The sequence below is a fragment of the Macrobrachium nipponense genome, chromosome 46 (genome assembly GCF_015104395.2).
Source record: "Macrobrachium nipponense isolate FS-2020 chromosome 46, ASM1510439v2, whole genome shotgun sequence".
NCBI lineage: Eukaryota > Metazoa > Arthropoda > Malacostraca > Decapoda > Palaemonidae > Macrobrachium > Macrobrachium nipponense.
This window is the reverse complement of record NC_061106.1, coordinates 45,552,789-45,624,877: the sequence shown is the minus strand read 5'-3', so window position 1 is coordinate 45,624,877 and position 72,089 is coordinate 45,552,789. Positions and strand designations below refer to the sequence as shown.

Below are 72,089 nucleotides of genomic sequence, written 5' to 3'. Positions count from 1 at the left end.
AAAAACGAAGCCTAACCGATGGTTAGAACACATCTGGTTCCTATGCTCTTTCTGGTGTCAAGTTAACTTTGTAGGGGGTGAAAGGGAATACTCATGAACAAGTCTATTTTGTGTGTGTGTGCCGCATGTCACTGTCTTGGGGAGAGAGAGAGAGAGAGAGAGAGAGAGAGAGAGAATATATATCTGTAGCAGTGGAATATTCAGGAACAAGAGCCTCTGAAAAACGGCGTAGTATGGGTACCGAATGCTTCAGTCTTTGGAGAGAGAGAGAGAGAGAAGAGAGAGAGAGAGAGAGAGAGAGAGAGAGAGTGTGTGTGTGTGGATTTCAGTAACTCAAGTGATCATAACAGCCAATTTACGTAACATCTGTATTACACTTTTGCCGCCCTTAAGCACAAAGTAGAATCAAAGAAATCATAAAGGTTACGCAGACTCTCTCTCTCTCTCTCTCTCTCTCTCTCTCTCTCTCTCTCTCTCTCTCTCTCTCCAAATATTTTCTCCTTCACACTTCAGTAACGAGTCTTGCATTTCCTGGCATGCTCCAAGAGAACGTTGTATATTTACACAAACTCTTGGCGGCAAGGTTTGAGCAAAGTACCGTTTGAGATGTTTATTTTCTCGCGGGCGCGGGTGCAAAGTAAGTAAAAAAAAGATGGATTCAAAATCAACATTCAGATGTCATTTTCGAAAGGGATTATTTAGACTTTTAAGAGGAACTCTCAGATGCTGCTCCTTCAAGGGACGTATCAGCCTTACGAGGGGAGATTCTCTTGTTTAGAAGGACTTTCAGATGCTGCTTCTTCAAGGGACGTATCACCCTTCCGAGGTGTGATTCTCTTGTTGTTTTTGACTGAGCTGGCCTTTTGCCAGCACGGGATCTTGCTCAGAGAGCACCCTACAAAGGAGATTATCTGACTTGGACGATGTTTGGGGGCGTGTATTTGAGCGATGACGTATTATCGTGGTTAAAAAATCGCTTTTTTGAGGAAGTTTTTTTTATTATTATTTTCCACATATTCCTATCATTTTTGGCGAAAAGCCTCCCCGGACAAGGACGGTTTTTAAATGAATAAATAAATGAATAAAGTAATAAACGAGAGTAACTGTAGAGGAACGTTCGGAACTCCAAAGGTGGAGCGCTTCAAAAAAATAAATAAATAAATAAATAAATAAATAAATAGCTTCAGAAATTAACAGAATGAAACAAATAAACTGCATGCAGGACTGACTCTCTCTCTCTCTCTCTCTCTCTCTCTCTCTCTCTCTCTCTCTCACACACACACACACACAGTTTTGCCCCACTATTAAGTTTTCACAGATCGATCGGCCCTATAGTAATAAGCGCAAGCACCAAATATTTTCCTCTCTAACTCTCTAAAGGAAAATTCCCTTTCATGTTTATGCGTCAACCCAAACCCGGGGTATTCATTCCGGGTATATTCATTCTTCCCTTTGATGAGATTTACAGATCCGTCTCTGGGAAGAGCGAGATTCTTCCGACAGGCATATATTATATAATCTATCTCCGCTCTCAGCTTCATTTCCCAGTTTATATCCAATACTCAGAATCCTTTTCTCTCTGGTCTGCAGCGACAAACGGTGTAAATCCTTACGTCGTAAAAACGTCAACGCTTTGAGACCTCTACAGAAACATCAAAGAGACTGGACGTATACATATATACATACATACACGCCTATTCCGTCAGGCCGTCACATAACGACTGGGGTTTTTATGCAACGAAATAGTATAATTAATATAAGATTCTTTCGAAGGTAATGCGTAAAAGCATTATACGTACAGAGTTCTCGACTAGATGGAATTATACGAAGCTGGTTCATCCCGGGCGAGATATTCGGAGAATTTATAAAGTTGAAACTGCAGGTTATAAAACTGTTTTGTGTCCCGTCCATCGTTTATTAAATTTGGTGAGGAGTTCCTCGTGTCAAAACATCAAGTATTCGTTACGTCGAAATACAAAAGCAAATGTTTAACATATTGTTATTATCTCTGTAGTTTCGTCATGATCGATGCATGTGGTGTTTTAAAAGCTTTTGTAATAAACGACCTGGTTATCGTGGGTTTTGGGAATAATTCGTGGGATTTTATGCAAATTATAGGAAGGGATTTCATCTGTCTCCTAAATTGTAAGAATTAAATTAGAAAAGTGGAGTTTTTTTCTGTTTAGATTAATTCCTTGTGTTCTGAAACCGCTTGAATACTTGGCTGAGAGAGGTTGTGAGAGAGAGAGAGAGAGAGAGAGAGAGAGAGAGAGAGAGAGAGAGGACATGGAAAGTAGTATATTTAAACATGACACACCCAGTCGTTGAGATCATTTTCGTGACAGGGTGAAAGATGTTACAAAACGGCAAAACGAGAATGTAATCTTTCTTTAGAAGAACTATGGAGAAAGAAGCTACCATAACAATGGCAGTGATGTCTTTTGAGAATGAAGGAAGAAGGGAATTCCAGAGATATAAATAAATAATGAAATGTCGGCAGTAAAGAGACACCCACCAATAAACTTCATAGCAGCAAGAGATCAAATAAATAGCTTCTCCTGAGAGCAATTAAACTATAATTAGTTATTAAGTTAAGTATATCTTAGTTTTACCAGACCATTGAGCTGATTAACAGCTCTCCTAGGGCTGGCCCGAAGGATTAGATATTTTTGCGTAGCTAGGAACCAATTGGTTACCTAGCATCCGAACCACATTATATTGAGAAATGAATTTCTATCACCAGAAATAAATTCCTCTGCTTCCACGTTGGCCGAGCCGAGAATCGAACTTCGGACCACCGGATTGGTAGCCGAGCGCGAAATCCACTCGGCCAACGATGGGCCTATAATCAGTTATTGCTGGTGATACTTGAGGATGTGTCGAATTAACGTAATTTATTGATTGTTTATTTTCTTAAATCAGCCTTGTACCTTATTGGGTATTCATAGCCCCTCTAAATATTTGTTTGAATTAATTCTAAGTTAAGTACCACCACGGTTAGGTAGGAGGTTTAAGGCTTTCCTTACTTTATTTTCTCTGGACTTCCTTCCTTCTTATAGTTGTAGGTTAGTGGTTTCATTATTGGGCCCGTGTCATTATTATTTGAGCCTTTGGCATATTATGTCCTTTCTTACTTTGTTAGGGTAGCTTTAAGTATTAGGAGTCCTTGTGAGCCCGTTATTTGCTCCTTGTATTTTGTGTATTTAATGTTAAGTTTTCTCGCAAGGCTTATTTAGTATTAAGTGTATCTTATAATTAAATATTGTTTATTTTATTCTGGAGTTCGTTTCCACATTCCTCATACCCTGTGTACTTTCTTACTGCCTACGATCCCTGTGATTATTGAAGTATAAAGAACCTGTATTACGGCCAAAGGGGCCGTAACAGGATGCCAGGAATAACTTGCAAATTACCAAAAGGCGTCTGGAAAAGGAATGACGTGATTCAACGAGAAAGGAAATCCAATCCTGCTGTTCCACACATGTGGGAAATCTGACTTTGCAACAGAAAGTCAACGTGAGGGAGAAGTCAGTCAAATTATATAGGGGCGATTCGGGGGAAAACTTTCAATTGCATAGATGCAACTTCGTATTAATTGCTTGCAGGAGGGACGCAACTCCAATAAATGCGTTCAGACATGTTATTTAATACGATATTAATTAATATACTGCAATACCAGGCAGACAATAACGAGCGTTATAGGATGTGGACGGTTCGGGAAATTAATTATAGAGTTATTATTCATCTGTTGTCACGGACGTGAAATCAAAAGTTACAGATGACCAATTTCCGGGCTGAGAGACTAAGCAGCTTCGAATTTTGGAACAAAGTCGGCTTTCAATAAACACATTAAATACACCAATAAACAGAGAAATAAGTTATTAAATGAATGACTAAAAGCCCACATTTTCTTTTGGAGAAACTGTGGCTAATGCCTTAACAGAAGAAAATATGTGCCAAGCTCGACAGCAACTGAAGTCTTTGTGCCAACGAACATTGCGCTAATGACGTTTCCAATTACTGAACGAAACGAGACGAGTAATAAAACAAGTGAAAAATAAGGAATATAGTAAAACGGCTAAATAGTCATGAGAGAAATTCATGGCATTAAACGCCTTGGTAAGGCCAAACGAGAAGCCAGGTTGGTAGAGCTAACTTTGTATTACACCGACTGAATTGGTAAATGGACACCCCCCCCCCCCCCAACAAACCCCCCCCCTAATCCCTCTCCCCACCTCCACCCTCCCCTATTTTTATTCCGAAGCTTATCTACTTTGCGAGAGAAAATGCTACATATTCTCTCTCTCTCTCTCTCTCTCTCTCTCTCCTTTCTCTCTCTCTCTCTCTCTCTCTCTCTCTTTAAAGCTTTGTCAAGTTTTAAATTCACACCTGAACTTACATAGTTCCAACATATCTCTCTCTCTCTCTCTCTCTCTCTCTCTCTCTCTCTCTCTCTCTCTCTCTCTCTCTTTGTGTGTGTTTTAAACCTCACACCTGAATTTGCATAGTTATAACATTCTCTCTCTCTCTCTCTCCTCTCTCTCTCTCTCTCTCTCTCTCTCTCTCTTTGTGCGTTTTAAACTCAGTTGAATCTGCATAGTTCTACCACCTCTCTCTCTCTCTCTCTCTCTCTCTCTCTCTCTCTCTCTCTCTCTCTCTCTCTAACTTGCTTCCCTCTTATCTCAGTTTAGATCCATACCGATAAATCTCTCCTCCTCCCGCTCGATGCACTCGGGGCAGGGGTGGGGGGGGGGCAGTGGGGGGGGGGCCCCGGGGGGGATCCAGTATAATCTCTCAGAGAGATCAAAATAAATGTGATCATTCGCGAACGACTCATTCAAAGTTCATACTTTATGTCTCGAGCTCCGGCCCTGAATCATTAAAGAAGCGAAAGTTGAGAGAGAGAAGAGAGAGAGAGAGAGAGAGAGAGAGAGAGCGGAGAGAGAGAGAGAGAGAGAGAGAGAGAGAACAGAGGAGGGAAGGCTTCATTAACTATACGAAGAAGAAGAAGCACCTGAACTTAACTCTTATCTTTTGAGTCTAATTACAAGGAGACATAGACGAGCTATGACGGTTATGAATTATAATTTGGATATTAAGAGATAAGACTCAGTAAAAAAAAATCATTTATTGGTAAAATGTAGATATTAAAACCGAAACTTTAAAGAAAAACCAAACAAGCATCTCAAAATAGAATAACTGAGTGACCAAGAAGGGCACTAAAAGGACGAAGAAATATTTCGATATTGAAACATTTTTTTTTCAAAAAAAAAAAAAAAAAAAAAAAAAAAAAAAACAAAAAAAAAAAAACGTTCCCACCCGAACTCTTCAGTCAGCGCCAACGGACAATGGCGCGTCGACGCGACGTAACTCGCCAAGGAAATTCTTTCTCTTTCCGGCCGTTTCATTTTCATCCGCGTCCATAAAAGGTTTAATCTATTTCCTATCATTCTGCAACAGTGCAGTTTCTATTTTCCATAATAAAAATGGGGAGTTTTATTTGACCCCGCGCCGTGCAAAAGCTATACTACTGTACGGTAGTACTCGGGAGTCCTTTCTGTCTCCCCTCCCCCCTCACCTTTTTAATATGCATGGCTTTCCTGTGCATTCTAACCCCCAAGCCGTTTATATATCTACGGCCTCACAGACTAGGCATCCATATGCCCGACCCCCCTCCTCTCTCTCTCTCTCTCTCTCTCTCTCTCTCTCTCTCTCTCTCTCTCTCTCTCTCTCTCTCACACACACACACACACACACACACACAGAAAATGTCTATATCACTTTTCTTTAAACCTTTCATTACTGCTGTTCACAAACCATCTTAAGACAGTTTTCTGCTTTTCATATTGAATTTTCACGTACTATCAGTTAAATACCTATAACCTTATTAATATAATCTTATCAAAAATATGTTCGCATGCTAATGGCATGTTACCGAAGTTGCCCTTACAAAAATATTTTAAAAATTAAGCTCAAATTCAATGTATAACTTATCCTCAACAAAGATATATACCTACTACGTGGTGACTTCAAATTTATAACCTTGCAGGCATATACATACATTTGAAAAAAAATGCCAAGAATCTATATATGAAATCACAATAAATTAAAAAAAAAATCAGTAAGCTTTCACATAATGTATGATTACGGAGTTTGATCTCGGATTTATTCATTGATTGGTGTTGATGAAAATAAGTTATGGTTCTCTCAAAACACTTCGAATTTGGTTTAATAAATTACGCATCCATGTCTTTACTTTTGTTTTTATTACAAGAGATATGCCGTTAATCTACACAAAAGCAAAACTTATCACTACGCAAAATGTCGTTTCAAGATATTATAGTTTAGCCTAGCACGATCGTTTTCTAAGAGTAACATCAGAGTTTAAGAAAATGGCTCACTTGCAAAGGCTGACTAAAGTATTTTGAATATGGCGCACTGCGTTTACACTGACCAACTAATAGTTTTCGACTTTTTGTTACCTTAAAAAATTCCTTCAAATGGTTCAGACCTCCCTCAACATCACTTTTCGGTTGGAAAAACACACATCTAACCAGGTGGCCCATCAATAGCTCATCAAACACCCAAAAAAGCCTATAGGCCTTGTCTGGCTACAAAATGAATTGGGACTCGAAGGAATAAACTTCACGTTTATTCCTGTCTCCTGGAAACATTCTACTATCTTCTTGTTCCACTTATTCTGTGAATTACATATGCCATACTTCCACCATCCTATATATTGCTCCCAAATCCTATACTGAATTAACTGCTTCCTTTCTCATACCATGCAAATGCACACACACCTGCGCACTAATACGTACCATACACATACCTTCATCTGTATTTACTATTGTATATATATATATATATATATATATATATATATATATATATATATTAATATATATAGATATATTATATATTATTATATTATATATATATTATATATTTACGAGAGCACTCTGCTGACGTCACGAGATCCGTTACTTACCGGAACATTTCAGAATTCAAATTACGAAAAAAAATGAATAAATAAAAAAGTCATTTGTTATGAATTCTTCCGCCAATGTTTTGTCCTGAGAGCTGACTGGGCTCCGATCACTATCAAATTATTCCAAGTTAAAAGAGAGAGAGAGAGAGAGAGAGAGAGAGAGAGAGAGAGAGAGAGAGAGAGAGAGAGAGAGAGAGAGAGAGAAGAGAGAGAGAGAGAGAGAGAGAGAGAGAGAGAGAGAGGAGAGAGAGAGAGAGGCTGTTTGAATTTATTCGTGACTGAAAACGAAAATATCCCTAAAGGAAATGGCGTAATATCGATCGTTGAACAAATGGAAGCGACGTCATACCTTCACATAATTTCCATCTAAAATACTTATTGGTAAAATACATAAAATTGTCTTAAAATAAATGGCCTAAATGTATCTCCTATTCGAAAACCTTTCGCAATTAAAATTATTTACCAAAAAGATATATTATTTTCAATATATTTATGCTGGTTATCCCAGATAGGTATTCATACGCATATATTGTTTTGTCTATAGTTTCTGAAAAGGACTCCCTTTGCATTACATCAACTGCAAGTCCCCTCCTACCTTTGGGTAGATCCTCCCCTCCCCCCTCCCTCTCCTCCTCCTCCTCATCCCTCCCTTCCTCCCCTCTCTAATCCCTCCTCCCTCTCCTGCTCCATCTCAACGGCATCTTTCTCTCATCCTCACCTCATTCCCTCATCATTCGCGTGAGTAGTAGTACCAAGTAACAGGGAAGAGCATTTACTAGTTCGTCCAGTCACTGAAATGGGTGAGTTCATTGTGCCACCTTCATTTTCGGTCTCATCATGTTTCGTCGTTTTCATTTCATCTCATCTCACTTTCACGGTCAAAAAGCGTTGTGAAAAATAAAAAAAATATTTCGTATAGAATTAGTGCGTAAAAAAATATCCAATATTCAGTAAAACTCCTTAGAAGTGATGATTTTTTTCTGTATGAAATGCCGTATTTTTCCAATTGTTAACTTTTCTATTTATACGTGCAACTCTACAGCATGGTGGAAGCATGCATCGAAGCACATACTGATAGAATTGACTTACTCTAAACAATTAGTATTATTCATGCCACTATTAACCCCCTGTTGACACCAACATAGAATCAAATAACTGGCTGTTAAAATGCATACTGTGGCATACGTGCATATCCACTCCAGGCCAGGCCTTGAAAACATATAACTGCTAGTTTACACACTTATTGTTTTTCTCGGATATGATCTCACTGAATCATTTCAAGTAGACATGATACTTGTGGACTGTTTGCTTACAGTAATAGGCTACTGTTTTCTGTTAATTTACAGTGTCGGTATACTGGTTGGCGTTCATTCTGTTACATCTGACGGGGATGTCCCAGGGATGCACAAGCCAAAAGGCTAGTAAGCCTAAAGACACGACTGTTTTCTTCTCTGGAAGGTAAGAATCAGTACCTACAAACAATCTTTTTTTATTTACCAGTTTGTTTGTTTATAAATTTGTCTTTTAATTTGACTATTTAATAATCTATTATTTATCTATTTACTTTTATTTTATGAGAATAATGATTCACGGCGTTACGGTATGCTTTTCTGAGGTAAGAACTGAACTTTGAAATTACCGTAGAAGAGTGAACTTATCGAGCGTGACAATAATTCCATAAAAAAGAGCAGCTTTATAAGTCTTAGAGAGAGAGAGAGTCAACAGCATTATCTCAATGCTAACGATCCGTTTTCTTCTTTTTCAAGGTCAGTAAGTGATGGCGAAACATCCATCGCTTCGAGCAGCGTTACCAGAGATGGAAAGACTGAGTGAGTTTTCGTTTGTTTATTTATTTATTTATTTATTTATTTATTTATTTATTTATTTATTTATTTATTTATTTATTTATTTATTTATTTATTTATTTATTTATTTATTTATTTATTTATTTATCTATTTATCGCTGTACTAGTACCTTGTTCTTTCAAGGTACTAGCACTAGAATCACCGATATTTTCTGCAAACAAAAGTTTATGTTTTTTTCATATATAGTTTTGGATGTTCACGTATTAACACATGTAACCTGAATGTTAGGTATTTTGCGGGAATGTCTCAAGCACATGCCCACAAAAGCACACACACACGCGTATACATACCTCTACACACCTAAAATTAGCTTAATGAAACCAAAAACTAAAGGGAAAAAATCAATTTTCGCAAGTTTTCATATACTCACGATGTATACGGAAAATTACACAGAAAAACAAGAACGTTGAGATACAAATTTCTAAAAGCTTCAAAATATACTAGTAAAATATTTCAGGCTCTTTTCCAAATAAGAACACAACTATTTCAGACACCACCCAGATTGTAACCTAATTATTTCACACCCTACTAAGATTGTAACCTAATTATTTCAGACCCTACCCAGATAGTAACCTAATTATTTCAGACCCTACCAAGATTGTAACCTAATTATTTCAGAACCTACCCAGTTAGTAACCTAATTTTTAAACCCTAACCCAGATATACCCTAATTATTTCAGAACCTACCCAATAGTAACCTAATTATTTTCATACACTACCCAGATAGTAACCTAATTATTTCCAGACCCTACCCAAAAGATTGTAACCTAATTTTTCAGAACCGACCCAGTTTAGTAAACCTAAGTAATTTCCAGACCCTTACCCAGATTAGTAACCCTAATTATTTCCAAGAACCCTACCCAGATAAGTAACCCTAATTATTTTCTGACCCTTTTAAGACCCCAATAGTAACCTAATTATTTCAGAACCCAGATTAAGTAACCTTAATTATTTTTATTCAGACCCTACCCAGATAGTAACCTAATTTATTTTCAGAACCCTACCGCAAATCAGTAACCTAATTATTTCAGACCCTAAACCCTAGGCCCAGATTAGTAACCTAAATTATTTCAGTCCCTAACCCAGTTAGCCCAACGGAAAAGTATTTCAGAACCTAACCCAAGATAGTAGACCTAATTATTTCAAGCACCCTCCCCGGATTGTAACCCTTATTATTTTCCAGACCCTATCCAGATAAGTAGCCCTAATTATTTCCAGACCCCTTACCCACTAGTTAACCCTAATTATTTCAGAAGCCCAGATCCGTAACCTTAATTTATTTTTCAAGAACCCTAAAGTACCCCCCGGATAGTAACCTAATTATTTCAGACCCTACCCAGATAGTAACCTAATTATTTCAGACCCTACCCAGATAGTAACCTAATTATTTCAGACCCTACTCATATAGTAACCTAATTATTTCAGACCCTACCCAGATAGTAACCTAATTATTTCAGACTCTACCCAGATAGTAACCAAATGATTTCAGTCCCTACCCAGATAGTGATCTAATTATTTCAGGCCCTACCCAGATAGCAACCTGATTATATCAGACTACTCAGATAGTAACCTAATTATTTCAGACCCTACCCTGATTGTATCCTAGTTATTTCAGAACCTACCCAGATGGTAACCTAATTATTTCAGAATCTACCCACATTGGAACCAAATTATTTCATACTATCCAGATAGTAACGTAATGATTTCAGTCCCTACCCAGATAATGATCTAATTATTTCAGGCCTTACCCAGATAGTAACCTAATTATTTCAGAACCCAGATAGCAACCTAATTATTTCAGCCCTACCCAGATAGCAACCTAATTATATCAGACCCTACCCAGATAGCAACCTAAAATAACTAGGTCGGAACCTAGTTATTTCAGCCCCTTTCCAGTTCCTCGCTGGACGAGTCGGTTGCGTACTCGCCTACCGATCTGGTAGCCGGAGTTCACTCCCAGCCTCCGCCAGTGTGGAATCAGAGGAATGTATTTCTGGTGATTAGCAGTTCATTTCTCTATATAAAATGGTTAGGATCCCACAATAAGCTGTAGGTCCCGTTGCTAAGTAACCAATTGGTTCCTAGGCACGTAAATAAAAATCTAATCATTCGGGCCAGCCATAGGAGAAGCTGTTAATCAGCTCAGTGGTCTGGTTAAACTAAGATATACTTAACTTCAGCCCCCTTTCCAGACATAAACCTAATTATTTCAGCCCCTTTCCACACAGAACCAACTATTTTGGGCCCCTTTCCAGACAGAGCCAAACTATTTTGGGCCCTTTCCAGACAGGACCTAACTATTTTGGGCCCCTTTCCAGACAAGAACCTAACCTTTCCAGCCCCCATTCCAGACAAGAACCTGATTATTTCAGGCCTTATTCTAAATTACAATTGAAATATTTTAGGCCCTTTCAAGACAGGAACCTAATTATTTCAGTCGCCCTTTCCCAAAAGAACATAACTACCTCAGGCCCTTTTTCAGAGAAGAACTGAAGTGCATCTTGCCTTTTTTTCAGGAGTTTGTCCGTAAGTTCGGACGGAGGCGACCTCATCAAGGAGTTCTTTGGAGATGAATCACAGACCTCAGTGAGAGCCAACAGCAACTCGGCATCTGTTAAGCAGCATGTTGGGTCATAATCGCTTGTCGTCAAGATCTGAAATTTCCAAGTGAAACCTTAATGTAGACAATTTTGCTCTTACCTTTAAACCTGTCATGTTAATTACAGATGTTTCAATACTAAAGATCTTATCCCTGATGATTAAAAGTGAAACCTTGTTGCACGAACTTCAATAAAGTAAAATTGGCAGTAATGTTCTATATATTTAATAAATTTAACATCTGCAGTAGTGTTATATATATTTAATAAATTTAGCGGTTCTTAAAATTTTTATTTTAAACCTAGAATTATGCATATCTGGTCTCTCCCTGTGTACATAACAGTAACTTCGTTATTATTTGAATATATCAGTCAGGAATTTCTCAAAATAATATGCTCATCATTCATATAAGCCAAGTCGTGGACGGTAATCATATTCCAATTACAAACACCAGTTACATACTTTTAAAGATTAATCATATGATTATTGTAGAATTTCGCAGTGACAGATTCGTTTGCTTTCTTTCAACTTTAATCTACGGTAGCGCTCGGTACTTCAAAATCGAAACACCAAAATATCCATAATCTAGACTGGTCACTAAATCTGAGTGGATATTCCCGTATTTAAAATAAGGGAGGAACTGCAAGACTTACGTTAGTGTATATGATCACACCATACAAAACACAGTGCGTTTGTTTTCGCATACTTTACACTTATACTTATCAAATGTAGCCAGGGAAAACTTATTTTATCATTTTTGGACGAAAACCAATTACTGCCAGCGATTTGATCAATGGGACTCGATAATGTTCGACAACTGATTTTAACGAGTTGGTTGTATATTATGATGGAGCTCGTTTGACACATTTTGATACATGTAAGACTTCTAGCTGACACGTTTGTGTTCGTGTGACGAATGGGTTTTCTGCCACGTTTATATGTGTGATGATTGAGTTTCCTGGCGGCACGTTCGTGCTCATGTGACGAGTAGTGGGTTTGCTATACCACAACATGTTTTGACTCCTGTAACGAACCCCTTCGACATTACATGGCTTCAGTTTAGTCATTTGTAGGCTAATGGTTATTTACACCAAATTTCAGTAGTAAAACGCTAAAGAAGAGAGAAATAAAAAAAGAAATTTATATAAATGTCGCTCATGTGACCCTGTGACATTAGGTTCCTTAGACGTAATGAGAGGAAGAAAAGTGAAGGAAAAGCAAAAAAATAAAAAGCAAAAAAAAAAAAATTAACCAATGGAACTTGAAAGCAACTAACCGTTGCCTCTAAAACTTTAGAGAAATTACTATATATATATATATATATATATATATATATATATATATATATATATATATATATATATATATATGAATATATGTATATAAGTAATATATATATGTATGTATGTATACAGTAAGTCAGCAAAAACGTAATATATATATATATATATATCTATATATATATATATATATATATATATATATATATATATATATATATTCAGCCAAGGCCACAGGAAAAATAAAAGAAGGCGTACCGAGCGCTTTCGTGTTATTTCAACACATTTGAAATAACGAAGCTCTCGGTACGCCTTCTTTTATTTTTCCTGTGGCCTTGGCTGAATATATTGTCACGCGCTATTTAGTGACTTATAAGCATATAATATATATATATTATATATATATATTATATATATATATATATTATATATATATATTTATATATATTATATATATATATATAGATCTATATATATATATATATATATATACAGTAAATCAGCAAAAACGTAAGCACGAGACTGCTATACATAATCAAAACTGTCGTAACTTCTTGCGAAAGAGCACGCCAAGAAGAGTGATACGACACAAAAACTGTGCATTTGCAACCTCATCATAACAATAACCCTTACACACCTGCCTCGTCAGGCATTTTTACAAAAAATTTAAATTGTTTACCAAAACAACCTACGTGTGTTTATGCTGGTAAGTGTATATGTGTCTATGTGAGCACATGGAAACATGAAACAACTTACCCAAGTTATCTGGAATGTTTCCTCTCAAATCACGTTTTGGTTTTTTTTAAATTGAGATCTATGCAACAGTTTTATAACAAGTGTACAATAGGATCTCTCCATAATCATAAAATTGGTAGTAGTAACTGGTCGTATTACATGATATCAATGGTGATTCATTAGAACAAATTGGTTAGCACAACGGATATGTTCCTTCATGATATATGCAAATGATGAATCTCTGAAACGAAAGTTCTGATTGCTGTAGCTGTATGGACAAATTATAATTTAATAAAGTTAAAGAGAAGGGTTATAGGTTTATCTTATTGGTCTGTCCGCCCTCAGTCTTAAAAACTACCGAGGCTAGAGGGCTGCAAATTGGTATGTGGATCATTGAACCTCCTATTAATAAGCATACTGAATTGTAGCCCTCTAGTCCCAGTAGTTTTTATTTTATTTAAGGTTGAATTTAGCCATGCTCGTGTGTTTGACACCGATATACTAGGTGACAACAATACAGGCCAATAACAGGCCGTGGCTGATAGTTTCGTGGTTCGCAGCTGAGAGTTTCATAAAATATTACTGTCCAGAAAACTCGATTAGCCAGACGAAACTTCAGCACATCTTTATTAGTTTATATTTCTCCTGGTCGAAAGCAATTGTCATAATTCTGATTAAAGGACATGAATGTTAATTGCAATTTTTTTTAAATAGATTATTTAATCTCCTTTGGTATATTTAACGAATGAGATTCATCATTCAGAACGCCTATTTAATCTTTGGGAGCCTGAAATAGGAAACGATTTCAAGAATTTTGGTAATTCATATGGTCGAAAGTAAGAAACATAAATCCCAATATGGGCAATGAATAATAGTTGCAGATGTTGTTGCAACAATGATTTCACGATAGGTTAGATTATATCTATCGATCAGACATAATTTGATGGTTCCTAAAGGTCTCTCCACACTAGGAAAACAATGTTTCCTAGTGTGGTGGACAGGCCTTAAGAGATCTCACTCCACAGACACAGTTGCGGGCACACCTACACTATTTATAATCCTTTGTTTACTTTGCTAATTTTTCACTTAACCTTTATGCTACTTCAAAATATTTATTTTAATTCGCTTTCTGCAACGATTGACGCACATTTTACCCCAATTCAACCCTCTCTATATACTACTACACATCTATGACCTTCGATGTCGTCATAACTACGAAAGTAAACAAAGAAACTCTATAGAAGCAAGCCACCGACTCTGTCAACTCCACCATTCCGCTGTTTTTTTTACTCTAGTACTTTATAAATAAGCAAATATGACAGACAGAAGCACCGAAATCAAGAATTCGTTGAATCAGAAGCTCATAGAGACAGGGGAAAAGGAACGCCTCAAAGACATGCTGAGGCAAAGGCTGACTGAATGCGGTTGGAGAGACGAACTTAAGGTGAGAATTATAGGCTAGTTGGCTGTTTTATAATTATTTTAGTAACGTAAATTATCTTACAGTGTCATTAGTGATAACAATGCCAAGCTTTTGTACAGGTAGGTAGGTATAGGCTTGTCAATTTTTCTCTGGCTAGCCTGCTAGGCAATGACATTGATCGTACTATGTTTAGTATCTAGCAACATTTTTTCATCATTATTCTATATTTTTCAGCATTAACCTATATTTTTCATCATTATATAGCGTACCTAGCTATATTTCATCATATTCATCATTAGGTCTGGATATTTTTCATCATTGCATTTTTTTCATCACCTTTACCTACTTTATTTTTCAACGTCTGGAAAATTATTACCCTAGGGTAGAATTAATCATGACAGGCCAACCCTCATCCACGGTGGACGGGTCTTATTCACTCGATATTTAATTGGTGAAACAGAATACAATTGCAACTCTAAGCATACCATTTAAAAGACTGAAGTTTCGTCAAATATTGTGATATACGAAAGCCCCATACGAATTAAAATAAGCATGTGAGCTCTTCGTAAAATATGTTTTCAAGGCAGTTTTGAAATCCAATATGGCGGCTACGTTTTGCATGGACGGTTCTCATCAGTGACGGCCACCATCTTTCCCCAGCCTTCCCAGCACTCATTTGAACAATGTTAGCGTATGTATGTAACGTTTATTGATCTTACTCAAGATTGCAGTTGTAATCAGCACAATAAAACAACATTTTGTTGCCTATATTAGTGAAAGTATGAAACTTGTTATTCCCGTTATGCTTGGAACTGAATTCATTCTTACCTTGTAATCAGTGGTTTTATCCTTACTGCCATCACAACTGAAACTCCACAGTGCTTATTTGATTGTAATTATACACATTTTGGTCTTATTCACTCCACAGTGCACTCGAACCACATTGCTGTTCGTGTTTCCTAAGCAACTCACTCCGTAAACAAAGTTACGAGCAGCAGACGACAACATGATTATGAGATGCAAAGCTTTATTCCCTTAATTGATTTGTTTACTTTACTCAATATTTAGTTTAACTCTACTTCAAATGTTTATTTAATTCAGTCCATTATCCCTTTTTTGCAACCAAATTAACCCCCCAAATTACAAATGTTTCGGATGTATACTTACGAGCAGACGACGTGAGGAAAATGGCTCATCGTTGCCAATCTAGTGGAGCGTCACACATACGCCGATGCATTTACAAACTGTTTCGATGCATTCCATAGTAATGCAGTAATGATAAAATTGCTCTAATATGTATATATACTACAAATACATACGCTAATTTCACTTATTTCCCGGTTTTGTGTAAGTCTTATACCTAGTTTGGAGGGTAAACACATACCAATTGACAACACTGATAAACAATTGAAGAGCGCAAACGCCGCAAAGAATGCCGTAGTCCCCTTGAATAAGTACGAATAAGTGCTGGTAAGAGGTGGTTTTACGATTGTTGTGATGAAAGTGCCCCAGCGTCTATGGATACAAGTGGTGTGCAGATTTAGCACATGAAATGGGAAGTTTGTTGACACAAGCGACTCCGTAAACATCAAGATAGCGTCAATCTTCGAAACATTTTTAGTTGTAAGTAAAAATTTCTAAAGCGTTTTGGTGAGATTTCCACTGCAGTAGGCCACCCTTTTCAGTACCCTCTGTTTAAATCTTAAAATTTGGCCTTAATTTCTAACTTTGGAGAAAATACTTATTTCGAAAGGAGAGTAGAGGTCTTTAGCTCCGTTTTTCACCAACAAGAAGTCGCGGACTGATGCCCATCTCCGGTGTGCAGGACGCGTTATAATGTACTTTTCGGAGGGTGGCTAGGTGTTGATTGTAGGTGGCCTGCTTGGCCTGCTGTGATATTCTACCCTATACTCTGTTTTTTTTTCATCTGCCCATCGGCCTGTGGTGTTTTCACATGGTAACACTGCTTCCCGGGCTTTAAATAGTTACGCTATGTGTAAATTTAGGTTAATAAAAGGATATTTGGGTGTACATTTGCAACTGAAAAGCGTTTTAATAATTTACTGTATGCGAATTACTCCGTTAATATTCGAAATAGGATATTGTTATTATTGTTGAATGAAGCTAATGTGACTATCTAAATCCCCGGACGCAGTGTTACCATATCAAACACCACAGGCGGATGGACAGATGGAAAAAAACCGAGTATAGTAGGCTAATAGCAGAGATACCTAGCTTATGAGTTGGTTGGTATTTTGAAATTAGGTTTGATTTATAGTAGTACTCTAGGCAATTGCACATGTACACATCTGCACTGATGTGCTGTCACATTTGTTTCAGATAGTGTGACGTAACATCACTCTAAAGTTGTATATGTAATGTGCTCAAGAATAGTTTCTTTTGATAGCCTAGGCTATATGTAATATTCATTAAACAAAGAGGGGAACCCGAGTGTAAAAAAAAAAAGAAAAAAAAAACTTTACCTTTAGACTAAGGACAAGTAAGGTAGGGAAGTTGCCAGAGTTGAAGCCCTCCCAGCATTTTGGTCAGACTGGACCAAGCGTCCCAAGTTAGGTTAGGTGGATTTATGTTCCCGATTTGTTTTTACCTCTAATATAAATCCTGTCTGTTTCCACTGGGGTTACTCATCCTTTTGAATACTATTCAGTTTGATAGGAGTTTATTCTAGCCTACAAAAAAAATATGGATAATTTGCCCTAGTGCAGTTATGGGTTATTTTTTATTGCCACATATTTAAGTGAGGAGCAAATTTATTCCAGCTTTCTGCTGACATCACCTGAGTTTCAGGTGTAACAGTTTTATTTTTTGTACCCCCCTATTTAATTATTTATTGAAGAGGTCTCTAGGGTTCTACAATTGGCTGTTTGTAGTTCCCAAGACCTCAGGAGGGTGGAGGGCAGTTCTGGACTTAATTACCCTGAACTTGTATGTCCAGATAACCTGGTCAAAGATGGAAACGAGGGAATTTTTTCAGCATTTGCACAGTGCTAGTTTATATGTATGTACAACGGTAATTATGTAGGTTTCATGCATATACTCGTAAGCATGGAGGTACATAGTACTTAATTTACATTTCTTTACAGGAACACGCAAAAGATATTGTGCGACAAAGAGGGTTGAAACAAATTACTGTTGATGACCTAGTGAAAGAAATAACTCCACAAGGAAGAGGTAAGATTATACCTGTAAAATAAATGTGTTAATACCAACAGGTGAAAGCCTTCTGGCAAGTACTTTACTATAGATCATTAATGAAATATACATGGCCCGTACAGTCTAGTACCAGTGCTGACTCTTACCTCTTGAAGTTGGGTGACCTCTAGCTTGAGGAATAATCTTGAGGCTCAGGAGATTGTTTTGATTCAGATTTAGTTCCATGAACTGAGCTTGTAAGAGGAGTCTCTACAGTTTCAAATCTCTTCATGGTATCCTTATTCCTGTAGTGTCTTTATACTATATCTGTCAATAGTGCTGTAGAATTAAGAAGTTGAAGTGTTGTTTCATTTTCAGTAATGTAGGAGATTGTTGACTTGTGTTATTTTATATTTAGACAATATTGTAAATAGTAAAACATTGGGTGTAATATCAGCAGTAACAGTCATAATATTTACTTACTGTGTACAAAGATTACTTATTATTGACCAACAAAATTTGTTGAACTGAAAAGAGTAAAGACATTATACGTATATATATGGGCAGGTTTTAGGAAAGGTTGTGTATTTATATCTTATGATACTTTATTTTATTAAAAATATAATTTAGCTGTAATATCAGTAGTGTTGGCAGTGATATTTATTTACCAGTTACAAAAATTAATATATGACCAACATAACATATCAAGAACTGAGAAGGTGGGTGACTTGATTGTTTGGAAGTTTTTATCCACTCCAAAATAACATTTCAATGTACAAAAACAAAATTAAAAACTAACTGACAAGGTAGCATAAATTTTGTACATAATGCTCTTGTCACCAGTGGTGAAAACAGCTTCGTAGCAAAAAGGTTAAGGATTGCAAAAAATAAGAGGTGTGTACTGTATAATTGTAGTTTATTTCTAGAGTTACAGGTGTAAAGTGAAAAAACCTTAAAATAGATTTTATATCAAGTATTTTGTTGTCGATTTATCATTTCCTAATGTCAAATTAAATAGTAGATTCTTTCCTTGAATATTGCAATAAACATACAAAGGTCTAGATCTCACAATATTAACAGCAGGATGTTACTACATCATGTACAGTAAGTCAGTTAAAAATGATATTGTTATAATACAATAAAGTTTCATACATACTTACCTGGCAGATATATACATAGCTAAGACTCCGTCGTCCCGACAGAAATTCAAATTTCGCGCCACTCGCTACCGGTAGGTCAGGTGATCTACCTGCCTTGGCCCTGGGCGGCAGGACTAGGAACCAATTCCCCGTTTTCTATCATATTTTCCTCTCTTCCACCTGTCTCCTGCGGGGAGGCTGGTGGGTCCATTAATCGTATATATTGCAATACACCCCCTGAACACCTGAACTAGCCCTGGTCACTTACCAGCCCGAACCATCATTTATTAAAAATTTACCAAATCTTTGGTTAAAATAAACGATCAGTGTTGCCAATCTCCTGGCAAACACCCTCGTTACCTAGTTACCAGCCCACCGCTAGTAGCCCTGCCTCACGGGCCTGGTCACACCTGCCCTCTCACGTCAATCACTTATCGTTCGCGGTGGAGTACAGATGTATCCACAGCGAACTCCTTTTTGGTCTTGCCCGGCCTTCATTTGCACCTTTGATTTGATTGAATTTGGTGACGAATTACGCATCCCTTTGGATTACTGTTGGATTGCTCTTAATACCTTGTCATCAGACATTGATTCTGCAAGGAAGAAACAACACAAGCTACGACAACGGCTACTGCATTCTCGGCCACGACATCACAGAAAACGACGAGCGGAAGTTCAACAACGTATCGTCTTTGCCAACAATGCAAGAAAAGGATGAGTACCCTATGACACGATAGTCATTCCTTATGCGTAAATTGTAAGCCTGTTCAATATAATGTAAAGACCAGATGTTTGGAATGTCAGGAGTGGTCTTTGACCAGATGTTAGGGTATCTCAAACGTAGGAAAGAAGTAAGTGTAGGCAGGAAGAGACTAACGTAGATCAATGTATAAAGACTTAGAGACAGTGCTCTTTAAGAGACTTGAGAGTAGGCTGACATCGAGTATGACATCTGTTACGATTTTATGTCAAGATTAAGTGGAGGATAGTTAATCGACAATAGGGATACTGAAAATTACTAATCGTTCTTTTCCCACCAGCTCCCTGCTGTTCCAGAAACCAGCCCTAACCGTGCTGGGGGTTATGGGGATCCGCAAACCCACAGGGCAGGATCCGCCGTCCCCCCCCCCTGGCGCGGAGCAGGCAGTGTTGGCAGCAGATTCCCCTTCCCTCGATGTGTAAGTTCTCAGGATGATAAAAACTTAGGTCAGATATAGACGAGTAGGGATAATAGGCTACATAGTGTTTAGTTTAGAAAGAGAAGTGCAGGCTTCTTCGGGTCGGTTTTCTATTAAAAGTAGTAGTTTATAGAGGCACAGTGTCCTTAGAGCATCTTTAGGCTTTTTCCTGCTTCGAGTCCTTGCATCAGAAGCTTTTAGGCATGGTTGGTTTTTCAGATATGCTCCTTCGTCTTTAAGGTTACTTTCCTCTACTTATACGATACGATAATTGTTAATATCAACTAATTCTCCGTTCAATGCATATTGACTTACGATATTCAGTATGGAGAGAAATCGAATAAAATTAACTACAGTTAGCTAGTGTTCACGATGATATATCGTATGCATCAGTAGCCTAGCCTAAAGTATTCGCAGTACAACATATCGATAGTTATTTTTATATTGGCTAACGCTGTAGGCTCAAGGCGTTCTGACTTCTGATAATTCAGTACAGGTGTAATTGAAAACGAACGAGAATCCGATCGGAGGATAATTAATTTGAATGTAATCGAACAGAATGGAAGATCGGATTCTGTCCGACTAAAGCATTATAATTGTATTATATGTATCATCATATGAACGTAGTATAAACACTTAACTCGGCAGTCATTCACGCTGGAATCAGCGGATGACGAATACGGGTTTGCGTCGCTGTATCCATCTCATTCTCTCCTGATTGCCTAAAATGACTAACGCAACAACACTCTCAACTTATGCCAAGTTTGTACAAACGTCTTGAAGGAGACGTGTGTCAACTATGATGACATTTAACATAGTCAATGAGGTATCTATATTGGGGCATATAATCAGATGGCAGATATAAGGAATTCGTATGTATGACGTCTTCATACGTTTAACCGACTATTGCCGTCAGTAATTACATTGCGCTTATGTCAATTTACAGTTAAATTATTACCAGTCGTATTATCAAATTACAATGACAACTGAAATTAATATTAGGCCTAATAAAGTTAATTTAATTACCTTTAAATATTATTTTATTATTTTCAATTAAATTACAATTACACTAGCTTGTCGTCAAACAGCACTATTGTAAGGAGGTGTGGCTTAGACAGACAAGGGATGCCGGCTAGTCTGTTTTTTGTTTGTTTTCTTTCCTTGGCTCCAGATTCAACCATATCACTTTGGTCTCGGCTAATGTTTTTGTCCCTAGTTAGCATATTAATGAATATCTGGATACTTAACTTATGGAACGAAGTCATACTGTTCGTCTTACGATGTAATTTAAGTCCAAAATTTGACTGATACGTCTCATTGGAAGCTAGTTTTTCCATCGGGTTAGATGGCGTTAAATTTTAGGATTCCGTTCGTTTTTTCACTCGTTTTCATAGGTATACGAACCTACACTTATATACTTTATTAATCCTTTGTCTTTGTAAAAAAAAAAAAAAAAAAAAAAAAAAAAAAAAAAAACAAAAAAAAAAAAAAAAAAAAAAAAAAAAAAAAAAAAAAAAAAAAAAAAAAAACCAAAAAAAAAAAAAAAAAAAAAAAAAAAAAAAAAAAAAACAGTAATGAGCTCTTTCATGCTATTAGGTTTTCTCTTCACGGACTTCTGTCCAGGTTGCTGATGCACGTAATTTTGCCTTATTAGCTTCAGCTGCATTTATAACATTAATACAGTAATTACCGTCGCACGGCGGATGAATACAATAACGGATGTTGCTATCGGATTCGATTACTGTCATACGCTGATCAGTACAATAAAGTGATGTTGTTATAGGAGTCGATCGCATTAACAACAAGTTCTCGTTCGGTTGTTCATAGCTGTACGGAGTTTATACGATTTATATTATCGTTAGATAATACCCTTTTAACTTAGAAGAGGTGCAATTTACGGAGGTGGAGATGTTAGAACGATTGTATCTCTCTCTCTCTCTCTCTCTCTATCTCTCTCTCTCTCTCTCTCTCTCTCTCTCTTCACTTACTTCCCTGATTTTATATTCTCTCTTTATCTAACGATTCTCTCTCTCTCTCTCTCTCTCTCTCTCTGCTCTCTCTCTCTCTCTCTCTCTCCTCTTTTCTGATTTCATATTCAATCTCATCCTATTTTCCACGCTCTTCAACACTGGACTTCATTGTGCAACAGAGGTTTTTCTTCCTGTCACACCCTTTTCAAACTTTTGTCAATTTCCCTTCAGCGCTGACTGACCTCATAGTCCCCAATTCTCGGCCTTTGGCCTAAATTCTATTTTTAAACCCAACAATCTTGCTGTCTGAGTTAGTATTAGAGTAGGGAGCGAATATTAGGAATATGTATAAGGTATTCATGATATGATATATCACAAGAGGATTTTAAGTAGTAGGACAGATAGGAAAGAACATGTCTGGGTCTATCTGAGGGTATTCTTCCAAGTGCCAACCAGGCAGAGTACAGACAGGCAGGTACAACACTACAAGAGAGGACATCACTACGATCGACGACACCGCCGCAGACGCACCGATGGACATGGTTGTCTCCTCGTACATGAGAGGCCTAAGGCCACATGGGAGGTCTTCAGTTTCCCTCCATACATAGAGGCCGAGAGCCACATGGGAGGTCTTCAGATTCCCTCCATACATGAGAGGCGAGAGCCACATGGGAGGTCTCAGATTCCCTCCATACATGAGAGGCCAGAGAGCCACATGGGAGGTCTTCAGTTTTTTTCCTTTACTCAGGTGAGGCACATAGCCAGCTGAGAGGAAACAGGTTTGTATCCCTCCTGCACTCAATGAGTTTTGACCTTAGGGTAGAGGTGCAGTGAGTTTTTCCCTCCACATATGGGAGGCCTAGAAGGCCACACATGGGAGATTAGCTTGGACGAGTGACAAATGAACTTGAGACTGACTCGCGTACTCAATTATATTGACTGACAACTGGTACAGTGGAGGGCCGGGCAGATTGATTCCCCACCTCCAAATTAATGTTGTTATCGGGCTAGTTCAGGTGTTCAGGGGGTGTATTGCAATATGAAGTTTTTATTGTAAAACTAATATTGTAATACCTACCTGAACACCTGAATGATTCCCACCCTCCTCCCCTCTCATACAGAGTTATTGGAGTTATGATTGACGTGAGAGGGCAGGTGTGACCGGCCCGTGAGGCAGGGCTACTAGCGGTGGGCTGGTAACTAGGTAACGAGGGTGTTTGCCAGGAGATTGGCAACACTGATCGTTTATTTTAACCAAAGATTTGGTAAATTTTTAATAAATGATGGTTCGGGCTGGTAAGTGACCAGGGCTAGTTCAGGTGTTCAGGTAGGTATTACAATATTAGTTTTACAATAAAAACTTCATATCTGCCAGGTAAGTATGTATGAAACTTTATTGTATTATAACAATATCATTTTAATACAATGAACTTACCTGTCAGATATATACATAGCTGATTGGCACCCTTTGGTGGAGGGTCAGAGACAGCTAATATGGAATAATAGACAGGTAAACAACATATGTTGTAGGTATAAAAGAAAAACCTTGGTTTCCTACCTGATAGGTGGTAGACTTCGTGGCTGTAGCCCGGTAGTCTGCATCACCTCAAGACTTTAGCGAGATATTAGATTATGGCTAGAGTTCTTGTGGGTCTGTCGATGGGTATAAGAACCGCTTACTCGGCAGAGCCTAAAAGGACTTTGTCAATGGTACTGGACCACTTCTATGACAACACACCTTGTGAAGGAGCATAACCAATCCCGACCACCTGATCCTAACCACCATGTTCGTATTATAGAATTGTTCTGAGTTATCCCGAACTCATTACAAACAACCCATAACTCGAAACGAAAAACGCATTCATACAAAAATTCTCAAAAAAAATTTTAATACTCACCTAAAAGATATCACAAGAGTTCCTTACTGAACAACAGTGACTGGCCGCCAGTGCAGCACCGAGCCCTCTTTGTCAGCAGAATCTAGAACATATCTAGTAGAAGGTATGTACAAATTTAAGGATTGGTGTTTGCTCCCGTACCCAGTATTGTATCCGCCGATACAAAAGGTCCCAGAGAAAAACATTTCTCGTAGGTCACGCGAACGTCTTTAAGATAGTGAGATGCAAAAACTGAATTGCACCTCGCAAAAACTGAATTGCACCTCCAATATGTCGTTTCAATGATTTTCTTTAACGAATTATTCTTCTGAAAAGAGAGAGACGTCGCGACTGCTCTAACTTCATGGGCTTTTACTCTTAAAAGCGGAAAAGAGTCGTCAGGACAGAACTTGTGAGCATCCGTAATGACGCTCCTAATGAAGAAAGCTAATGCGTTCTTAGACATGATTCTTGTGGGGGTCCTTAATCGAACACCAAAGACTTTGTCTAGAGCCTCCCATTTGTTTCTTTCTTTGTAAGAAGAACTTCAAGGCTCTTACCGGGCAAAGAGACCTCTCTGTTTCTCTCCCTACTAGACTCGATAAGCCTTTGATCTCGAATCTCTTGGGCCAGGGATTCGATGGATTTTCATTCTTCGCTAGAAAAAAAGAGTTCTAAACGAGCAAAAGACCGCCAGTCTTTTGTTAAAGCCGACTTCATCTTCTAGGGCATGAAGTTCGCCAACTCTTTTGGCGGTCGCCAAAGATAGGAGAAACAAAACATTTTCTTGTTATATCCCTGAACGAAGCTACGTGGGGAGGCTCAAATCTGTCAGACGAAAGGAACTTGAGAACTACGTCCAGGTTCCAGCTGGGAGGAGTAGTTCCTTCGATTTTGTCGTTTCAAACGATCTAATCAAGTTCGTGCAGATCTTTATTCTCAGCAATGTCTAGGCCTCTGTTTCTAAATACTGCCGAAAGCATGCTCCTGTATCCTTTGATCGTCGATACAGACAAATGAGAGACCTCTCAAGAACAAAAGGAAATCAGCGATTTCGGTTATAGAGGTACTGGAGGAGGACAACTTCTTAGACTTACACCACCTTCTGAATACCAATCCCACTTCGACTGATAGATCTTGTCTAGTGGAAGCTCTGCGGGCTCTAGCGATAGCGCTTGCAGCTTCGCGAGAAAACCCCCTCGCTCTGACAAGTCTTTCGATAGTCGAAAGGCAGTCAGCGCGACGAGAGCGGGGAGGTTTTGATGAAACCTCTCGAAGTGTGGCTGTCTGAGAAGATCCATCCTTTTTGGAAGGGATCTTGGGAAGTCTACTGTCCACTCCAGCACCTCTGCAAACCAATCTTGTGCTGGCCAAAACGGGCTATCAGGGTCATCCTTGTCCCGTTGGACGCTACGAACTTTCTCAACACTTGTCCCAGGATTTTGAAAGGGGGGAAAGCGTACACGTCCACATGAGAACCAGTCCAGCAGGAAGGCGTCGACCACGAGAGCTCTTGGGTCTTCCACCACTGAACAAAAGACTTCCAGCCTTTTGGAAAGGAATGTGGCGAACAGATCTACGTGAGGAGTGCCCAAAGATCCCAAAGACTCTGACACACCTCTGAATGAAGAGTCCATTCTGTGTGAAGGACCTGGCTTCTCCTGCTCAGTCTGTCCGCCCTTACGTTTCTCGTCCCCTGAACAAATCTTGTCAGGAGGGAGATGTTTCTTTGTGAGGCCCAAATTAGCAGATCTCTTGCTATCTCGTAAAGCGACACTGAGTGCGTTCCTCCTTGCTTCCGAATGTAGGACAGGGCTGTAGTGTTGTCCACATTCACTTGGACCACACTGTTCGTCACAAAGGGTTCGAAGAACTTTAGCGCCAAGTGAATGCTAGAAGTTCTTTGCAATTTATGTGCCAGGACACTGTGCTGCCTTCCAGGTGCCTGACACTTCTCTCGGTCCTAGTGTTGCTCCCCAACCCTTCTCCGATGCGTCGGAATACAACACTCGGCTTGGGTTCGGAACTTCCAGAGAAATTCCCTTGTTCTCTTTTAGAGGGGACAACCACCATTGCAGGTGTGGTTTCATCTCCATTGGAAGGCGAAAACTGTCGGAGAGAAGTCCCGTCTTCCAGTTCCAAGATCTCCTTAGGAAAAAACTGAAGAGGGCGAAGATGTAGTCTTCCTAGAGGGAAAGAACTGTTCGAGCGAGGAAAGGGTGCCTAGCAGGCTTAACCATTCCCTGGCCGAAGTCCGTTCTTTCCCTAAGAAGAGAGAGACTTTTTCCAAGCCTCTCACGATTCTCTCTTGCGAAGGAAATACTCGAAAACCCCGAGAATCCATCTGAATCCCCAGATAGACCAAGTTCTGTCTGGGAATCAGCTGTGACTTCTCGAGGTTCACGAGTAGTCCCAACACCTTATCAGGTCTAGGGTCAAAGAAAGGTCCTCCAAACACTGTCTCTCTGTTCTGGCCCTGATGAGCCAATCGTCCAGATATAGAGAGATGTTGACGCCTTTGAGGTGAAGAAACCTCGCCACATTCCTCATCAGGTTTGTGAAGACCTGATGAGCTGTGGACAGGCCGAAACACAAGGCCCTGAACTGAAAGATCCTTCCCCCCGTCATGAAACGGAGGTGGTACTTCTTCGACGAAGGGTGAATCGGGACATGAAAATAGGCGTCCTGGAGATCCAGCGACACCATCCAATCTCCTTGACGTAAAGCCGCCAGGACTGAGGCCGAAGTTTCCATAGAGAACTTCTCCTTAGAACGAACTTGTTCAGAGCGCTGACATCTAGAACTGGTCTCCAGCCCCCCGAGGCTTTCGCAACCAGGAAAAGCCGATTGTAAAACCCCGGAGAGTTTTGCTCTAGAACCAATTCTATAGCTCTTTTGTCCCACATTTGATTCACCATCAGACGAAGAGTATCCCTCAGTACAGGGTCCCTGTATCTGGCTGACAGTTCCCGCGGAATGGTTGTTAGGGGAGGACTGTCTTGGAAGGGGATAAGATATCCCTTCCTGATTATGGACATGGAAGAGGCGTCCGAGTTTATGAGTGACCAGGCGTCTGCAAATTCGAGAAGCCTGGCCCCCACTGGTGTTTGGAGGCTGTCTGTCTCACTTCCCTTTCTTAAAGGGACGGGAAGGAGCCTTACCTCTCCTCTCAAGACCTCTTCTCTTAGAGGTAGCTCTGGAGAGAGGGCCTCCTCGAAAGGGCTGAACCGTAGAAGTCGGTCCTTTCTTGTCAACTGAAACAAGTGGTCTCTTCTTCCTTGCAGTTTTGCAGGAGAAGATCCTGAGTCGCCTTCTCAGTCAGTGATCGAGAAATGTCCTTCACTAACTGAGAAGGAAACAGGAAGTCAGACATGGGAGCGAAAACCAGGGCTGCTCTCTGTGAGGGAGAAACCGCCTTGGTTAGGAAGGAACTAAAAATACTCCTCTTCTTAAGGAGTACTGCTCCGAAAAGAGAGGAGATTTCTCCTGATCCGTCTTGTACCGCCTTGTCAATACAAGCAAGAATACTCAGAATGACTTCGGGGTCTAGACCATCCGAGTCATGAGCTTTCTTAGACATCACCCCAAGGGACCAGTCTAGGAAATTAAACACTTCCAAAATATGGAAGAGTCCCTTGAGGAGATGATCCGTCTCTGAAATCGCCCAAGACACGCGAGCTCCATTCAAAGCGTGTCTCCTTGACGAGTGTCAACCAAGGTTTGAAAAGTACCGCTTCGGCTGCCGCTGGGAGGAGAAAGGAAACCCATGTTCTCCCCAGTTCGGTACCAGAAACCTCTCTTGCCAGAGTATGGCTGGAGGCATACAGAAGGTGGTTTCTGCCCAAATCCTTCTTAGACAACATCCATTTGTCTAAGGACTGAAGCGCTTTCTTCATAGAGATCGTAGGTCTCATCTTCAAGACCGACGAAGACTTAGGCACAACCGCACTCGAAAACAGTGATCGAGGCGAAGGAGGAGCGGCAGGAGTTAAAGAATCTCTGTATTCCTGTAAAAAAAGAGGTCAGTCAGAACTTTATAGTTCGAGACTCCTTCTCTACCGGTCACCCTCTTCTTCCGAATCTCCTTCTACACCTTGTGGAGAATCGGCCTGAAAAACGAGAGGATCTTCATCCCGTTCTCTCTCTACTGGTGACAAACTCCTACTAGGAGAGGGGCTCATAGAGTGAACCGACTCTCTCTCACGTCTAAAAGAAGTCTCGCGTCTGCTTGACTTCTCACGCCTGAAAAGCTCCTCGCGCTTGGCTGGCGCCTCGCACTTGGCTGGCGCTTCACGCTTGGCTGGAGCGTGTTGCCTGGCTGGCATCTCGCGCCTGGCTGACGTCTCGCGCTTGTCTGGCGCCTCACGCAATGTTGACTCCTCGCGCTTGGCTGAATCCTCGCGCTGGCTGGCGCCTCACGCCTGAGCGTATCCTGATCTAGATCAACTCGCTCGGATAGATCCTGACGTCTGTACGACTCTTCGCGCCTGGAAGACGTCCCATGTCTGGAGGACGCTTCACATCTGGCTGGTGAAACGAAGACGCGAGACTTCTTAATAGGAAGTCTAGCGTCCTTCTTGCGAGGGGATCCCTCGAAAGAACTCCAACCAAAGAGGCAATCTGCTCTTGAACTGCAAGCAATATCCTCTTGGAAGCCACCCCAGCGTCCTCTTCAAATAGAAGAAGCAGGAGAACTCGAAGGAGTGCGATCGTCAAAGTATACTGTTCTAGGAGGCGTCGAAACCAGCTTAGCCTTCTTGATAGAAAAGGAGCTTCCTCCGAGAAGCGTTCCGGGCTCGAGTCGAACGCGCGCTCTTTCCAATGCCTTTTCAGTGGCAGTGGCCTAGAAAGATCCGAGTCCTTCCACCCTCGTTTAGGTGAAGGAGAACCGGACGACGAGAAACAATCTCGTAGGACGCTTCTATTAGAGCGGTCCTGAGCAGACTGTAACGAAACAGAACCTGCTGAAGGGACGCCTGACCGTTGGGGATTCCCCACAACCTCCGTACGACTTTCGACTTTCCTACTCCTCTGGGTACGTGAGTTTGGAAGAGGTCTAGGCCTGGGAGCATCGCAGGGACGGTCAGACGCCCCCTCCACAACACTGGGAACACTCACTTCACTTAGTAATTCACAATCACTAGCTTACCTTGCATGGTCGCCATCTTTGTCTTCATTTTACGAAGAGTAGCCTTCAGATTGGCGATTTCCGAAGCCGAATCCGAATGCAAAGCCTGTGAGGATTCAGATACATAGGGAGAATCATATTCATTAATAAAAGGAGAGTTAGACTCAGAAAAAGGCTCAATAGGCCTTGTACTCACACTCTTTTGTGCAGCCCGTCTAATCCTATCCCTCTCTAACTTCTTCAAGTAAGAAGTTAGAGTCTTCCATTCATTAGCATCCAACTTTTCACACTCAATACAGGTGTTAGCCAAAGAACAGTCAAACCCCCTACATTTACGACATACAGTGTGAGGATCAACCGAAGCCTTCGGTATCCTCACCTTGCAGCCTACATTCACACACACTCTCACACTAACACTTGAATCAGACATTCTATTAGAAAAATCAAAGCAAGTCCAAATCCAGTCCACAGTAGTGAATGCCAAAACAACGATCCAGTACGTCACCAAGAAATCCAATAAAGATGATCAATAAAGTCTTGAAAAGCGAATTCCAGTCAGGAGGTAGTAACAACAATGTTGATACCACCGGCGACAGAGAAATGTATAGTAAGAAAACGAATGGTTCCTAGTCCTGCCGCCCAGGGCAGGCAGGTAGATCACCTGACCTACCGGTAGCGAGTGGCGCGAAATTTGAATTTCTGTCGGGGACGACGGAGTCTTAGCTATGTATATATCTGACAGGTAAGTTCATTGTATGAAACCACTATTTTGCATGAACTTCCATGATAAGGTAATATGTATATTTCTAGTCTTAACACTATTTATTTCTTACAGATTTGGTCCCAGACACAGTAAAACGTGAACTTCTGGCAGAGATCAAGAAATTTTTGGCATCACAAGCTCAGTAATTATTGGATGCTTGACTTATTGTAATTCAGTGTAATTTATTGCCTTTTTGTAGTTTATAATGATATCCAGATACATCCTTCATATACAGTATTCTCCATTCATTGTATTGTTAGGTTTTATAGTTTGAATCATCATTACCTTTGGTTTAACTATGAAGGGTAAACTTTGATAAGAAACTTTTGCCTCAGTTAAAAGTATAAGTTAGTACAGAATAGCAGGGATGTAATTGTCATCGTATTTGGGAATTGGGTGAATGAAGTTTTTCATATACCTGCTCTAAATTAGTGACCAAATTTATTTTTAGGTGATTTTTTTTTAGTCATTACTCATGTACTTGACTTGTGTTCAGAATACTTGACACATTTGTTTATGATCGATCAAGTACATTTGTGCCTTGCATTTGTATAAGACACTGGATTTGATAGCTGCTAAGTACATTTCTTTAATGGATCAGTGAGTTTTACCTTTTTTAGAGCACTCTTGCAGCCATCTAAAAGTAATCTCAGGACAGTGTAAGAGCTTATATGCCCAAACGATATACTATAAGTGTTCAGCTCTTGACTTTTTAACTGTTCAGTAAAGAGAATAAGTTCAGTAATATGCAATATCTTTCTGTATTTATCTGAAATTCAGCATAAAGAAGGAATTTCAGCTCCTGTACAGAAAATCCTACCACAGAGGTTGTTGAGAGACAAGACAATTTTTTTAAAGATGATGTAGAATGCAGAAAAAAAAAATGATTTCATTAGGCACTGCAGAAAAATAATTAAAAAGCAAAAAAACACTTAAACTATTAAAATAAACTCAGAATGTACGACAAAATGTGCCAAGAATAGGTTCATAATTTTTCATGTATGGTATTTCTTAATCATGAAAATGTTTAATAGGATTCTCTAGTGTTGACAATTGTGGTAAGTCAGCATTGTCAAGCCTTCATAATATTTGTATGACATGACAATGTAGGTCATATCACTTTTCATAAAATTGTATTGTCTTAATGGAAAACTTGACTAAAACTGTATTTAGCAATTCATATTTTCTCAAGTTTTTTGTTGCCATGTGAGTAGCCTCCTGATAGGAATAGTTCTTTTTTTTATTTCCATTTCATATAAAAATAAAACTAGGTCATGGTTGTATACAAAAATAATTAAGCTTCAACTTCTCCCGAAGCTTTGTAACCAGCTCCCAAAAAATGCTTAGTTCAACACTTACCATCACAAAAAGTCAGTGTGAAGCGTAGTTCTGGTGTAAGATATTATTTATTCATTAGGATTGCTCAAATAAACTATGAAACCTCAGTAGTTATACTTGGGGAAGGAGGGCAAAAGACATTTTGCTGCTCTAATATAGGTGGCTAGTACCTTTGTTGGTGAATAGTACATTAAATTGCCGTCTGTTACAAATTTTCTAAACACAGATATAAACATTTGATAAAGATAACACACAGGCTGAACCACTAGCATTTACCTATTGAGACGAGATGTTCATTTTATGCACACGTAGTAACTGGAACTTGCATGCAACTGTAGTACAGGCATTTGTACATACACTTGGCCTCTGGTTTACAGTTGAGATTTTTTTACCAGCATTACTCCGTTACAAAATTTTTTACAATCTGAGATTGACATCAACAACTTTCTATATTGTGCTAGTTCATGTAGTTTAACTTGGTGGTATGCCAGGGAGGACATACAAAGAACAGGTTTTGTTCATTTGCTTCACTTAATGAGAGTCCCACTTCAGTAGAGAGAAAACAGATACCAGTGGATTTGCGATTGCTTTAATCATTGTTAAACATGGAACATTTGTTGCTCTCGGTTTGAGAGAAAAATTTTTTTCCTTTTGTAATTCTTAAAGATAATTCAGTATTAAAGGTAATACAGTATAAGTTACAAATTTGGATGCACTGCAGTTCTCAAGGGGTAAGTGTCACCAATTTGATCGACACAAATCACTCTAACATTTAATCAGTATATCCATTATTTTAATTTTATTTGGTTTTCTTTTTCATATAACCATTTTTCTCTCCATTTAAAATATATTAAGACTACTGCTGTGAGATAACAATTTCAACTCAAGTGCTGTAATTTGTGCTATAAATATGTAAATAACCAAGATTGCACACAAGTGAATTTCTCTGTTGAATTTGACTTATGATTATTGCTTCACATTTGTTAGCCACAAGTATCAAGGGAATGGTCCCTGCATACCATCTTATTTTAATTGTAATGTGTATGTTAGTACTGTACTACAGTAATAAGCTTTGAGCACTTCATTTGTACTGTTTTGTCTTGAACTTTGACGACACCACTGTACCTGAACCATCAATAAGCATGCATTGTAAGTACTGTATTTCAGTATAAAGTTTTATGAATGACCAAATAAGAAAGAGTATCATTTATCCTCTGTCAAATATCCTAATCTTTATAGAAGCTGAATTGATTTTTACACCAGGGCTGAAAATAATCAGAATTTGATTGCATTTATTTGAAGCACATAATTATCATTTACGAAATACACTCTGATCCTATTCCACTTTTAATTGACTGTGTAAATAAAGACGATACATTGTTCCTTATCAACCTTCCCAGTCTCCCACCTAGATTGGAAACTATGATTGATGGGGTTGTGATGAAACAAACCAAGTTTCTAAAACATCAAACAAACTACAATAACCAATTATCCATAGAGTTCCTTTCCTCAGGCCCTTATACTAATGAGGGATTCATAATCCCCTCAAGTACTTTGCTCATATCAATAGCATTTCCAGGCTCCCTTTTTGCTTGCTGCAGAGGGTTGCAGGATGAGTATTTATTTCTGTTACTCAAATCGAAGGAAATCCTTGAAGAAATTTTCCTTGACCATCATCGATTACCTGACCAACAGCATTAACTACATACTTTTCTTTAGGAAAATTATGTCACACCTCACCCATCTTCCAAAGACTAAGGAAAAATAAAAATAAATAACAATGTTAACAACCTTCACCTGTGACTTTTTCTTCTAAAAGGCTGGATAATAAGTAACTTTCAATTCCTGCTCACTTGCCTCAGGTGTATCCTTAATCTAATCCTGTAATTGCAAATATATTTTGTTAGCCATAAAACTAGGAAGTAGTGGTAATGCATATTCACAAAAAATATAATTGCAAAGGAAGCATATGCTAAAAAGAATACGTACTGTATAAATTTATTAGGAACTGACTAGTATACAAAGCTTTCAAGGTTTGCACTCTTCATGAAAGGGATCTAAAGTACGAAATTCACGCCAAGTGGGTGGCATGTGGTTGTGCAAGTGCATGTCACATCGTTTACATACACCTGTGAAGAGGGACTGGTAACTGTGTAGCCATGTCTGTAAGGAAACAAAAAATAAATATGCCTTTTATGTAAATACTATATAAACAAAACCTACAGTTTTAAATAGTTACTGTTCTGACAAAAAGTCAATTATTGTAGTTGCTAAATGCAATGTTCAAGCCCAGAAAGAGGCTTACAACATAATCAAAGAGGAAGAACTTTCAGCACTAACCCCCCCTATAGAAGGTATCAACGCTAATATTAACTAATCTAACATCACTTCAGATTTTAGTTTAGATTTCGAAACCACTACTATTTTGTATTTCAATATGAACAAAATGCAATTCTTAAACAATTCTTTCTTGAAGTTATAAGCAGCACATTGTAACACAGTACTTACAAAAAATGAACGAACAGATAAATCTGTAAAACCTGGAGAACAGAAGTTTAACATTGCTGCATTGGCATTATCAGTCACTTTCTGGAAAACTTTGTACTGGGAAGGTGTGTATAAATCAACCTGTAAGAATAACAGATACTTTATTAATACTGCCTGATAACCCACAGAATATAACTTTATTATTACGCAAATTTTCTGTTTAACACCAATTAAGTACTACATGGCACTCTTACATATTTTCTACAATGCTACATAGCAATACGTTGATAAAATCATATAAATGAGTGGAGTCAGCAGGTAACGTGAGGACTTTATCCCCTGCTAACCTCTTATTAAGTTGCAAAGTACATAGTACTCAGCAGTTACTTTGTCCACTCTCACCATGTTTAAACTGAAGTAGAATGTTTGTGAACACTATAAACAAAGGTCAGTTTTTATTTTATGTAATTTTTTCTTTAAGCTTCCATGTTGGAACACACTTTTACACTTACCTTGCCTTCTTCATCAAGCAGCGGTTCATTGTAAGCTCTTACAACAACCCATTCTATCAGAAGACCTTTAAGAGTCACCACAGCCCTGAGAACACGCCCTAGTGTCACCTAGAAAAAGCACAGTCACAGATAAAGTTTAACCGGGCACAACTGCTAGTAGCATTGCCTGCTCACTCTACTAATCAAAGGAGAACAAAAATTATTTACAGTAACATCTTAACTTTGAGGGTCTAGCTTTCTAACAAGTAACAAAGTCTATTATGTAATAAAGCTCCTACATTTTAGCCTCCCCTTGAATATTTCCTAGACATTTTATAGCTAACAGCCTTTCAAAATAGTTCCTAACCTAAGATAACCCACACTTTACTCTTAAAATTCAAATCAAAACATTTACGTACCTCAAAATGTATCTCGTCTAAAACAGCAACACAGCAAAGAATAATCATATTAATGTAGCCAAGAAGTACAGAGGTCCACTACATTGAGGTGCTACTTGCATCAAAACCACTTTCACGTACCCTAACATAAAACAATGGTTTATGTTCGGAAAGAAACTTTCTTTACTATAACAAATATTTTACACAGCGTTCACCAGTTCAAATCCAAACACTGCCTTCACCTGTACAGAAATGTTTAGCTGCTTGTTTCTTAAACTGCAACTTCTTAACACACTCTCCTCCATCAATGTGGAAAAGGAATGCATTTTTGTTATACTTTACTAAAACTAAGTTGTAGTCCAGTATCAAATCTAATGAGTTTAAAACTGTTGTGCAGCTAATATGTCAGTTACAGCTAATATATATCAATTACAAAAACATAAATTTCCTATTAGATCTTACTAACTAATATATATCAGTTACAAAAACATAAGTTTCCTATTACATCTCACTAATAATTCTTAGCATATCTCACTTCCTTAAGGTACTCTGTAAAATTCTCATTAATTATCTGCAATAAACGTTAAAAATTGCCGAAACATTATTTCAAGTAGAAAATTAATAATCAACAAGCACTGGAATACAATACCACACAAAAAACCAGGAGAATTATAGCACAGCTGTTGGCAACACTGCAAGGCCACAAAAAGTGAGGTTGGTTATTAATACTGTATACGTATACTTTACAGTTCAAAGGGGCTACCTAGTTCTGAAAAAGGACCAGTGATGAAGAGAAAGTAGACCATATAAGGCACATATACAATAATAGGGTTGTGATAAAACAGAAGGAAAACCCTGTTTAGCATACATAATTTTATTTCTTCCACAGTTGGATTTCTTAAGAAAACTTCTCTTTAAATCAACGCACGATACCATGTATTTGCTTTCTGCAAAGACTAAATTAGATAAAAAAACTCACAGTCGGTACCTGAACAACAGCATTATTTCCAAACGGTCTAGACACGTTAAGTGTCATCACTTGGAACATCTGATTAATGGCCTGAATTGTCATATCCACCTGCCTGAAACAGAAAACTTTTGGATGACAATATCAATATCAAGTAACAGTATGTACAAGTGTCTTCAAACTAGATCATTTAAAAACTTCAGACCATACCAACAATGTACAATGTGTACTTAAATACATTACTGGTGATGAAACAGTACAGAACTCTGAACTTCCACAGATTCCAATAAATATTATGTTGGTAGAAACCCAGATAACAAGACAGTTAATGTCTTAATCATAGCTAAATTATCATTCTGAACTCCATACAAATATGACCTAAAGTTAAAAATGATATTGTTATGATACAATAAAGTTTGTTCATACTTATCTGGCAGATATATATATATAGCTGTATTTTCTGAAGTCCGACAGAATTTCAAAAACTTCCAGCACACGCAGTGGTCGGCCAGGTGGTTAGTACCCATTCCCGCCGCTGGGAGGCGGGTATCAGGAACCATTCCCATTTTCTATTCATAATTTTTATTTCCACTGTCCCCTGAGGGGAGGTGGGTGGGTACTTGATTATATATCTGCCAAGGTAAGTATGAACAAACTTTATTGTATCATAACAATATCATTTTGTTCATGAAACTTACCTGTCAGATATATATATAGCTGAATCCCACCGTTGGAGGTGGGAAGGGACAGAATAGAAGGATTTTGGGAAACAAATGCATACAGATGATTTACATCTTGGTTCCACCTTTTAGCATAGCTGACTTCGTGATTACTGTCACCCAAGTCTGCTTCTGCTTTACTAGAGTTGCCAGCGAGGTAGAGACCTATAAAGCTGGTGCACTCCAGATGATCTGTCAACGGGGGCGTGACCACAATGTGACTAGACCATATTGACCATACCATGAGGGCTAAGAAGTAAAATAAATATATATATACTATATATATATATAATATATAATATCTATATATATATATATATATATATATATATATATTATATATATATTATATATATATATATATATATATATATATATATATATATATATATATATATATATATTATATATATTACCACCTGACCAACCTAGCCAAAGTTAAGGTGTTTTAACTAAGGCTTAAGAGTTAAGAAGTCGCCATTGGCGGCGACTCAATAACTAAATTAAGAGCTCTTCCTAACCATTTTCTACAGGATAGGATGAGTGGTACTTCTTGCCCCCAAGATTGTGTCTGCAGACACGTATGGCCCTTGCGAGCAGCAGATCTCATATGCCGTCTTCACATCCCGCAGGAAGAGTGAAGCGAACACAGAGTTGCTTCGCTAAAACGTGGTACTCAGTATGTTACTGAGTGCCATGCTCTGTTGAAATGCTTCCGAGGCCGCGCCCTCACCTCGTGAGCATTCAGATCAAAAGATTTCAAATCTTTGTGCAAACACAATGAAGGAGCCTTTTTGAAAGAACTCCTTAACACTAAAGCCAGGGTGTTCTTTGATATGGGCAAGTCTGGTCTTTTTCGGAACACTGCAGATTGTCCAAAGGACTTCGACTTTCTTTAGTTTTATGTAGATAAAACTTGAGAGACCCGACAGGGCACAGGACTCTCTCTGGCTCTTGCCCAATAACTTTTGCCATCCCTTGATTCCAAGCTCCTTGCCCACGGACTAGACGGGTTTCCATTCTTAGGCCACAACTGAAGGTTTAGCGAACACACCGCATTGTGTTCCCTAAAGCCAAAACTTCTGACGATGGCTTAAAACCCCACTAACCCTCTTTGTCGTATCTAGAGTGGTTAGAAAATAGGCCTTTCTGGTCACGTGCAATAAGTTAACCAAAAGGAGAGGTTCGAAATGCTTTGACATCAAGAACTTCAGACTACGTCTAAGTTCCATATAGAAAGCTTCGATCTGGACATGCACAGTCAGTCCGTGTGTACTAAAGTCAGGTGACCGACCAGTTGACCAGTCAGACGAATCAAGGACAGCAAGGCTGTACCCTGAAGACCATAAGGCACTATTCTTCGCTGAAGGATGAGTGTCTGGACTGCCTGGGCGATTCAAGCTAAGCAAACCTTGGGGGTGTATCAACGCAACCCAACGTCGTTAGCGAATCAACTCCTGAGCAACTCCTGACTCGAGCTTCTGGTGCCAGGAGAAAGGAGCGAGGAGCAAAAAGGCGATTCAGTCCCGAAGGACGAATGCCTGACAGTCCAACCTGGTCTCATGTTAAACGATCATCGGGGGTGTATAAACGCAACCGACTTCGTCAACAAGAAACTCAGGGCTACTATATGTCGCCTGATCTCGCACGAGTGTCTGACTCAGAGAAAACAGGTGAGACAAAAAGTAGATGGTGAGGGAGTTTCGAGATTCCACAGAACTCAAAGATCGTGAAGGGCTTTGTTGTTTGACAGAAGCAAATCTCTGAGCCCAAAGGCCGTCAACAACATTTTTGCGTATTCTTTAATAGTTGTGACTGCCAGCTTATCCCATTCTTCAAACGGAAAGGGAAGACAGTAATCTTATGCTGTCAACATCTCGGTAGTCTGAACGTGGTCAGACTCAGAGCGGAGAGGTTATAGGTACCTTTCGTGTTAGAGTAGACCGACTCTTTCGGAAAAGGTCCTTGGAAAGTGAACTAGGAAGAACGTGACCTCTGTGAATCTAGGATCTTGAAGGCCAACATGGGGCGATCAGCGTCATTGTCGCTCCCTGTGACGTCATAAATCATCTTATTACATTTCCTAAGCGTTTGAAAAAGGGGAAAAGAGACTAAACATCCATCCCCGTTCAATATCATAGAATGGCGTTTAATGGTACCGCTCCCGGATCGAGAATAAGGGAGCAGAGAAGAAGAAGCCTCTTCGTCCTCAACATAGCGAAGAGATGAATGAAAGGACGTCCCTAGTCTCCACAACTCTCAACATACTTCTAAAGAAAGATTCCACTCAGAAGTCAGTAGTTGCTGCCGTCAATCGAGACGATTCGTACGGACTTTTGCAATCCTGTAACGAACCTCTAGAGGATCGTTACATTCTACGCCTGTTGTTATAATAGGCTCTTTCTCGTAAACCCGAATAGGGACCGAGAGAAGATACTTCCTAAGATATGAGAGAGCTGTGGAAGATCAGAGTTGATATGGACCACTGGTTCCAAAAACTCGTTTCGAGGAATGGAGGGACGACCGAATTGCTTCCACTTCTTTCAGATTATGATCCAGGACATCTGAAACCCTCTCCAGATGTCTGGCACCTTCTTTCTATCACCTCAGGTGATACTTGACGCACTGAGAGATGTTCAGAATCATTCCTAGATCTCGAATAAAATTTCAGTTTCCCGGTAGGAAAAACATGTAGAGGTCTGAATTGCAGTCTATTCAGGGAAACAAACTTCTTTAGGATGGAAATGGTCCCCAGCAAGCTCATCCATTCCCTCACACAGTATGTTTACTTCCCTAATAAGGCTGCGCTTTGCCTAAGCAGGAGAGCATATAATAGTGCAATGTTGCGGTAGACTCGTAGTCCTATACCGTGCGGTAACGAGCACCGAAAGGAGTAAGAGATATCTCTGTTGAACATAGTAAGGCAATACAAATGCAATGTTTATTCATTCATGTAAGAAATCCCCTCAATCTTAGGCTAAAGTCCGTGATTATAGGGCAGAGATACAGTTAGTCAGTCAATCCCACAGGAGAGACGTAACTGCCAGCACAGAGATACGGTTAGTCAGTCAATCCCGCAGGAGAGAGAGACGTAACCTACCGAGCATGACAGCACACGAGCTGGTACTGGCTCGGTTTTGGACTGGAGGACAGTCACAGCAGCAGCTTACGATCGTCGTCTCTTAACTTTATGCCTGGGTTGCCAGCTACCCTATTCTACGAAGAAATAGGTCCGTTATTTTTGAGCAGAAAGAGACTCTCAAGCTGGTATATTTAAGCGAAACAGAAAATGCTAAATATATAGATGCGTTTGTGTCGTCATAACACTACCATACAACGGTAAAAGATAAATCGGAAACTCCTGGAAGGCTGCAGGGAGTAACGATTAAATGTCCTTAAAATAATAGACAATAGACCTCTCGGTTGCCATCCGAAGAGGTAACTACAGCAAGCGTATATGACTTGAACCAACCAGTAGTAAAATAACGCAAGGCAAAATATGATATTATATTACAATAAAGTTTGTTCATACTTACCTGGCAGACATATATATAGCTGAATTCGGAAATACAGCTACATACATATCTGACAGGCAAGTTTCCTGAACAAAACTTAGAGAATCGAAGCAGACAGCTCAAGCTTCTTATGTTATTGGACATAAGCGTTCATTGACGTAGTCTACAAGTCTATTTCTTGTACAAGTCTGCGAATGATGAATGAGAGCTCTTCCGAATCTTGTCAATAAGAGCTTATCCGCTTACGCAATATAAAGTTAATGAGATGTTTGTCAATGAGAACTAACCCATTTACGGGACAAAGAGATATTTTGTCAATGAGGGGATACCCACTTACTTGACAAAATGATAGTATATTGTCAATGGGGGAAAGTCACTGAATTGACAAAACGTAATCCAGGAAGTCGAGCATTTTATTTTTCCGATTCTCGTCTCAAACGAGGAAGGGGCAAGAATCCTGTTAAGAGACTGGGGCTTACGGCAGATAGAACAACGATGTTCAATTCGGCAGCGTAGTCCTGACTAGGAACTAACAAAATCTATTATCTGAAAAGCCCTTTCAGATGGGCTAAAAAGCTTGCAAAATTATCCTAGGAAGAGGAAGAAACTCTCCAACCAGCTTCCTCTCCCGTATCACAACTAATGCCTGCTAAAGCTTAAAATTTATTGGCAGTATGGCAAAGGAAGTCCTGTCTTGCGCTTTCCTGAAGAGCGTCCTTTTGATGAGTGCCTTTGCAAGAATCCTACTGAACGTTGCCGAGAGTCCTGACGTGCAGGACGTCGAGCTTTTACATAACCCGTAACTGCCTTATCGTAAAGTATTGACTGCGGTAGAGCAAACGAGATCTTCCCTTGAGCTTTCCTTAACTCCATCCACCTTTGCGAAAAGCAATATAATATTGACAGAGACCTCTTGAATTCACAAAACCCGAGGTCTTGCTGGGTTTCGAAGACGAAGTTGTCTGTTCACTTTAAGCTTCCTCCGAAGCACTGCTTACTTCACATTCTTTGCATGTGAGGTATAAGGTATCACCGAAGGTAGAGGTAAAAATTCTTGAGGCCCAAATCGTAAACAAGAGCTTGAAGAGTTCAACAGAAACGTTCAGCCAGGCGACACACCTGGCGTGCACCGGCGCGCGCTCGGCGTCCACTGGCGTGCGCTCGGCGTCCACTGGTGCGCGCTTGGCTTGCACCCGTGCACGCCTGGCGTCCATCCGAGCGTCCCATCCAAGCCGAGCGTCAAAAGAAGCGTGCAGAAAAGCGTCACGCTCCTGACAGGTGTCAAAACAAGCGAGAGAAACTGCCTTCAGGGAAGAGCGAGATACATCTCGGAGAGAAATCCGACTGCACGAAGCAGTCTCAGAAGGGTTGATCGTGTGAGAATACGAGGGGCGAGGGAACGCCTTCTTATTCTCACAGTAACAAAGCTCGGACGTCCGCTCTCAAAAGCGTCCTGCTACTAAGACTTCTTTTTCATATTTCTCGGTGGAAAGACGTACAAGTGATCAGGCGACATTCGCCTTCTTACTACTCACTGAAACGCATAACGAGAGAGAGAGGACGTGAAGCGTCCTCTTCTATAAAGCTTCTATTTAGAGGGCGCGAGTCCTTCCGAAAGCTCCAACCCCTGCGCGGGGAGGACGCTTCGGAGGACGAGAAGCAATCCTTCAGGATTCGTGCACGTGCACGCACTTTGGCAGCCTGGGAGTATCTTCAGGTCTGCCGAAGGCATGTCAGATCGGTGGGGGTTCCTCATAACCCTCCTTCAGCTTTCGACATGCTCTCTCCCTGTTCCTGGGAGTCAAGCAGAGGTCCCGGCCTAGAGGCGAAATAAGGCCGATCTGACGCACCCTCCACTACACAAGGGGCACTGTCACTGCACTTAGCCACTTCACTATTGCTCTCTAAAGCAAGCACTTTCGATTCTAAGTTACGAATCGAAAGAGTATTAGAGAAAGGGCAATAACCTCTACAGACACTGTTTTAGGGCCCAAAGGCAACATTACAGGGTTAGGAGTAACAATAACAGAAGTAGCACTCTTCACAACAATGAAGGAGAGCGATCACCTCTCGCAGACGTATTCATAACCCGTAGGCCATACTACAGGGTTAGGCAAAATAAAGTCTACAGGAAGGTTAGCAGGTTCACTACCCTGACTTTTGTTTACTGATTAATTGCGTACATACGAATCATACGTCTTCCTTACGGAATTAGGCAAAGTCTCACACTCCTTACATGACAAATCTCAACAAAGAAGCAAGACCCATACCCCTCATGCATACCAAGTGCGGATCTACCGAAGCTTTCGGTAGCCACACCCTATCTTTGCAGACAACACCCTCTGAAACTAGCCTAACTAGATTCAGATATCTTATGCAAAAATGAATCAAATTCAAATCAATTTAAGATAGCGTATGCCTAGCCACAAATCCAAGTAAATAAATTAAAAGACAATTAGGATACTTAGGGGCAATGAAGTTTCCAAAATCCTAAGACGGAGGTACTGAAAACAGGTGTTTCCAGCACCGGCGACAGAAAAATTATGAATAGAAAATGGGAATGGTTCCTGATACCCGCCTCCCAGCGGCGGGAATGGGTACTAACCACCTGGCCGACCACTGCGTGTGCCGGAAGTTTTTGAAATTCTGTCGGACTTCAGAAAATACAGCTATACATATATATATCTGACAGGCAAGTTTCATGAACAAAACATGATTATAACATTTTAAAAAGCTGTGATTTTACCAAAAGGAAAAAAAATGTCATTAATAAAGATGAATCTGGCTACAACATCATTCTGAACTCCATAAAAATGAAGATTTATTAGTTAAAAAACAGATTTTGATGTAGGTAAAACCTTTTTGGTAGCCACTGTGAGTACTCATAGGAATTACATTTTCATGGTCCCCCAGGACTCCATAAGACAGACCTGCACTAATGACGTCTTTTAAAAACTTAAAAAAAAAACTCTCTTCCCTGTAGCCTTAGCCACTGCCAAACGAGTAAGCTACAAGCCATAGACAACTGAACTGGTTTTGCACAAGGAGATACAGATGTACCGCTAAGCTAGGATTCCTGGGCAAAAACGAGATGCCACCCAACCCTTGTCAGCACTCGTTTACCATTAAAAACCTCATGGACATCCTCGGTCCAAGAGGAGGAAAGGGTCCAGTGTCCTGTTAGGGTCCTTAGGCATTACATAAGTAGACTTCCTGGAAGCGTAATCCCATTTTTGAGACCCACTACTTGAAAAAAATAGTTTTTGAGAAGAGAATTGCAGTAGTACCTTGGGTCTGATATCGGTAGCTAGCATGATACTGGGGGGAAGAAGCATAGGAAACATTCCTTCCTTGCCCTCTTCGCCTTGACATTAGGGTGTTGAGTTTTTTGGGGAGCCTGGAGGTTACTTGATACCCGAGCACCCATCAGTCATTACTGATAGGGTAATGGTTTTTAATTAACTTGCAGTGTTAGGTGACACTGTTGTCTGGTCTGTTTGGTTTTTAATACTGCATCCAATACGGAGGGACCACCGTAGTTAGTGATAAAGAGAATACAAGCAATAATTCAAATAGTACTTACTGCTGTGGTACATTATGGTTGTACTGAGTTGGTCTACGTCTTTTTGAGATAGATACCGATGACCTCTTGAGGCTGTTACCATGAAGAAGCTGATTCATTGTCGTTGAATAACAATGTACCTTTGTAATAAAAAGTTGCCTTAAAACCAAGAAAACATGATATTTTTATAATAAAATTAAGTTTCACATATACTTACCAAACAATTACATAGCCGCAAGCTTTCTTACCCGATAGTCGAAAATTCAAATTATTTTGTGGTGGTGGTGCAGCCATCTTTAGTGCAAGTGACAATGAGACCCACTCACTTTCAGGAACACCCAGTACTGCTGAGCTAACTTTCGTCAATTCGTTGAGCCCCAAAGTCCATCTGTGGGGAGGAGGGAGGGCGCTGATTATGTAATTGTTTGGTAAGTACATATATGTGAAACTTTATTTTATCATAAAAATATAATTTTCACATAAGTTACTTACCATACAATCACAAAGCTAAATCCACATTCCAAGGAAGGTGGGTAAATGGACAGACATTATTTCTAACTTAAAATAAGTTATTGGTTTAGAGCAACTGCAGGTGAATACTGCCTTTGGTCGGCAATGAAAAAACAACTGCGAGATGAGAACCACCAATGTTACTCTGTGGCCGGCAGAAAATGAATTGACGGCAGTTAGCTCAGCAGTACCAGGTGTTTCCAAACGTGGGCGGGTCTCTTTGTCACCTGCACTAACGACGGCAGCGTCGCCAACTCCAAAAAAATTTTATTTTCAACTGCCAGGTAAGAAAGCTTACAGCTATGTAATTGTTTGGCAAGTCACTTGTGTGAAAATTACTATTATCATATAATGTCCTAAATCTTGGAAAGCTTTAGTTAATAGGATAGCTACCAATTACTGAAACTGAAAATATCTATCTAAGCTATCAGTGGAATATGGATACAGTTCATAATAAAGATTCAAATCCTACTCACTTTTTCCGTCCATGTATAACAGTCGAGAAGTTGATGGTACAATCTCAATTTATCCGGAGAAGGATCTAGAGAAATAACTCCTGTATTTCCCAAATTTGTAGTTGTAGTTGGTGGGGTCAGACCTCCTACTTGTGTTTCTAAATCCCTGCAATTACAAAAATAAAACATCAATGCATTATTACAGTAAAAAAAAAAATTAAAGTCACTAATTACATATTTTAAATTCAAGCTTTCAAAGAATATGGTGTTCATTTGGAAGAAATAACAGAAGGTAATAAGAAATACAGAGAAGAGATCACGAAAATAACAAATACACAAATAGATAAGGGTAAGGAAAACACAAGAAGAATTGTTTTAGGGTAATATAGTAATGCACTGAATTTCAAGACTGTAGTTGTAATCAGCATAATAAAACAACATTTTGTAGCCTATCATAGTGAAAGTTTGAGATGTCAATCTTCTGTATGTAAAGTATTATAAGTAAAAACTTTGAAAGCATCATGGAGGTAAGTTAGCACTGAGCAAGGCTAGACTTTCATTAACCTTTGTTGAATAGGAAATTATGGCATTAATTTGTGACTTGGGAGAAAACACTTACTTCAAGAGGAAAGCAGAGGTCTCGAGGCATTGCTTCCACGGGCACTGGCTCGTGACTGATGTCTATCCTGGGTTACAGGACATGTTAAAGTACTTTTTCTGGAAGGTGGGTCGACAAACAGGTGAGATGACCACAGGAAGTCCATGCAATCGTTTACCCTAATCAGAAATATGGCATTAATTTGTGACTTGGGAGAAAACACTAACTTCGAGAGGAAAGTAGAGGTCTCGAGGCGTTGTTTCGACGGATGCTGGCTTGTGACTAATGTTTATCCTGGGTTACAGGAAGTGTTAAAGTACTTTTTTCTGAAAGGTGGTCAAAGAACGGGTGAGGTGGCTGCCAGAAGTCCACTTGATCATTTACCCTAAAAGTTTAAGGTAAAACTATAGTTTTTTTTAGGTATAATAGTTGAAAGTAAAACAATAACTTTTTTTAGGTACAGTGGAACCTCGACATATGAAAATTCCTACTTACTAAAAATCCAAGTTACGAAAGCAAAGATAAAGATTTTTTTGCCTCCGCATACGAAAATAATTCAGGTTGCGAAAGGGTAAAGTCCGAGATTTGCCCGGACCACCAAGAACAATTTTAAAACTCACTGAGGAGACTCGCCACCATCCTCTCGCTCTCCCATTGGTTCCTGATGCTAGTCACTGCCATAAGATCCTGCCTCTATTTAAAGGCGTTCCTAGACCATTTTTTGCGGCAGCGTTATCATAAACACTGGAACGCGTTCGTTCACATATATTTCGTTTGTTAACATAAATTAGTGTTAGTGATTTCGTTTTTGTTGTACTGTACGTTACTTTATCGTGTTGTGTATGAATTTAATTACTTACGTTATCAGCTATGGGTCCCAAGAATGTTGCTGAAGTTCACAGAAAGAAGAGGATGCTTTCTATAGAGAACGAAGATAGAGATAATCAAAAAGGGTTAATGTTTTCTGCCATTTGTTAATGCGTTTCATAAAGTTTATTGTTAATGTTTTCTGCCATTTTTTAATGTGTTTCGTAAAGTCAAGTGTTCATGTTTTCTGCCATTTGTCCTCCTCCTCTGTCGCCACTTTTGGAGATCGCCTCACTCGAAAGGTAAGGGTTCCACATTTTACTACATACGTACATGTAAGTAAAGTATTTCTTGTACCATGTACTATACACTGATACACTTTATTTACAGGTACGTACTACAATAAAGGTTATGTTAGGTATCGAATGGTCCAAATTAGGCAATTTACATGTAAAACGTAGTTCAAGATACGAAAAAATCAGGTTACGAAGGCCGTTTTGGAACGGATTAATTTTGTATCCTGAGGCACTACTGTATAATAGTTTAAAGTAAAACTAGTTTTTTTAGGTATAATAGTTTAAAGTAAAACAATAGTTTTTTTAAGGTATAATAGTTTAAAGTAGTACAATAGTTATTTTAGGTATAAAAGGGGAAAAAACCGACTGGACAAGCAGATCCAGTTTCCACAGTGTGTGAAGCCACCCTCCGAAAAAGTACTGTAACACGTCCTGACACTGGAGATGGGCATCAGTCACGAGTTGTTAGTGGTGAGAGCAGGAGCTCAAGATCTCTACTCTCCTTTAGAAGTAAGTGTTTTCGCCAAAGTTAGAAATTGAAGTCATATTTTAAGATTACACAGAGGTTAATGAAAGTCTGGCTCTACGCAGTGCACACATACCTCCATGATGCTTTCTAAATTTTTACTTACAACTCCGAATATTTAGAAGACCGATGCCATCTCGATGTTTACGGAATCACTTGTATCAATAGACTTCCCATTCCATGTGCTAAATCCGCACACCACTTGTACCCTTCACAAAAGTCGTAAACAATGACTTCCACCCACGACTTATTCAAGGAAACTACGATTTTTTGTTAGAAGAAGAAAAAACGTGCACTAGATAGTTATTTAAATACATAGTTAAACAGCAGTATAAGGTCATGAATTGTATAAATATTTTACATATTCAAGATTATTCATTTTAAAATATTCCTTGTTGAAAAGTAACTAGATTCCTGATTCAAATATCAACAGTTTTCCTGTGAACACCTACAGTGTTCTTTGCGCTCTTCTATTGTTTATCAGTGTTGCCAATTGGGATGTGTTTACCCTCCAAACTGGGTATAAGACTTACACAAAACTGGGGAAATAAGTGAAATTTGTGTATCTATTTGTAATATATATACATAATAGAGCAATTTTATCATTATTACTACAACAACTAGAATTCATGGGAACAGTTTGTAAATGCATTGGCATATGTGTGGAGCTCCACTAGATTGGCAACGATGAGTCATTTAGCCATCTGCTCGTACCTACTTTAGAAATATTTGTAATTTTTTGGGGCTAATTTGGTTGCAAAAAAGGGATAATAGACATGAATTAAATAAAAATTTTGAAGTAACAAAGTAAAGTTACACTAAATAATGAGTAAACAATTAAGGGAATAAGGCTTTGCACCTCACAAACCGTGTACTCGTGTGCTGCCCGCAACTGTTTGTGGAGTGAGCACTTAGGAACCAGGAACTGCAACATATTCAAGTGCAATTTGGAGTGAATTAAGACCAAAAATGTATAATTACAGTCTAATAAGCACTGTGGAGTTTCAATTGTGATGGCAGTAAGGATAAAACCACCGATTACAAGGTAAAAATAAATTTCAGTTCAAACCATGACCCCGGGAATATTAAGTTTCATACTTTCACTAATATAGGCAACAAATGTTGTTTTATTGTGCTGATTACAACTGCAATCTTGAGTAAGATCAATTAAACGTTACATATATACGCTAACAATGTTCAAATGAGTGCTGGGTAGGCTGGGAAAGATGGTGGCTCCGCTGCAGTTATGAACGGCACCGCAGGCAGTTGCCGCCATATTGGATTTCAAAACTGCCTTGAAAACATATTTTATGAAGATCTCACATGCCATGCTTATTTTAGTTCGTATGGGGCTTTCATATATCACATTATGTTGACGAAACTTCAATCCTTTGAATGGTTTGCTTAAAGATGTAATTGTGTTCTTGTTTCACCAATTGAATATAGAGTGAATAAGGCTGATCCACGGGATGACGATGGATCCACTGCGGTGTTTCCACCCTAATTGTTTAAGTAAAACAATAGTTTTTTTACCTATAATAGTTTAAAGTAGTAACCGCTTTTTTCAAGGTAGATCTATAGGGTAAACAACCGTGGACGATCCATCGTCATCGCGCTGGCCAGGCCTTATTCACTCGATATTAATTGGTGAAACAAGAATACAATTACAACTTTAAGCATACAAATTGCAACTTTAAGCATACCATTCAAAACATTGAAGTTTTGTCAACATAATGTGATATATGAAAGCCCCATACGAACTAAAATATGCACGTGAGCTCTTTGTAAAATATGTTTTCAAGGCAGTTTTGAAATCCAATATGGCAGCAACAGTGTGGCTGGCCGGTCTAACCACGGACAATCCACCATCCTTCCCAGCACTCATTTGAACAATGTTAGCGTATATATGTAACGTTTATTAATCTTACTCAAGATTGCAGTTGTAATCAGCACAATAAAACATTTTGTTTCCTATATTAGTGAAAGTATGAAACTTTTTATTACCAGGGTCATGGTTTGAACTCAATGCATTTTTACCTTGTAATCAGTGGTTTTATCCTTACTGCCATCACAACTGAAACTCCACAGTGCTTATTTGATTGTAATTATACACATTTTGGTCTTGATTCACTCCACATTGCATTTGAACCACATTGCAGTTCCTGGTTCCTAAGTACTCACTCCACAAACACAGTTACGAGCAGCAGACGACAACACTGAATATGAGGTGCAAAGCTTTATTCCCTTAATTGTTTACTTTACTCATTATTTAGTTTAACTTTACTTCAAAATGTTTATTCAATTCATGTCTATTATCCCATTTTTTGCAACCTAATTAACCCCGAAAAATTACAAATATTTCGAATGTATACTTAGGAGCAGACGACACGAGGAAAAATGACTCATTGTTGCCAATCTAGTGGAGCGTCACACATACACCAATGCATTTACAAACTGTTTCCATGAATTTTAGTTGTCATAGTAATGCAGTAATGATAAAATTGCAGTAATATGTATTACATACTACAAATAGCTACGCTAATTTCACTTATTTCCCCGGTTTTGTTTAAGTCTTATACCCAGTTTGGAGGGTAAACACATACCAATTGACAACACTGATAAACAATTGAAGAGCGCAAAACATCGCAAAGAATGCCATAGTCCCCCTGAATAAGTATAAATAAATGCTTTTAAGTGGTCGGGTGTACGATTGTTGTGATGAAAGTGCCCCCGCGTCTAGGGGTACAAGTGGTGTGCGGATTTAGCACAAGAAATTGGAAGTTTACTGACACAGGCAATCTTCTAAATATTTCGAGTTGTAAGTAAAAATTTCTAAAGCGTTTTGGTGAAGTTTGCACTGCATTGGCCAACCTTTTCATTACCCTCTGTTTAAATCTTAAAATATGGCCTTAATTTCTAACTTTGGAGAAAATACTTACTTCCAAAGAAGAGTAGAGGTCTTTAGCTCCTTCTCTCACCAACAACAACTCGTGACTGACGACCATCTCCGATGTCAGGACGTGTTAAAAGTACTTTTTCGGAGGGTGGCCAGCCGTGATAGTCGGTGAGTTGGGCCAGTCCACGCAGTGTTTTACCCTACTACAAATAGATACGCTAATTTCACTTATTTCCCCGGTTTTGTGTAAGTCTTATACCCAGATGGCGTCAATCTTCGAAATATTTGGAGTTGTAAGTAAAAACTTCTCATTACCCTCTGTTTAAATCTTAAAATATGGCCTTAATTTCTAACTTTGGAGAAAATACTTACTTCAAAAGGAAAGTAGAGGTCCTGAGCTCCTGTTATCACCACCAACTACACATGACTGATGACCATCTCCGGTGTCAGGACGTGTTAAAAGTACTTTTTCGGAGGATGGCCTAGCCGCGGTAGTCGGTGAGTTGGCCAGTCCATGCGGTTGTTTACCCTATTAGGGTAAAAAATCACGGACGATCCACCATCATCACGCTGGACGGGTCTTATTCACTCGATATTTAATTGGTGAAACAAGAATACAATTACAACTCTAAGCATACCATTCAAAAGATTGAAGTTTCGTCAACATAATGTGATATATGAAAGCCCCATACGAACTAAAATAAGCATGTGACGCTCTTCGTAAAATATGTTTTCAAGCCAGTTTTGAAATCCAATGTGGTGGCTATCGTGTGGATGGACAGGTGGAAACTATCTTTCCCAGCCTTCCCAGCACTCATTTGAACAATGTTAGCATATATATGTAACGTTTATTGATCTTACTCAAGATTGCAGTTGTAATCAGCACAATAAAACAACATTTTGTTGCCTATATTAGTGAAAGTATGAAACTTGTTATTCCCGGGGTCATGGTTTGAACTGAATTCATTTTTACCTTGTAATCGGTGGTTTTTATCCTTACTGCCATCACAACTGAAACTCCACAGTGCTTATTTGATTGTTATTAAACACATTTTGGTCTCAATTCACTCCACATTGCACTTTAACTAAGTTGCTGTTCCTGGTTCCTAAGCGCACACGCCACAAACACAGTTACAAACAGCAGACGACGACACTGCAAAGTTATATACCATAAAAAGTTTACTTTACTCGTTATTTAGTTCAACTTTACTTTGTTATTTAAAAATGTTAATTTAATTCATCTCTATTATCCCTTTTTTGCAACCAAATTACCCCGATAAATTACAGATATTTCTAAGTAGATACAATCCAATGTTTCTAACCTTGTCGTACATCTGGCTGCCGAAAACCATAGAGGAACAGACTACGGATAAGTGGATTATAATGGGGTTTTTTTTCCCTAGCACTTTTCATTGATTTAAGTCTATATTAGCATTTTGATTTTTTTAATAACTGTATGCCAGAAATAAATGTAACCCTTTTAATGTTTGCATGCTAAGAATGGCAAAATCATCGTTGCCACATTAGTGAAGCTTCACACATACTCCGATGCATTATTATAAACTGTTTCCATGAATTCTAGTTGTCATAGTAATGCAATAATGATAAAATTGCTTTAATATTTATGTATATATACTTCCAATACATAGCCTAATTTCACCAATTTCCACGTTTTGTGTATATTCTTATACCCAGTTTGGAGGGTGAACACATACCGAATGGCACTCACTTACTTCACTTCACAACAGAGAGAGAGAAGAGAGAGAGGAGAGAGAAAGAGAGACGAGAGAGAGAGAGAGAGAGAGAGAGAGAGAGGAGGAAGGCGAAGGAAGGAATAAGGAAAGGAGTGGCGGTGGAGGGGGGGGGGGGGGGGGGAGAGGGTAGGTGGAGCTTTTTACGCGCTTTCGTATCCATTTCTGGATAATGAAATTTTTGTCACTTGGTATGCGGACAAGTGTCGTTATCCTTTACGATTAGTGATTCACGATACCCTTATAAATTACGGCACTGGGTGTATAATGCACAATAGCAAAATCTCGTTCTGATAAGAGTGTTCGTTACAGAAATATTGCCAAAAAACATGATTGCACTGTCTCTGAAACCCACAGTAGGTATGCTGCTTAGTTGTCAATCAAGTTTTTTGTAATAAAGTATTTTTTACAAGCTAGCTATTGCATAAATTTGTATTTTTCTCATTCAAAACATATACCCCTCAATGCTAACTTTCCTCTTTTAACGACTTTCTGGTCATTGCAAACTCGGCCCCATAATTTCTTACGGTGCGAAAACAGACAGAGGCCCAGGGACCGAAAGCGATTGCGTCACACTACGGCGGTAATCCGGCAGTAAAACATCTTCATATATCCAAAAAGTAAATAATAAAGATATATATGCACATTACGATTATAACAATTACATGAATAGTTGATAACAATCTGCATGGATAACTGGTAAACTGTTCTGCAAGAAAGTTGAGTATAGCAATTATTTACAATAGGTACGAAAGTCAAGATGTCGTGCGTCATAATACAGGACTTGAAAGAACGTTCTAATTCTGAAAAATAATTACTTATATTTAAAAATATCTAGTGCACGCTTTGTCGTCTTCTACCAAAACAGTTGTTTACTTCAAAACGTCGTGGTAAGGGACCGTGTTCCGATTGTTGTGATGAAAGTGCCCCAGCGTCTGTGGGTACAAGTGGTGTGTGGATTTATCACAGGAAATGGGAAGTTTGTTGACACAAGCGACTCCGTAAACATCGAGATGGCGTCAATCTTCTAAAAAATTGAAGCGTAAGTAAAAATCTCGAAAGGGTTTTGGGTGAGATTTGCACTGCCGTGTACAACCTTTTCACTACCCTCTGTTTAATGCTTTAAATTTGGCCTTAATTTCTAACTTTGGAGAAAATACTTACTTCGAAAGGAGAGTATAGGTCTTTAGGTCCGAATCTCACCAACAGCAAGTCGCGACTGATGCCCATCTCCGGTGTCAGAATACGTTATAAGTACTTTTTCGGAGGGTGGCATGCTATGATCATCGTTGAGTTGATCCAGGCCAGGCGGTGTTTTATCTTACTATTCCGCGGCGGCCCAGACTATGGCAGTTGCGGTTTTTCTATGCAGATTAACCTCCAGAACAAGATTTTTAAATAATATTTGTTCGGACGACTGTAATTAACCCCCAGGGGCTCATACTAAACACAGTAAAATACATTTGACGTTCCAATTCCTGGTGGCTTTCGTATTCGCGGGGACGAACGATGCGGAATGCTTATATAGGGGGAAACACCAGCGACTACAAACCCTTATCACAGTGGACAGGTCTTATTCACTCGATATTTAAATGGTGAAACAAGAATACAATTACAACTCCAAGCATACCATTCAAAAGATTGAAGTTTCGTCAACATAATGTGATATATGAAAGCCCCATACGAACTAAAATAAGCATGTGATGCTCTTCGTAAAATATGTTTTCAAGGCAGTTTTGAAATCCAATATGGCGGCTACCGTGGGATGTACAGGTTCTGATCAGTGACGACAATCATCTTTCCCAGCCTTCCCAGCAATCATTTGAACAATATTAGCGTATGTATGTAACGTTTATTGATCTTACTCAAGATTGCAGTTGTAATCAGCACAATAAAACAACATTTTGTTGCCTATACAGGCGGTCCCCGGGTTACGACGGTTCCGGCTTACGACGTTCCGAGGTTACGACGCTTTTTCTTAAATATTCAATGGAAATTCCGTCCTGGGTTACGACGCTTGTTCCGAGGTTACGACGCTGACGCTTCCGACGCTCCGAGTTAACGACGCTTTTAAAAAACGCATGCTATGATAAAAATCCTTTATAGTTTAGCACAGTACATAATAAAAATATGTTTTTGGTTACATTACAACAAAAATTTTGAGGTTATGATGATTTTTGACACTTTTTTTTTTTCGTATTTTTTGAATTTTTTTTACTGACGCCGCATATGCGGAACTAGTTTGCGGGCGAATGAATACACTAGCTTGGGATGCACAGTTTAAAACAGTCCAAAAGCGCAAATATAATGAAAAATCATTGCTTGTTTCCAGTACATAATTAAAAAAACTAAGTTTCTGGTTAGATTACAACACAAATTCCAAGGTTACGACGTTTTGTTATGCTTTTTAACGATACCTCATATGCAGAACTAGTTTTTGAGCGGAGGTGCATAAATTAATTAACGCTATTAAACTGTATGGTAAATTGACCTCCGAACAACGACCTCGGACGGTCGAGGACGCCAAGCGTAACAATACGAAAGGACGCCACTTCAATCGCGTGCCTGCCTGCATTCCACTAGGTTGTGTGCTGAGACGTTGCTGAAATTCCTTGCCATTTTCGCTAATTTACAATGGCTCCTAAACGCCAAAGTACTTCTCCGATGATAGTTCATCCAAGAAGAGGAAGGTCATCACGATGGAGGTCAAATATGACGTGATAAAGCGTTCGGAGAAGGGAGAAACTAACACCGAAATAGGCCGTTCTTTAGGCTTGAGCAGGACCACGGTGGTAACCATTGTGAAGGATAAGGAACGTATTCTGAAGCACGTTAAGGATGCTGCACCGATGAAGTCAACGGTGATAAACGAGAAGCAACGTAGCCAGAGCATTGTTGAAATGGAGAAATTGCTCATGATCTGGCTGGAGGACCAGAACCAGCGACGTGTTCCGGTGAGCTTAAGTGTGATCCAGGAGAAGGCTAGAGCGCTGCATGAGGCAGTAGTGAAAAAGTTTGGCGAAGGCAGTGCTGGTGGTGAATTTTCCGCGAGTAGAGGTTGGTTTAACCGTTTTAAGGCTCGTGCAAATTTGCATAATGTGAAGCTGCAAGGTGAAGCTGCTAGTGCTGATAGCGAAGCAGCAGAAAGTTTTCCAGGTGGTTTGGCTGAGATAATTAAGGATGGTGGTTACACGGCTGACCAAGTCTTTAATGTGGATGAGACTGGATTATTTTGGAAAAGAATGCCAAATCGAACGTACCTTTCCAAGGAGGAGAAGTCAGCACCTGGCCATAAAGCTGGAAAGGAGCGACTGACTTTGCTGTTTGGGGCCAATGCAAGTGGGATTTGAAACTGAAGCCCTTGCTGGTGTATTTGGCCGAGAATCCCAGGGCTTTCAAGGGCATTTTCAAGAGTCAACTCCCTGTGATTTGGAAATCTAACAAGAAGGCGTGGGTTACCTTAATGGTCTTCGAAGATTGGTTCAATGACCATTTCGTGCCAGCAGTGGAGCGGTATTTGACTTCGAAGGGTCTGCCTTTTAAGGCCCTCTTAGTCCTGGACAATGCCCCTGGTCACCCTTCAAATTTGAGCGACATGCATCCTAATGTGAAGGTGGTGTACCTCCCACCCAATACCACATCGCTGATACAGCCAATGGACCAGGGAGTAATAGAAAATTTCAAATTTCAAGGCTTACTACCTTAGAAGGACCATACGTTTTGCTTTGAGGGCCATAGAAGCTAACAAGGAGTTGACACTGAAGCAATTCTGGAAGGGCTACAACATTGCAAGTGCTTGGGACGAGGTGAAGACGACCACTTTAAATGGGGCCTGGAGGAAACTGTGTCCACAGTTTGTGCACAGTTTTGAAGGCTTTGACCAGGCAGAAGACGTCGAGACTGTGACGAGGAAGATCGTAGGGCTAAGCAAGAGGCTGCAACTAGATCTTGAACCTGATGATATGTAACAGAGCTGCTGGCTTCCCATGGAGAGGAATTGTCTGCAGAGGACTTACTAGAACTTGAACAACAAATGATTGAGGAAGAGGAGGCGGCACCAGAGCCAAAACCCAGGTCATTAACTGTGAAAGGCTTGTCAGAGGGTTTTACTCATCTGGAGAGAGCCTTGGCTTCTTTTGAGGCAGAAGACCCTAACGTTTCTAGGTTTGACAAAATCAAGAGAGGAATCATGGATTTGGTGACTTTCTACAAGGAGACCCTGAAGGAGAAGCAGACGAAGAGAAGTGTGCAGTCCAGGCTTGACACTTTCTTTCACAAGTCTCCAGTACCACCACCTCCCACTCCTAGTCCTGGTAAGGAATTCTGAACTGTTTTACTAATTTATGTGTTTACATAGTGTACATATTAAAATGTGTTAATTTTTTAATGTAACAACTAAATGTAAGAGTAAATTGTAACTTCATTAATTTTCATCATTTGTAATTTTATTGCAGAAGTGGTGACAGTTCCAGATCCCCTGTACTACCTGTGACAGTTCCAGATCTCCCTGTACTACCTGTGACAGTTCCAGATCTCCCTGTACTACCTGTGACAGTTCCAGATCCCCCTGTACCTGGACCCTCTGTATCAGCCCGCCCACCTGCACGTGTACAATCAGGTTAAGCAATTTCATTTTTCTCATTTTCATGTTGGAAATTGTTTACACCCTACATACATACGTACACTAACTTACATAGTGGTACAATGTGTTTGATGTTGCATAACCTTATTATTTTTTTTTTTTTCCATTTTCAGACCCCTTTGATAGTGACAGTGACCCAGATGACCCTGAGCCTTTCCATGGTTTTTGATGCCTCGCCCTATACATCAGGTAAGGAATCCTAACAAATTTGTATAAAATGTTTATAAATTGCTATAGAAATTTTATTAAAAGTGTACATATGCTACAATTACATCCACCTTATAATATATTTATGTACCCTATCATTCTTTCCAGATGTAGATGTTCCCTCATCAGTTGATACAAGTATCACCTCCCCAGAGCCCAAATCAGTTGATACGAGTAGTATCACCTCTCCCATTCCTTCAGGTAAAAGAATTCTTCATTTTTTATATTGAACATACGTATTACACACTACATATGTCAAACAGTAATAACATGTGCAGTAGTTACAGTAGTAGTAACTATCATTTTATATATTTTTTATCATTCCAGACTCCCAAGCACCTGCCCATCCCACTCCATAGCCCAGCCACCCACTCTCATGTACCATATGACCATCCCAGTAAGCAAGCAACACTAGAATTTGGTAAGGACATTTTTTTTTATTAATGTTTTAATATTACATATGTAATAAACCATGTTATGTATGTAACATACATACTATAATCATATGTATACCCTGTTATGTATGTAACATCATACTATACTCATATGTACTATTACATTATCATTCCAGACTGGCATGCACCTGTGACTTACATAAACCAGACCTCTACATAGCCTACATGTCTTCATTTTGCTGGAGGTAAGGAATTCTCAGTTGTGTTTAATGTTTGCATACGTACAATAAATTTTGTACACCTAAGTGGTTACATACTGTCCTTTAATATTAATTCTTCATTCCAGACTGCCCATCATCCTAGCCTGTTATCTGTGATAAAGCACACTGAAGTTAGGTTTGGAATGCATCCTTATCATGAATGCTCTACACCTCCACCTCCATCTCCCACAACCTAGGTAACAGCTTGAGACTCACTAAAAGTTGGTAAGTTATGTAAGGAATTTCTAAATTAAGTTTATACTACATGTTATATGTGATATTAAACCACTGTATGGTGCATATTACTGTATGTAACTTACTATGCATAGAGTACTTACTAACATACTAATTATTTTTTGTACATTCCAGAACCCCCTGAATGATGTAGGCTATGGGGCCACATAAGACTTTGTCCATCCAGGGTTACGATGAATGCAAAATATAAACTAAAGGTAAGGAATTAATTAACATACATTAACTCTTTTAGTACTCTTGATATATCTACAGTAATTAACATATGCATTCACAACTTTCTGAAGTGTATATTTTGTACACTAATTTTGTTACTTTTTCCTTCCAGAACCAACATTTTTCACACAACTCCAGGTTGTTACTACAAGTGTCATCAAGGATAACTACTACAAGTAGAAGCACCATTTTTGGATGGAAAAAACCCTTCAGGAAAGTATACGTATCACATGTAACATGTAGTGTAACAAAGTATGAACAGTAAGGTTTTTACATACAGTAGTACAATATTACATACGTACATAAACTTTTTTTTACAGGAATTTCCAACCAAGTTTGATTATGTACATATGTAACATGTTATAAACCACTGTACGTATGGTTACTGTATGTAACTTACTAAACATACATAACATGACTTAACTTTGATACTTTTTTGGTACATTCCAGAAAACCAGGACCCCCTCCATGATGCAGGCTATGGGGCCACATAAAACTTTGTCCAGGGTTACTACATAACATAAGGTAAGGAATATATAGTAGTAATTAACATACATTAAGTAAGTTTTATATACTAAAAAAAAGTGACCAAGATCTCTCACATGGGATAAGTGATCAAGGTCCCTCATGGAATTGGTACTGTACACTCCCTGCTGAACAGGGGGTGTAGACCAATCATTTACAATAATGCATACCAGTTGATATTAAACCACTGTATGGTGCATATTACTGTATGTAACTACTATGCATAGAGTACTTACTGACAAAATTATTTTTTGTACATTCAGAACCCCCCCTGAATGATGTAGGCTATGGGGCCACATAGACTTTGTCCATCCAGGGTTACGATGAATGCAAATTTAAACTAAAGGTAAGGAATTAATTAACATACATTAACTAAGTTTTATACATGTTATATATGTGATATTAAACCACTGTATGGTGCATATTACTGTATGTAACTTACTATGCATAGAGTACTTACTGACATACTAATTATTTTTTGTACATTCCAGAACCCCCTGAATGATGTAGGCTATGGGGCCACATAAGACTTTGTCCATCCAGGGTTATGATGAATGCAAATTTAAACTAAAGGTAAGGAATTAATTAACATACATTAACTTTTTACTCTTGATATAACTCAAAGTAAGGAATTATAAACTAAAAGTAAGGAATTAATTAACATACATTAACTCTTTTACTCTTGATATCTATAATTTACATATTGTATTCAGGACTTTGTGTAGTATTTTGTACTAATTGTGTTATACTTTTACCTTCCAGAGCTACCAGACTGGGATTTTAGTGTACTCCAGGATCTAACAAATACATACGTACTACTACGAAGTGTGCAATGCATAATATAGTGTATAGTGTTTAGTGTATACCCTAAGGATTAAGTGTAGTACATTGTGCTTTTTAGTGTCACAAGAGTTTAATAAAGAATTATACCTTCAAGAACCATCCTTTGCCATTGGAATAACCACACTACACATCATGCAATCTACTTGCATGTCACACAGGTAAGGTCTCTAACTTTTTCTTAGTTTAAGGCATATTTCCAAGTGTCGTTCCGGCTTACGACGATTTTCGGCTTACGACGCGCCTCAAGAACGGAACCCCCGTCGTAACCCGGGGACTGCCTGTATTAGTGAAAGTATGAAACTTTTTATTCCCGGGGTCATGGTTTGAACTGAATTCATTCTTACCTTGTAATCGGTGGTTTTTATCCTTACTGCCATCACAACTGAAAGTCCACAGTGCTTATTTGATTGTTATTATACACATTTTGGTCTCAATTTACTACACATTGCACTTTAAACAAGTTGCTGTTCCTGGTTCCTAAGCGCGCGCGCCACTAACACAGTTACGAACAGCAGACGACAACACTGCAAAGTTTTATTCCCTAAATTGTTTACTTTACTCGTTATTTAGTTCAACTTTACTTTGTTGTTTAAAAATTTTAATTTAATTCATGTATATTATCCCTTTTTTGCAACCAAATTACCCCAAAAAATTACAGATATTTCTAAAGTAGATACAATCAAATGTTTCTAATGTTTTCGTACATCTGGCTGCCGAAAACCATAGAGGAACGACTACGGATAAGTGGATTATGTACTACATATTTTTTTTTTTTGCTTTTTTTGTTTTTGCTAGCACTTTTCATTGATTTAAGTCTATATTAGTATTTTGAATTTCTTTAATAACCGTATGCCAGAAATAAATGTAACCTTTAATGTTTGCATGCTAAGAATGGCAAAATCATTGTTGCCACATTAGTGGAGGCTTCACACATACGCCGATTCATTATTATAAACTGTTTCCATGAATTCTAGTTGTCATAGTAATGCAATGATAAAATTGCTTTAATATTTATGTATATATACTTCCAATACATAGCCTAATTTCACCAATTTCCACGTTTTGTGTGTAGTCTTATACCCAGGTTGGAGGGTCAACACATACCGAATGGCAACAGAGAGAGAGAGAGAAAGGAAGGCGAAGGAACAAAGAAGGAAAGGGGTGGCGGTGGAGGGGGGGGGGGGGGGGGGGGTGGGGGGGGAGGTAGGTGGAGCTTTTTGTGTGTGTTCGTATCCATTTCTGCATAATGGAGTTTTTGTCTCTTGGTACAAGGACAAGTGTCGTTATTCTTTACAATTAGTGATTCACGATACCCTTATAAATTACGACACTGGGTGTAATGCACTATAGCAAAATCTCGTTCTGATACGAGTGTTCGTTGCAGAAATAGGTATTGCCCAAAAACGTGCTTGCACTGTCGCTGAAACCCATAGTAGGTATGCTGCTTAGTTGTCAATCAAGTTTTTTGTAATCAAGTATTTTTTACAACCTAGCTATTGAATAAATTTGTATTTTTCTCAATCAAAACATAATTTCTTATGGTGCAAACGATTGCGTCACACTACGGTGATAATCTGGCAGTAAAACATCTTCATATATCCAAAAAGTAAATAATAATGATATATATGCGCATTGCGATTATAACAATTACATGAATAGCTGATAATCTGCATGAATAACTGGTAAACTGTTCTGCAAGAAAGTTGAGTAAAGCAATTATTTACAATAGGTACGAAAGTCAAGATGTCGTGACATCATAATACAGGACTTATTATTGAAGTGCAATCTTCGTTGTCATCTTCTACCAAAACAGTTGTTTACTAACAAACAACCCGGTGAGGGACCGTTTTCCGATTGTTGTGATGAAAGTGCCCCAGCGTCTGTGGGTACAAGTGGTGTGCGGATTTATCACAGGAAATGGTTAGTTTATCAACACAAGCGACTCTGCAAACATCGAGATGGCGTCAAGCTTCTACAATATTCAAGCGTAAGTAAAAATTTCGAAAGCGTTTTGATGAGATTTGCACTGCGTTGGACACCCTTTTCACTACCCTCTGTTTAATGCTTTAAATTTGGCCTTAATTTCTAAATTTGGAGAAAATACTTGCTTCGAAAGGAGAATAGAGGTCTTTAGCTCCGTTTCTCACCAACAAGTCGCGACTGATGCCCATCTCCAATGTCAGGACACGTTATAATGTACTTTTTTTGGGATTGTTCACGCTGATCGTACATGGTCCACTCTGTACCCTGCGGTTTTTTACCCTAAAAATACCGCTTTAAAGTAAAATACACCAGCTAGGTTAAGTTACCACGAGCCTACGGCAGACCGGTAAGGAACCCCCTACCCCTGCATCCAGAAGAAACCCTAGTCTAACCTACCTCAACTGATTTTTAATATTTTCCAAAACGAGGGCGTATTTCTCGCAAATATTATTACTGCTACTACTACTATTCTCTTGATTCTGCTGCTGCTGTTGCTGTTGTTGTTGCTGCTGATCGTCTTCATTCTCTTTGGGTCCCTCGGCGACTGTTCGGAAATAATGCGTTACCTGGCTCCTCAAACTCCTCACGCCATTCAAGGTCGTCATGAGGGTCTCGACGTTCGACCCAGTTGTCTCTTGCGCTGCCATGACGACTTCAATTCGTTACCCGGTTTAATATTGGGACGAGTGCGAAGGAAATTCAAAAAGCTACCTAGTATATGGCGAAGTCAGAGAGACTTCCTCAACTCAACTTTCAGAGCGTTTGTTTACAACTTATCCGTCAGGCGTTCACGACCAACGCCCAAGTAATAAGCCTTATGAAGAAAATTAAAATTATATTGTTGGAAAATTCCTATTTAAAGAAAAAACATAATTAAATATGAAAAGAGACCTTAAATAAGATGTTGAAAAAAGAGAAAAAAGAATTAAAGAGCTTAACAATTAAAAATAACTCTTACGATTAAGAGGCGCCGTTGTAAAGGCATTGCATCACCCCATAACCAACAAACCAACCTGCTGTTCTTTTAATAGATAATAGATGGTAGAAGCAATTTTGTAAATAGAGAAAGTGAAAAGATAGTGAGCAAGACAGAAGATACATAAAGAAATCTTGAAATAAAGCTCATAAACACCCAAGGACTGACAAAAGCAAAAATAATCGAGCTAGTGGAGATAACAAAAGAAAACTCAATTATGTGCATCACAGAAACACACCTTAAACAGCAAAAATTACTATTCCCAACAAGCATCAGAGTGGTGGACTCAATGAGAGATGATGACAACACTACAGGAGGTGGTTTACTAATAATGTATAGAACCAAAGGAGAGATCCAGATGGAAAAAGAAAAGTCGGAACACAAAGACATTCTAATAATAAAGGTTAATTATAGAACAGCAATATTTAACCTAATTCTAGTCTACATGTCAACTAGTGATAAAGAAAGAAATAAACGAATAATAAGCGCCTTACAGGTAGCAATAGAAAAAGCCACAGACCTGCCTGTGTCTGTGATTGTCCTTGGGGATTTCAATGGGCATTTAGGTGTCATAGGGACACAAAAACTTGACCAAAATGGAAAATACGTTATAGACCTAATGGAAAAATATGACCTAACGCTATTAAATGGAGATCCCAGCTGCAAAGGAGAGATAACCTGGAGTAGAGGAGATCAGAACAGCGCTATAGACTTTGCCCTAGTCAACCAAAATATGTATAAAAACTATGAATGTATGGAGATTGGTGAGTGAAAATATGAATATGACCTATCAGACCACCACCTCATAAAGGTCCAATTCAGAATGACCACTAAAGTAAGGAAAACATTCAGAAATGAAACAAAAGAAATCAAATATTTGAAAGTTACAGAAGAGTCTACCAGGAAATGCCTTGAATACATAGAGTATAAAGTAAGCCAACAAGACAGAAAAGGAGATCTAACCCTGTTGGAAGAAACAGTGAGTGAAGCAAAGGCAAATAACCTAGAGAAGATAATCAAAAGAAAGTTAAAACAGGAAAGCAAGAAGAAATAGAACCAGTATGGGTCACCAAAGAAATAAAGAAAGCAATAAGCCAAAGAAGGATATATAACAAATTAAAAAGGAAAGCCACAAGAATAGAAGAAAAGGGATACTATGAAGAAGCATATCTTAAACAAAAACAGAAAGTACAGGTTATAGTAAAGAAAGCATATGAAGAATATGAAGAAAAGGTTAGAAATGAGATAAGGAAAATCTGGGAATATATAGACACGCTGAGAGGAAAGACCACATCAGGAAAAGAATGGATAAGAATATTCGACGAAAATAAGCAAGAGATGAGAGACGAAACCCTAGGGAAAGAGCTGGTAAAATTCTGGGAAACAATATAACAAAAAGAAGAAAACAACATAGGAGAGATATGGAATGAAAGCAAGAAAGAACAGTACAAACATGACATGGAAGAAATAGTGAAAAGATTAGGACAGCAGATGAAATACCATATATTTTTAAGGGAACACATGCATGGAGTGTATGATCTAACAGAGACAGAGATTAGACCCATGGAAGAAATCAACATAACAGAAGAAGTAAAAACTCAACTTGAGAAAATGAAGGCAAATAAACCACCAGGGCCATATGAAATGAAGCCAGTTCTGTTTAAACTACTCTTACAAAGTAACAACCTTCAAAAAGAATTGGCAGAATGTTTAAACAGCATACTGAAGGGCAGGAAAACGCAGAGAAGCTGGTTTAAGTAAAAAAGAACACTTACGCCCAAAAAACAAAACCCCTTAGTCAAAGATCTAAGGCCAACTGCTCCAACAAATGCATCATATAAAATTTTCATGGGAATCCTGAAAACCAAAATAGAAAAGCATATTAGAGATATAGGAAAAATGAATGAACTGCAATTAGGCTTTGCCGCACAAAGGAGAGGAATCGATAATTTATATATTTTACAATACTGGATACAAGAAACGTACTGAAGAAAGGACCCATTATTTGTAGTATCAATAGACTTCCAAAAAGCATTTGACTCAGTTAATAGACAAAAGCTCATTGAGGTCATGATGAAGTATAGGCTGCATGCAGAAGTAATAAATGCAGTTGCAAAGATATATAGAAATGATGTAACAAGCCTGTGCCTTAACAATATAGAACAAAAAGAGCTAAATGTAACTAATGGAATAAGACAGAGATGCAATGGCTCAACCATATTCTTTCTATGTATACTAATAACGTGCCTGATAATAGAAAAATTAGAAAATACAACAGAAGGTTTTAGAAATGAAGTAATAAGGATAGTGGCACTACTATATGCAGACGATGGATTAATACTAGGACACACACTAGAAGAAATAACGAAATCAATAAAAACCCTTATGAAAATTGCAAATGAATGTGGCCTAAACATAAACAAGGACAAGAGTAATATACTAATATACAACGACTGGTACAGTATCGATGATGTGGAGAATATGGAGCACATCGAAGGAATAAAAATAGTTAAGCATATTAAATACCTAGGAGTGACAATCAACAACACGAAAGACTGCTTCAGAGAACAGATAAAAAGGGCCCAAATTAAAGCAAAGCAGATAGCAAATATGGCTAATGCAGTCATCAATAAAAGCTGTAGCAGAGAAAAATAGGAAAATTGTACTGGAAAGGACTAGCGATGCCACCATTCATGTATGCTATGGAAGTCATGAAACTTGACAAGAAAACTATAAATAAATTTCAGAAGATAGACAATCAAGTATGTAGAGCAGTTTTGAAAGCGCCAAGTTACACAGCAAGTTGTGCGTTAAGATCTGAAATAGGGGCCTCTTCCTGCCACTCAAGAAATATCAAGAATAAACTATTCTACCTGAAGCATATGAAACATACACTGAAGAGTGGTGGAAATAGGCTCGCATATGAGATAATCATGGATCAGTATGAAAACAAAAACAAAAAAACCCTGGATAATGCAAGTAAAAGAGTATATGAAAGAACTAAACGTAAACTTGAGTAAAATTGAAGCAGTTAAAGACAAACAGTTAAGAGAAATAATAAACAATTGGGACAGAAAAGCATGGCAGAAAGAAATTAATGAAAAGTCAACGTAAATCTACAGAAAATATAAAGAAAACATAAGAGAAGAAATCTGGTATGACAACACTGAAAAAACAATGCTGATCAGTAGGGCCAGACTAGGTATACTTGGATTAAATGATAGAAATAGGATAAAAGAAGAAGATACAAATTGTTTATGCTGTGAGGAACAAAATGAAAATTTAGAACATTTCTTACTTTACCGTCCAGCATACAATGAGATTAGAAATAGATATAGCTTTATGCAGCAACCCTATCAAGAAAATAAAGAGGAATTGGAAGCAAATTACTCTTATTGGTAGATCTACTGAGGGAGGAAGTGGAGAATGGGAAAGATTTTATAAAAGAAATGTGGTATTTCAGAGAGAAGAAACTCAAACAAACACAAAGAAAGGAGGAATAAAACAAGCAAGGGAGCCGTTTCAAGGGCATATCCCACCTACTACGTACTACTACTACTACTACTACCACTATTATCCTTATTATTGTACTTAAGAAGCAGACCCTCTCTCAAGCGCACTTTATTAAAAGTGATGGCTACTTCAGCAGCGTTACGCTTGTGCAGATTCTTCTCTAGTTTTCGAATAGCGGCTTTTACCGTACTAGACTTAAACAGGCTAGTAGACTGCCTATTGAGGTCATTATCAAATGCAGGGTCAAGATCGATGTATTATTATTATTATTATTATTATTATTATTATTATTATTATTATTATTATTATTATTATTATTATTATTATTATTATTATTATTATTATTATTATTATTATTATATTCTCTTCAATAAAATGGCAGGATTCAGCGAATTACTACTGCAAAAAACCTAAAAGCAAATTGCAGAGTACTACTAAATATTGAATACGTTGGTTATGGGTCGAGGCAACGCCTTTACAACGGCGCCTCTTAATCTTAAGTTATTTTTAATTGTTGAGCTCTTTCATTCTTTTTTTCTCTTTCTTTCCACATCATATATTAGGTTTCTTTTCTTATTTCATTATGATCTTCTCTAAATAGAAATTTTCCAACGATATAACTTTCATTCTCTTCATAAGGTTGCTGAAGGCCAATTGCTCTAATGTGTTCTTCTCTGTAAGTAAAACAATATAAAAGAAAATTAAAAATATCTTCTTCTGTATTAACACAAAAAGGACAACAGGTGTTCCCATTTTGGTGTCTCTTATTATATTTAAATGCAGTGAGTTGGTTCTGGCTCTAAAGACAAGTATCGAACCTAAAGTGTTGTCGTAAATTTCTTCATTTTTTATTTCACTTTTCCACATTTTAAATATATTTACGGTGACTTTATTTTCCAAGTCTTCTTTCCACTTCACTGTGTCCCGCATTCTAGCTTTGTCCTTAATTTCTGTTTTGGACATTCCTTCCAGTTTTCTTAAATTAATTTTAATTGAATATTTGCACCGCACCTCCGAATTCCTATCGGCGTTGTTTTCCTTCACATTTCTTATCAGTTCCCTTTAGTCCAACCAAACAAATACAAACGATAAAGGTCATATTATGATTTTCTTAGAGAGAAAGAGACTTATTTCAAACCGCCAGTTTTTAGATGTATAGCCTTTGTTAATTATCTATCTGAAACTGCATTGTTAAACACTATAGGAGGTAATGGCCAGTACGGCAATAACAGTAGTTTACAAGCACTATGACAGATTACGAGAACGCCATTGGTTGTCGAGCGGCCAATTATGAAGATCGTAGGTCTAGTTCTCTTGAAGTAGACTTTAGCGCATCAGTCATTGTGGAAACTTGTGTGGTGTTACAATGGCTCACAGGTGGGATGTGGTATAATGGTTGTCTGTTTTTTGTAGTATCCGATGAGGTGTATATTTTGTTAGTTCTCTAGTATAGGTATTCTAATATATTAAATTTCACGGAGTAAAGTCTAGACTATAGACTATTCGATAGGACATGAATAATGCGTCGTGATTTGCTGAAGCCATTCTATCGCTCCGATATACGTTGCAATCTTCTTTTAGTTGACTCTGCAATGACGTTTTATCACATTGTTTACTCTTGTGTGAACAAACACTACTTTAAATACTTTGTATAGTTTGCTCGTTTTACGAGAACTTATATTTAAGTGTAGATTCCTTGGTGTCATGAGGTCCGATGCGTTCAGTTTTTAGTGTCTGTCTTGGCTGGAGTCTGTTACTGATTAATATCTTGGGTGACTTTTAAAATACGAAGTGGTTACTTAATCAGGTTCTAAGTATTTGTTCAGCTTTACTTGAAGCAAGAGTGACCTAAGGTGAGGTAATTTTTATAAAGTAGGTGGGGTGTTATTGGATATTGCTTAAACGTCCACATCTATGTTGGGGCCGATATCTAGTGAAGTAGTTAGGAGCTCTGATATCTAAATTTTACGTCCGCCTAATGTGTTTTCATATATACATCTAAAACAAAGTATGTGTTTTTTCAATGCTTTTTAACTTATTACAGGTTAGCAACTTACATAGGCCTGGTAGCCTGTCTGGTAGCTGCCGTGGCAGGGAAGGGTGTACCGATAGACGATGACGAGTACCAGGCGATATTCGACGATAACCACACCTTCGTCGGAGAAGGATACGTTCCCGATAGCGGACATTCCGCTGCAGGAATCCTACACGGGTTTCTGAACTTGGAGAGAGATGCACATCCCGTAACGACTGAGAAACCTGGCAGTGTCTCTTCGATGTACGTAGACAGTCGCCTTGCTGGCAATTTCCTCTACAGGTAAGTGTTCGTGGATGTGGGACCGAAGCTATTCTTCATAGGGGGATTATGCGCCTATGTTAATCCTACAAGCGACAGTGCAATATGTATCTTGTGTAGTTTTTAGTAAGATAATTTGGCAGTCCAAGTTCACTTGGTTATGTTGAATGAACATCTCGAAATACCTTGCTTTGGTGGTTTACTTGCTATCTCTTGAAGCGAAATTGTCTTGTTCATGTAGTTTACTTTTAGTAAAAGATAATTTAGTCAGCTCACTTGGTAATGTTAAAATTAAATTAACCTGTCTTAAAAACCTTGCTTTGGTGGTTTATTTGCTATTCCCTTAAAGCGAAGTTCTGGCGTATCTTGTTAAAAGTACTTTTAGTATAAGATAATTTAGCAGTCTTAGTTCACTTTACTTATGTTAAAATTAAATTAACCTCTCAAAATACCTTGCTTTGTTGGTGAATTTGCTACTCTCTTGAAGCAAAACTCTTTTAACCGTGATTATTAGATACTGAATTCAGTCTCTCTACGAGACTTAAGTCTAATATTAACGCTGTTTATTTCAGTTTTCTAGGCTTCGTTAGTCCAATATCAACGCTCTTTATTTTTAGTCCTCTAGACTTCGATAGTCTAATACTAACGCTGTTTATTTCAGTCTTCTTGGCTTCGTCCTCGGCGGAGGTCTCCTTTTCGTCTCGCTCTTCGACCCAACGAGGAAACCGGTGATCAGGTTCTTCGACAAGCTCTTCGGGAACAGAGTCAATAGACGCAGGAGGGACATAGGACAGGGACTAGAGGGTCACGTCGCTACGGCTTTCGACGCCTTCACCAATGCTATTGACAAAATGGAGCTGGTTTCTAAGATAGCACGGCATTAAGACTTCCAGTTTTAGACTCTATATTTTTAAGGATAACTATGGTAACTTGAAAGTGTATTAAATATCTTCAAATATTTAAATGTATAACAAGAATTTAGATTCAGAATGAATGTTAAAATAAAATATTTAACATTACTAAATGTAGCTTTAAAGTGTTCAGGATCTGAGCAGAGATTAGCTTTCTAAGGTTCTGCTGTATTGAATGGGTAGTTTATAATGACCTAGCAAGTCTTTGATATTATGAATGCTGTACAATGACTGAGAACAGGCTTGTGGGAAGTTCATGGGCTGGGTATAACCATGGACTTTGTGTGGTTTATTATACTAATCCAGTTAATGCATGCAGGCAAAATAAAAGCTATAACAACCGTACGAGTTTCACTCACGTTGTGACCCTAAAGTTGTTACTGGTTAAAATATGGAATAGCAAAGGTCATTTACTGAGGTTGGTGAAGGTTACGACTAGTAAAGAACCAACCTTTATGTTATGTATGTAGTTAGAACTGCTGTATTTAAACTGACAGATTAACGGTGGCTGGTACCTACCAGTCACTCGATTGACGAAAGGATGTTCTATACTATGGCAAGTAAACTTCCTTGGTTTATTCATTCTAATGCAATATCACTGTGATTCTGTTTACACCGGTGCACACTTCCTAGTGTAAGGACCAGGCTAACAATAATTGAGCTAAGCAAGCGTGCTGATTAAATGGAAGCTTAAACTCTCGAAAAATTCCATCTTGACAATTGAGGTTGCTTGGTAAAGTCGCGTCTGTAATTGGCTACGGAACAAGCCTCCAATGCAGTTTGCAGTTAACTAGTATTTCATCTGGAAATATGGTCGTTAAAAGCAAGCATACTATCTGCAGAGACTCTTATTTAACGCAACAAAAACATGACCTAAAGGTTTGATTGTCTGATAATTATGCAAGCTACCAATCGCTTAATCTAAATGTACGAAATTTTTGGGTAATTGTTAATTATGCAGGCTACCAATTAATATTTTTACACCAAATTGCTCAATTATGATTAAAGACTGGATCACAGCATCGAAATTACTTTTGCATACCGGTGTAAAATGGTATTTCGCAGTGAACAGTGGTTATCAAAATATTCGAGTCTGCCATTTAAATGAACAAAGGGCTGAAGGTTTTCTCGTTAACTATTATAGAAAACGTCAGCAGCTTAAAAGTTTTATGGATAACTTTTAAAACTGTTATACTTGAAATAGTATATACATATAAAATTTGGTTTACACATTTGTGTTCGTTTTTTTTTTTATAGAATTTTTTGGATAATGCAGAGCTAAAGTATTATCGTTCAGCTTCATTCAGGAAAGAGAAGGCATCAAAAACACACTAAAGGTGCGTCCACACGGTCGAACAATGTCAGACGGACTAACATTGTTACCATTTAACAATTGTCTGCCGGTCTTTGCCTTGTGAACAGAGTAAAAACACTGGTATACAACCTCACCTGGTACCACTGTTTGTTGCCAGATCTACTTCCATAGTTTCCCCGCTTATGACGTCATCCTGCTTCGCCTATGGTAACAATGTGTGTGCGTGTTTCCCGCAACCGGACATCATAATTTCTTCTCATTTCTTGCACTTTTATCTTAAGGCTTAGTAGTGACAAGCGAATATTTAAAAAAGCGCGAAGAATTAAAAGTTATGAGGGCATTATGGCTTTTCATATATTTGCTTAGCATAAATTTTATTAATTTCTTATAAAGATCAGCTAACCATTTACAGTAAAGTGGATGGTTGGGGTCGTACGTATGCATCCATAATTTTGTTTGTTTGTGTGTGTGTGTGAATATGGGAGGGTGTCTTACGGCATGACACTACTGAGATTTAGGTACGAGAATGCCAATAAGGCTCTTGTATTTGAAAGGTTTAAGTACACAATATTGTCGTACTATTCAGTGTATATCAATAATTATAATGACAACGATACGAACAGCATTATTAAAGATACAATGCCAAAGGCCTTTTTTTGGGAAAATATGACAACGCTGCCTCCTGTCAGTGTTATTAGTTAAGAACTAACGAAAGCGATGCAATCTGGGCTGATACAGGAAGTTAGGTAAGTTACGAGCGTAGAAGTGATCTATGACCGTTATACATAAGACATCGCAGGAGATTTTGAGTCGGTTTTTTTTTTTTTTTTTTTTTTTAATGATAACCAACTGTTTATGGTTTATATGGTAACCAGTTGTTTATCTGTTTGTTGCAAAAGCAGCTCTGTAATCTTCCAGTGAAGGGTAAACAGATAAGATGCTTTTTTTTTTTTTTTTTTTTTTTTTTTTTTGCAGACTAATTTTATTTCATTTTTTTTTTTTTTTTTTTCAAGCTACCTTAAACCAGACACAATTTCTTTTTATTTTTAATTCCCAGTGGGAACTTGCTTATCTAAAGGAATTATTTTTCATAACATACTCGATTTGCAATCTAATTCTAGTTTATCTTAATTGATTCGTTCGCAAATGCTTATCATTAGACACTTTGTAGCTGAATTTGTTGTATATAAATTTACAGAATTAGCTTCGTAATTCATTCGGTTTTGCAGCAAAGGTACAAAGATGGAAGTTGAGGGCCTCTTTAATTCGTCCCGAGCTTAGGACAGCGAATCTAAGAGTGGGACCACATTAACAGGTGGCTCTCGCCTCTCTCTCTCTCTCTCTCTCTCTCTCTCTCTCTCTCTCTCTCTCTCTCTCTCTCTCTCTCTCTGATCTGTTTACGTGAAGTATATTTATACAGTGTCGTTTTTCTTGTGCAATATTCACTTGGGTTAAAAGGTCCGCTGCGGATAGATAATCTCACATTCATACACACAGGCACACACCTACAGGCACATACGTACATACACTCACACGCCCTTACAAACACACACACGCACACACACACATCTACACACACAGGACGCAGACACACACCTAAATCAACTCACACCTAAACAAATTCAAACACTGTCGAAAAAACTTTTACTTGGTGAATACTTTCCGTCTCCATCACTTTTGTTATTTTTTCTAAATATCCGAAGGATAACAATTTTGAAATTTGAAGATAATATTGGCTTTAATGACAAGGATAAGAGGGAAGTTCGGAAAGCAACATCATTACTACTACTACTACTACTACTACTACTACTACTACTACTACTACTACTACTACTACTACTACTTCTACTACTACTACTACTACTGATAATAATAATAATAATAATAATAATAATAATAATAATAATAATAATAATAATAATAATAATAATAATAATAATATGCAGGAAGTAAACGCTCTTTTAAACATGTTTTATTAAAATCGATTGCTGCCAATAAAAATCCAATCGGCTTGCTTTGACTATTACATAATTGAGATATGTCAACCTTCGGTGCGTTGCTCACCAGTTTAAGCAACAATGAGAAAACAATAATAAGAAAGATAGAGAAGAACCTTTATAAAATTAATACAGCTGAGGCAGCAATCACTTCTAATAAAATAACAATAATAATAATCTATTTGGTGGGTTGTATGTAAGGTACAATATACCTCTACCCAGAAAAATATATCGAGTGTAACCATCAATGCCAAAATCAATCTTATTGTCTCTTCAACATTTCACCAGAATTCAGAGGCCTTCACTTTCTACCAAGCAACAGGGAAAAAAGACTGATGCCA

The 72,089-nt window shown here is 38.5% G+C and overlaps 3 protein-coding genes and 1 long non-coding RNA gene across 4 annotated transcripts; 3 read left to right on the top strand and 1 right to left on the bottom strand.

Annotated features, from left to right (window-relative positions):
• The first annotated feature begins 14,477 nt into the window (after window positions 1–14,477).
• On the top strand, window positions 14,478–32,647 carry LOC135215006 (transcription and mRNA export factor ENY2-like). Its single transcript, XM_064249541.1, has 3 exons — window positions 14,478–14,914; window positions 17,998–18,085; window positions 30,174–32,647. The coding sequence occupies exons 1-3, from the start codon at window positions 14,786–14,788 to the stop codon at window positions 30,245–30,247; spliced, it is 291 nt and encodes a 96-aa protein (XP_064105611.1). The 5' UTR covers window positions 14,478–14,785; the 3' UTR covers window positions 30,248–32,647.
• Window positions 32,648–32,717: 70 nt separating this feature from the next.
• On the bottom strand, window positions 32,718–61,531 carry LOC135215005 (mediator of RNA polymerase II transcription subunit 27-like). The gene is made up of 8 exons (XM_064249540.1): window positions 61,137–61,531; window positions 44,565–44,709; window positions 43,600–43,718; window positions 35,804–35,897; window positions 34,439–34,546; window positions 33,948–34,067; window positions 33,429–33,602; window positions 32,718–33,320 (listed from the first exon to the last, which is right to left on the bottom strand). The coding sequence occupies exons 1-7, from the start codon at window positions 61,385–61,387 to the stop codon at window positions 33,468–33,470; spliced, it is 972 nt and encodes a 323-aa protein (XP_064105610.1). The 5' UTR covers window positions 61,388–61,531; the 3' UTR covers window positions 32,718–33,320; window positions 33,429–33,467.
• LOC135214628 (uncharacterized) lies at window positions 55,386–56,674 on the top strand. The gene is made up of 4 exons (XR_010314446.1): window positions 55,386–56,035; window positions 56,173–56,248; window positions 56,375–56,467; window positions 56,594–56,674. It is a non-coding gene; the product is annotated as an uncharacterized LOC135214628 (long non-coding RNA).
• Window positions 61,532–66,479: 4,948 nt separating the features above from the next.
• Window positions 66,480–68,549, top strand: LOC135214627 (uncharacterized). Its single transcript, XM_064248962.1, has 3 exons — window positions 66,480–66,606; window positions 67,274–67,546; window positions 68,187–68,549. Exons 1-3 carry the CDS (start codon window positions 66,596–66,598, stop codon window positions 68,407–68,409), a joined length of 507 nt encoding a protein of 168 aa, XP_064105032.1. The 5' UTR covers window positions 66,480–66,595; the 3' UTR covers window positions 68,410–68,549.
• Window positions 68,550–72,089: the final 3,540 nt, after the last annotated feature.

Excerpts from the sequence above, each read along its gene's own strand:
- LOC135215006 (XM_064249541.1), top strand. The coding sequence starts at position 14,786 with ATGACAGACAGAAGCACCGAAATCAAGAATTCGTTGAATCAGAAGCTC. Across the intron at positions 14,915-17,997 it reads GTTGGAGAGACGAACTTAAG|GAACACGCAAAAGATATTGT; the intron begins GTGAGAATTATA and ends ATTTCTTTACAG. Across the intron at positions 18,086-30,173 it reads AATAACTCCACAAGGAAGAG|ATTTGGTCCCAGACACAGTA; the intron begins GTAAGATTATAC and ends TATTTCTTACAG.
- LOC135215005 (XM_064249540.1), bottom strand. The coding sequence starts at position 61,387 with ATGGCAGCGCAAGAGACAACTGGGTCGAACGTCGAGACCCTCATGACG. Across the intron at positions 44,710-61,136 it reads AATATTAAAAATCAGTTGAG|GGATTTAGAAACACAAGTAG; the intron begins GTAGGTTAGACT and ends TTGTAATTGCAG. Across the intron at positions 34,547-35,803 it reads GAAATAATGCTGTTGTTCAG|GTGACACTAGGGCGTGTTCT; the intron begins GTACCGACTGTG and ends TGCTTTTTCTAG.
- LOC135214627 (XM_064248962.1), top strand. Across the intron at positions 67,547-68,186 it reads GCTGGCAATTTCCTCTACAG|TCTTCTTGGCTTCGTCCTCG; the intron begins GTAAGTGTTCGT and ends TGTTTATTTCAG.